This window comes from Dama dama, chromosome 23, assembly GCF_033118175.1.
Source record: "Dama dama isolate Ldn47 chromosome 23, ASM3311817v1, whole genome shotgun sequence".
Taxonomy (NCBI): Eukaryota; Metazoa; Chordata; class Mammalia; order Artiodactyla; family Cervidae; genus Dama; species Dama dama.
The window spans coordinates 82,682,925-82,755,013 of NC_083703.1; positions in this window are offsets into that span (position 1 = coordinate 82,682,925).

Consider the following 72,089-nt stretch of genomic DNA (forward strand, 5'->3'; position numbering starts at 1 on the left):
CCCCCAAGTATAAGAGTAAAGTAGGACTTTTATCAGTTATGGTAGCACAAAGAATAAAGAAGTGTGATGAACCACAGCCATAGTGTCAGACTGTGTATTTATCATGTTTTAGTTCAAGATTCTTGTTTTAGGAATGTCTTCTGCAAACATGAGTTCCCTCCAGTCAGCATGGACCCCGTCACTTGATGGATCTGTTTAAAATGCAGATTTCAGAGCCACACTTCTGGAGAGATACCTAGGGTTGACCCTGGGCCATGATGCAGATGAAAACACGCTCAGAGTCAAGTTCTTAAAGCATATTTGGAGCCTCATTCAGGCCCATTTCTCACATGTGACAAATCCAAGGGAATAATGCCATGCTGCAATTCAGCAACAAATGCATTAACACTGAAGAGACTGCAGGGTATACCAACGAATATAGCAAAAATAGAGGGTTGAATTTTTTTCAGTGAATACGTTTGTTATGGGCTTTCCCTGTGGCCCAGTTGTAGAGAATCCACCTGTACTGCAGGAAATGTGGAGACTCAGGTTCGATCCCTGGATCCAGAAGATCCCCTGCAGGAGGGCATGGCAACCCACTCCAGTATTCTTGCCTGGAGAATCCCATGGACAGAGGAGCCTGGGGGGCTGCAGTCCATGAGGTTACTAAGAGTCCGATACACACACACACAACATACCAGTACTCAGAAAATTTTTAAAAACTCATTTTTGCTCCTCCAACTAGGAAAAAATCAAGAGCAAACATTTCATTTATTAATTCCAAACAAAGATCTCAACATGAAAAGAAGTCTCAAAAAGATAGCAGAACCAAATGTAATAAGGTATCCTGGATGGGACTCTGAAACAGGGGCGGGGGGATAGTGGGCAGCTGGTAAAAGCAAATAAACTGAGCAGCTTAGTTAACGGGAATGCACCAACGCCGATGTCTGAGTTTCACAAACGTGCCACGGTCACGTGACGTGACAGCTGGGAACGGGGTGAGGGCATTCAGGCACTCTCTCCACCGTTCTCCAAAATCTTCTATAAACCTAAAATTACACTGAAATTAAAAGCCTGAGTTTTTTGTTGTTGTTGTTGCTTTTTAAACTTTTTATTTTGTTTTGGGGTAGAGCTGATTAACGATGTTGTGATAGTTTGAGGTGAACAGGGAAGAGAATCAGTCCTACATAAACATATCCATTCTCCCCCAGACTCCCCTCCCATCCAGCTGCCACATAACACTGAGCAGACTTCCCTGCGCTGTGCAGGTCCTCGCTGGTTATCCATTTTAAATATAGTAGATTGTACATGTCAATCCAAACCTCCCTAACTACCCCTTCCCCCACCTCCCTAGCAGCCCTAAATTCATTCTCTAAGTCTGTGAGTCTCCTGCTGTTTTGTAAGTACATTTGTATCATTTCTTTCTGGATTCTACACATAAAGGATGCTACACAACATTTCTCTTTCTCTGACTCACTTCACTCAGTCTGACAGTCTCTAGGCCCACCCGTGTTGATGCAGATGAAAACCCTACTTTTCTGTTTTCTTAATGTCAGTAGAACTCAGAAAATAAAGAATCCACCTGCAAGGCAGGAGACCTGGGTTCGATCCCTGGTTCAGGAAGATTCCCTGGAGGAGGGCATGGCAACCCACTCCAGTATTCTTGCCGGGGGAATCCCATGGACGGATGAGCCTGGTGGGCTACAGTATGTGGGGTTGCAAAGAGCCGGACACGACTGAGCGATTAACATAACATAACAGAACTTACTATTTATGAGCATGAGTTTTAAGTCAGACGACTCTCAGTCTGGACCTGAGGCCTGCTCAGCTCTCACTGCTGTGTGGGCCTGAGTAACGCCCTCCAACAGGGTCTCCGTGCTTCATCTTTTAAATGGGAACAACGCGCATGCACGAAAGTGAAAGTCGCTCAGTCGTGCCTGACTCTGCGACCCCATGGACTATACAGTCCATGCAATTCTCCGGGCCAGAATAATGGAGTGGGTGGCCTTTCCCTTCTCCAGGGGATCTTCCCAACCCAGGGATCAAACCCAGGTCTCCCGCATTGCAGGCGGATTCTTTACCAGCTGAGCCACAAGAGAAGCCCAAGAATACAGGAGTGGGTAGTCTATCCCTTCTCCAGTGGATCTTTCCAACCCAGGAATCGAACTGGGGTCTCCCGCATTGCAGGTGGATTCTTTACTAGCTGAGCGACCAGGGAAGTACCTGCCTCCTAATAATACACATGAAATGTTTAAAACTGTGCCATGTATGTAAGAAAGAGCATTGTCCACTATTACACTCAGCAAGTTAGCCTCAGTCTTTTCCTGCATAAGATGGGGACAAGAGTGGTTCCAACTAATCAACCTGCTGAGATGACTGAGTGAAATGAAGCAAGGAAACCCCAGCACAGTGTCTATACAGAGAGTGCTGGAAATAGAATTTGCACAGATTGAGTACCCAATGAATAGTTGCTGTAATTATTATCATCAGGACTAATAAAATCTGATGGGTGACCTGCCCCAGTTCTGGCTTCAAAGCAACAAGGATTTCAGACTTGAACTCATTAGCTCCTGGGCGCATATCTAAAAACGGAGAGGCTCAGACACTGTGGGGCTTTTGTACCCCTGTCCCTTCCCTTTTTCCGGGAGGTAAGAAACATCTCTGTTTCAGGAGATCTTCCCGACCCAGGGCTTGAACCCGCCTCTCCTCTACTGGCGCCAGCTGCAATTCACAAAAAGCACAATGCAGACCGAGCCAGGGACAAAGGGCGGCCACCAGCCCTCAGAGCATTCAGCGGGGCTGAGTCCAGGGCTCAGAGGACGCCCCACGGCGCAGCTCCCTTCACTTCTTGGCCGTGCTTTCCTCCAGACTGGCCTCATTCATGAGCTTCCCCTGATGAAGAGTGCCTGCCCGAGCTCTGAACGCTTAGTAGGTCCTCTAGGGCCCAAGTCCACAGGGAGAGAGTCTCTTTTTCCCTGAAAAGTGAGCCACAGTCCGGAGGCTGATTCTCAAAGAACCCTAGGTCAAGTCCACCCCAGAGCAGTCACAGTGCTTAGAGAGGCTGGGATTCACCCACCCACTTGACTTGGACGCACCTCTCCCTACCGGGAACCAAGGTGAAGTCAGCCTCGCTCCAGGCAAAGGTACTGGGAATGGAGGGGGCGTTGCCCCAGAGAAATTTCCCTACTGCTGCAGAGGCAAAGAGAATGGATACTGTGTGGCTACAAAACAACATATGTTCACTCTAATCATGTGGGCTTTATAATTGATGATCACAGTTGGCTAAGCAGATGAAGAAACTTCGGGAAGAGAAAAGTCAGACATCCCACTCCCCGTCTTCTCTGAGAATCCGGCCGCCTCGGGAATCAGCGCTGCATGCACAGACCTCTCCAGCCCTTTGATTCAATTCAGCACACATTTATCCAGCATGTCTACATGCCAGGCACTGTGTAAGGTCCCTCATTCTAAACTTTTTACACTTCATTAAAAGAAACGATATATTTCAGGGGAGTTCCCTGGTGCTCCAGTGGTTAAGAATCTGCCTTCCAGATTGTTGCGGAGTTTGATATTAAGATGCACACACTGCTATATTTAAAATGGATAACCAGCGAGGACCTACTGTCAGCACAGGGGACTCTGCTCAGCGTCATGCGGCAGCTGGACGAGAAGGGAGTCTGGGGGAGAATCAAGGTCAAAGTGTTAGTCGCTCAGTCATGTCTGCCTCTTTGACCCCATGGATTGTAACCTGCCAGGCTCCTCTGTGCATGGGATTTCCCCCACTGGGGGAGAATGGATACACGCATATGTATGCCTGAGTCCCTTTGCTGTCCACTTGAAACTATCACAACATTGTTAATTGGCCATGCTGCAATACAAAATAAAAAGTTAAAAAAAAAAAAAAAAATCTGCCTTCCAGTGCAGGGGACTCAGGGTCAATCCCTGATCAGGAAACTAAGGTCCCACCAGCTGCAAGGTGACTAAGCCCGCATGCTGCAACTCGAGAGAAGACGCAACCAGGATCCCGAGTCCCGCAACTAAGACCCAATGAAGGCATAAATTTAAAAAAAATTCCAAGAACATTAAAAGACACAACCTGTAAAATTTTTAAACAGCTTTACTGAGGTGTCATTTTCACATCATAAAAGTAACCTATTTAAGTGTTCCAGTCAGTTATCTTTAGTATATTTACAGAGTTGTGCAACCATTACCAGAATCCAGTTTTAGAACATCTCCATCATTCAAAAATGTCCCTCCTGTCCACTTAAGTGAATCCACACTCCTAGTCCCAAGTACCATCTAGCAAATCTACTTTCTGTCTTTACAGTTTTGCCATTCTGGACAGTTCATACAGATTAAATCAAACAATATATGTTCTTTTGTGCCCAGCGTATTTCATTTAGCTAGTGTTTTAGTGGTTCATCTACAAAAATGTAGCAAGCCTTAATATTTTCTTCTTTTTTATTGCTGAATAGTATTTTACTTCAAGGCTGTACCACATTTTGTTTATCCATCTATCATGTATGGAATGTGCACTGTTTATGTTTTCTCAACATAAGTAACATGAGTAATCTTGCTAGGAACATCTGAGTACAAATTTTTCTGTGCACATATGTGTTCATTTCCCTTGGGTAAATATGTAGGAGTGGAATTTCTGGGTCATATTATAATTTTACTAAACAAAGATTAAAACGCTTATTGTGTGTCTCCTCTTTTTCCACAAATGGAAATGTGTACAACTAAATGAGTGCTCCCCAAAATTAAATTTAGGTCAAGCCTCATGCCAAGCAAATTACATTCTTAGTATTACAGACAGAATCCTAATAAAGATTAGAATTAGAACCTATATGGGCCAGCCTCTCAACCAAGTTATAAAAAGAAAAAAGAAAGCACAACGGGGAATCAAAAGTAACTACCCAAGTAGCCCATCTTTTGATATTGCTCCAGGAAAACTAGTGGTGATTTAATTTATATCCCACAATGCTATAAAATCTCCTTCTGGAATGGAGACACAGATATAGTGAAGGAACTTGTGGACACAGCAGGGGAAGGAGGGGGGGAACAAATAGAGAAAGTTACATTGACATGCATACACTACTGCAGGCGAGACAGCCAGTGGGGAGCAGATATGTAACACAGGGGGTGCAGCCTGTTGCTCTGTGATGACCTAGAGAGGTGGGACGGGGTGCTGGCGGGAGGCTGGAGAGGGAGAGGACATACATAATATATATAATCATGGCTGGTTCACAAAGTTGTGACGCAGACACCAACACAATATTGTAACGCAATTAAAAATAAGATAATTTACTGGGGAAAATGTTTTCCTTCTGATTTCCTTTTCTTCCTTAAAAAAAAAGAAGGGTCAAAGGATCTCTTTCTTTGATCCACATGGCATTTTTCACCTGTCCCTCCTTTCTTCGACGCTAGCTCCATCACAGGGCCCTCTGGTTTACGTCTGTGCCAGACACTGAGTGAGGGACCAGGGACATGCTTTTGGCTCTTCAGTGCCAAAACCCAGTTCCAGAAAATAAACATCTAACCTGCCATTCCACTGACATGCCTGTGGGATTTTGCCAAGCCTGCTTCTGCGACGGATTACAAGGAATTCAGCTTGAGTCGCTCTGTCTGTGACCCGGTCATGGTGTTGGATCAACGTGAATGGGCTGGGAGCACCGGGGTAACAGAGGACCCCCACGTCGCTGTAGCTTGTGACAGCTACCATGGCATAGTGTGTGGGCAGGACGGCGTGTTCATTCACACCTGCCACTCACGGCCCAGGTGGATGGCGGCCACTTCCACGCCTCCAGGACAAAGAACTTCAGAAGGTCTCTTTCTCACTGGTACATAACTGTTTATCCCAGGTGTGACACATACCACTTCAGCTTGCAACCCATTGGGGAGAATCAGTCAATGCTCCCATTCAGCTACAGGAGGATGCGGCCACGTGCTCAGAACATGCAGCTACAGGTGTGCCCAGGAACAGGACTAAAGGCCACCATGCCCATCAGATCCCCCTAGCACTTGACATTTGCAAAAATATGGGTGTTCACGAGTAGGATACCTGTTAAATAAGACAACAAAAAGCTGAATTCCTTTTAGATCACTGGCAGGTTCCAGGAAATTTGTGTGTAACTCACACATTTATGCATTATCTTTAAATTAAAAATATTGGGGGAGGGGGCGATTCCTCATTTAAAGAGAAATTTTGATGTGTTGCTTTCCCCCTTTTTAAAAAACTTTTTATTGGAAGTAACTGGAGAGCTTTCACTTGAGGCTTCAGTCACCAAGAACCCTCCCTTTGTGACCTCTGCTCTCTCTCTCAGGCCTGCTTTGTCCCATCACTGCTCTCTTTGAAGACCACCAGCAGCTCCCAGGGCTCGTGTGTGTGTGTGTGTGTGTGTGTGTGTGTGTGTGTGTGTGAGTGTGTGTTCAGTCACGGCCAACTCTTTGTGACCCCATGGACTGTAGCTAATGGCTCCTCTGTCCATAGGATTTCCCAGGCAAGAATACTGGAGTGTATTACCATTTCCTCCTCTAGGGGATCTTCCCAACCCAGGAATCAAACCTGTGTCTGCCATGTTTCATGCACTGGCAGGCAGATTCTTTACCACTGAGCCACTGGGAAGCCCACTGAGCAACCTGTAAATCAGTAAGTGTTGAGCCCAGAACTTACTGATTCACAGGTAGCAAAAGTGATTATGTTACCCTAGTAGCCCTTCTAGAAAAAGAGGAAGTATCTCTCGCAAAGACCCGAAGAGTCATCATATCCCACAGCTCCACCTGTATTAGGGAACATCAATGCCTGAGCCAAGAACAGACATCACAGAAGGATAGCCTCATCCCTGGGACCGAGGGGAAGTCAGCACCCCTCCTCCACCAAATTGCAAGACTGAGAATAAAGAAACAGTGGAGTACTGGGGAAAAAGATAGGTGTTTGGAAAAGGGAGATAGAAGGGTGTTGCCAGGCAAGGCAATCGATCCAGTCGGTCCACAAACTGATGTGATTTGAGAAGCCTTCCTCTCTAGGAAAATACTGCATGAGCGCTGACCTTTAGATCACAGGACTCTTCCGTATGCCAGACAGGATTGTCAATGCCTACTGAGAATAAGAAAATAGACGATTAAGGAGATTATTGTTCTTAGACTTCAACGGTGTAAGAGCATCACTGTGGCATGAATTTTTAATCCTTTTATTTTAAATTATGCCAAGTCCTAGTTAAAATCATTCAGTAAAGAAACTCCCTACAATGCAGGAGACCCTGGTTCGATCCCTGGGTCAGGAAGATCCCCTGGAGAAGGCCAATATTCTTGCCTGGGAAATACCATGAAGAGAACAGCTTGACAGGCTACAGTCCAAGGGATTGCATAAGAGTCAGACATGACTGAGAGACTAACACTTTCGTATCTTCACTAGTTAACATCATTTCACCTAGATGATCATTTCACTGTGATGTCACGCTATGACACACGCCGTCGCCAATGACTCAACCTCCTTGCTTTTAAAAACAATAATCAAGGCTTAGCATTGAGCCCCATCTGACACAGGAAATATTTGTTTCAGTAGCCTTCAGAGCACCGAACATGATGTGGTTCAAAGCATGGCCATTAGACTCCAATTTATATTTCTGTTTTTACATTTCTGCCTGTGAAACTAATTCAGACTCATCTATCTCTTTTGGATGATTGGGAAACCTTCAAAAGATAAATACTGAGTGTTGTGAAATGTAGCCAGAGGAGAAAGCAATTCAAATTAATCTTCCTAAATATCACTGTTAGTGAGCAATGATTTATTCCACTCCCTTAGAAAGGAGGATTTTGTTCCACGCCTCTCTAAACTGCTACTTGATATTGTGACCAGCCCTTGTTGACAAGAATTGTCTTAAGAAATGAAAACAGTCAGCACGAGAGCTAATAGTTGTTTTCACTGTGACCGTAGAAAGCATTTTTTTATCTGCATCACACTGGAAGATATGGTATTATAGATATTAAATTAGTATCTGTTGTCTGAGCAATGCTCAAAGCCTGATAAATAGAAGAGTTTTTGACTTACACATGAATTTCAGGCAAGATGAAGGGCAAGGTACACTTTATGATAAACTAGAAGGCTTGCAACTTGGAATGAACCCAACCTCTCACACACTAAATGATATCAGGAAACTAAATAGCATCCATTTCTTCCTATTTAAAACATGGTGGAGACATCAACTCTCAGAGCAGCTGGCTCAGACAACGGGGAAAATAAATTGTACTCAATTGATAATCTCCTCTCCACTGAGAAAAGGAACAAATTGAAGCCACAGAGCACTGAGGTCAGGGATCTTCACCTTGTTTTAAAATTCCCCCCAGGCGCCGTGCAGACAGTGAGCCCTGGCTAATTATCTTTGGTCTCTGACACCCCGGTTCCCGCTGCTGCTCGACTCTGGGCCAGGAGTCCGAATTTGGGGCTCATCAGCTACAGTAGACGTCAGGACCTCTGCATAAGTAATTTTGGCCACTGAGTCGTGTCGGTGAATTCATAAAATGGATTGTGTGAACCTCAGGAGAAAATATGAGCACGTGAATTGATAGCTGATGAGTGGGAGTCTAGCAGATGTTTTCAGAGCAGTCTAAGGCAGGAAAACACCTGTGGACAGAAGTCTAGTATCGTGGCTTTGGATCCTGGAGAAACCCCTGATTCTGAGGCTCTGAGCCATTCGAACTCTCTAAATGATCCCTTCTCTGTTTCAAATGGAGGAACAATAATCTGGAAAAAAAAGTCAGTGGAGAAGAATATCGCTTAGTTCATCCAGCATCTGTCCCTTTTTTCTTTTCTTTTTTTAAAATATGACTTTATTTATTTATTTGTCTGTGGCTGCGTCCCGGTTGCTGCACAGTTCAGTTCAGTCGCTTAGTCGTGTCCGACTCTTTGTGGCCCCATGGACTGCAGCACGCCAGGCCTCCCTGTCCATCACCAACTCCACGAGCTTACTCAAACTCATGTCCATTGAGTCGGTGATGCATTCCAACCATTTCATCCTCTGTCATCCCCTACTCCTCCCGCCTTCAATTTTTCCCAGCATCAGGGTCTTTTCAAATGAGTCAGCTCTTCACATCAGGTGGTCAAGGAATCGGAGTTTCAGCTCCAACATCAGTCCTTCCAATAAATATTCAGGACTGATTTCCTTTGGAATGGACTGGTTGGATCTCCTTGCTATCCAAGGGACTCTCAAGAGTCTTCTCCAACACCACAGTTCAAAAACATCCATGCTTCAGCACTCAGCTTTCTTCACAGTCCAACTTTCACATCCATACATGACCACTGGAAAAACCATAGCCTTGACTAGATGGACCTTTGTTGGCAAAGTAATGTCTCTGTTTTTTAATATGTTGTCTAGGTTGGTCACAATTGTCCTTCCAAGGAGTAAGTGTCTTTTGATTTCATGTCTGCAGTCACCATCTGCAGTGATTTTGGAGCCCCCAAAAGTAAAATTTCTTACTGTTTCCCCATCTATTTGCCATGAAGTGATGGGACCAGATGCCATGATCTTAGTTTTCTGAATGTTGAGCTTTAAGCCAATTTTTTCACTCTCCTCTTTCACTTTCATCAAGAGGCTCTTTAGTTCCTCTTTGTTTTCTGTCACGAGTGGTGTCATCCGCATATCTGAGGTTATTGATATTTCTCCCAGCAATCTTGATTCCAGCTTGTGCTTCCTCCAGCCCAGAGTTTCTCATGATGAACTCTGCATAGAAGTTAAATAAGCAGGGTGACAACATACAGCCTTGACTGTATGTTGGAAACATACAGTTTCCAACTGTATGTTTGGAAACATACAAATAGGAAAACAACCTTTTTCCTATTTGGTACTGGTTGCTCCACAGCTTTTCTCTAACTGCTGGATTGGAGGACACTCCTTGGTTATGATGCAGGGGTTCTCATTGCAGAGGCTTCTCTTGCTGAGGAGCTCGAGCTCCAGGGTGCACAGGCTTCAGTAGTTGCGGCTCATGGGCTCTAGAGCAATAGTTGTACACACAGGCTTAGCTGCTCCCAGACATGCGGCATCTTCCCCCATCGGGACTGAACCCGAAACTCCTGCATTGGCAGGCGGATTCTTTACTACTGAGCTGCCAGGGAAGACCCCATCTCTCCCATCTTGAGGAGAGTCCCTGCCCGGCTTCTCAGTCCAGAGAAATTCCTTCCCAGATACCCAGGTTCTCAGAGGGCTGTTTATCCTGAAACCCGCCTCTGGCCACAGAGACGGCATCTACTCAAGATCAGCCAATCAGAGGCTTTCAAAGTGGAAAGAGGGAGGGACTTCGCTGGTGGTCCAGTGATAAGAATCCGCCTTCAGATGCAGGGCATGAGGTTCAGTCTCTGGTCAGAGAACCAAAATCTCACAAGCCTATGAGCTGGCTCAGCCACATAAATAAACAATAAACATTTTTAAAAATAGAGGAGGGGGACAGTGTCAAAACCAGGCGCACCCACTTTCCCCTACGGATACAAGGACAGGAAGCAGCTCGGATCATCAAGAGTGAGTTCACTAAGGGCCCGTTTGCCAGAAATAAATTTTTTTTCCAAATGCCAAAATTTTGTTCCTTGTAACTATTTATAAGGTTTGCCATCATCTAGTTAGCACTGGATGGTACACTGTAAGAACACCTGACAATTTCTACCAAAATTTTGTTGAAAGTTGTTTATTCAGACAGCAGTTCCCAAACATCTGCCTTTCTTCCTGCAGCCCCCTCCCCATCCAAACACACACCACCTGTCTCAGCCCCATGAAGACAACCCCCAAACGGGGGCCACATTAAGAACAGACTCATCATGACTTACCCAGATCCAACCAGTCAATCATAAGGAAATCAACCCTGAATATTCAATGGAAGGACTGATGCTAAAGCTGAAGCTCTGATACTTTGGGCACCTGATGCGAAGAGCCAACTCATTTAAAAGACCCTGATGCTGGGAGAGATTGAAGGCAGGAGAAGAAGGGGATGACAGAGAATGAGATGGTTGGATGGCATCACTGACTCAAAGGACAAGAACTTGAGCAAACTCCAGGAGATAGTGAAGGATGGGGAAGCCTGGAGTGCTGCAGTCCAAGGGGTTGCAAGGAGTTGGACATGACTTATTGACTGAACAACAACATCATGACTTACATCCTATAACTTTTTAAAGTCACTTACTAACAGAAGCCCAAGTATCTCCCAGCATCTTTCACTTCATCCCCAGAAAGCCAGGACATCCCCAGAGCTGAAGTTTCAACCCCCCACAGGGCCCCTGAAATTTACGATGTATCATCAGGAAAAATTCTTGTCCCTTGCCTTTTCTCTGAATGTTCTAACTTGCGCTCGACTGTAAGTAAACATGGTCTTCCCATGAATACCCCATTCCCACCAGGCTTGTGAGTGAGGTAGATGTCTTTCTGGTTCTTCAAGTCCTTCAAAATCATTTCTCCACCTTTTTGAAGTATGGACCATCTAATGGTGCCATGTAATGTCAGTCCCTGATGTCACCTCCTCAGAACAGTGCACTACACATCGGTCAGTGGAGATGTGACCTCTGTGCACCTGCAGGTCTCCCATCAATCCCCTCGATGCCTTTGATGACATCATAGGTATTCTGTCCACTCACCTGCCTCCCCATCCACTGACCTGAGTGCACACAAAACACAGTATCTTCCTCTAGCCCACTTCGGTCATACACTGACATAATGACACTCTACCTCATCAGCTGTACCACTTCAAAAAAAAAAACCAAAAATCTTAATTCCATGGGTCCCATTTTTGAACCATCACTGCCAATTTTCCAGTTCAGTTTTCCTCTTGTATCCTCACTACAGGGCTTCCCTCATAGCTCAGTTTCTAAAGAATCTGCCTGAAATGCAGGCGACCCGGGTTCAATTCCTGGGTCAGAAAGAGCCCCTGGAAAAGGAAATGGCAACCCACTCCAGTTCTCTTGCCTGGAGAATCCCAGGGACAGAGGAGTCTGGCAGACTACAATCCATGGGGTCACAGAGTCAGACACGACTTAGTGACTAAACCACCACCACCACCATCCCCACTACAACAATTCTCCAACCCCACTGGGACATCGTTATCCACCCAACTCCACTGGGAAATTGTCCACCCAACCCCACTGGGACATCGTTATCCACCCAACCCCACTGGGGCATTGTTATCCACCCAACCCCACTGGAAGCCATCCTCCCAACCCCACTGGGAAGCCATCCTCCCAACCCCACTGGGACATTGTTATCCACCCAACCCCACTGGGAAATTGTCCACCCAACCCCACTGGGACATCGTTACCCACCCAACCCCACTGGGACATCGTTATCCACCCAACCCCACTGGAAGCCATCCTCCCAACCCCACTGGAAGCCATCCTCCCAACCCCACTGGGACATCGTTATCCACCCAACCAAACTGACACATGATGCATCCCCTCTGCCACGTTTTCATCCTCCGTCAGCTCTGGTTGCCCCTCCCTCTACCTCTGATCACTTGCTTCCACTCCCTTGGACTTGCTGGGCAAAGCCACCAACATAGACTAGGACCCTCTGCATATGGACCTGACCATCTGAGCCCTTTGGGCTACATCCTTGGGCTCCTCTCCTGCCTCTCTCCTCGCTCTCTGCATTCTGGCTGCTCCACCCCCAGTCTTCGAGGAGTGACTCAAGTATCCCAAGCCTGTCTCAAATAATCTTACTCTTTCTGTTCCCTCTGCTTGGATCATTCTGGCATTCCCAGAGTCTCCCTCCTTTACCTGATCACCTTCTCATCCTTTGGGTCTCTGATTCAAACATTCTCCCTTTTATTAACTTTATTGAGATGAAACTCACATAACATGAAATTAACCATTTTAAAGTGAAAAATTCAGTGACATTTAGTAAAGTATATGCTCGATGCTGGGCAACCCCCACACCTGTCTTTCCCTCCAAAACATCCCATCACCTTAAAAGGCGACCTGAGCCCATTCAGCTGTCACCTGCTGCTCCCTGCCCCAGGTCCCTGGGAAACCACCAGTCTGGCCCCACCCCTCTGAGTCTGCCTTTTCCGGAACACCTTCCCTTTGACAGGTTTTCTCTGAAGATCGTCAGCTACCCACCCTCATTCTGCCCTAGTCTGACGTCACTGTTTCTTCTGAATACAGCACAATAGGAAACCCTATTACTTCCATACCTGTCTGTCTTCCTCTCCAGGATGTGGGCTCCACGAAGCAAACATCTTGTTTTGTTTACTGTCTGCTCCCAATCCCTGTAACAGTGCTGGGCACATGGTAGGTTCGCAATACATAATATTTGTCATGTGAATAGAGACAGTCCTATGAGGTCATCTACTATTAGCCTTGTTTAGGCGGCACAAGGGGCTTCCCTGGTTGGCTCAGCGGTAAAGAATCCACCTGCCATGTGGGAAACGAAGGAGATGCGGATTCAGTCCTCAGGTTGGGAGGAAGATGCCTTAGAGCAGGAAATGGCAACCACTCCAGTATTGTTGCTTAGAAAATTCCATGGACAGAGGAGCCTGGCAGGCTACAGTTCATAGGGTCTCAAAGAGTCGGACATGACTAAAGTGACTTAGCATGCACGCACACAGGTAACAAATATTAAAATTAAGTTTGAACTAATTCAGGACAAAAATAACTAAATAAAAGAGGTAGGTATCAGCTCGTTTACCAAATGTGAGTGTTATGGGAACAGGTCCACTGGCAGAATTTAAGACTGAAGCGCCCAGGAGTCCAGCAGTCTGTGTGTGGCTCTCGCTCAAGGTCTCATAGTCTCAGGACAATTTTCTTCACATGGATGGTGTCCGGCTGAACCAGGGAAACATTACAGGTTTACCATTGATTCTGCATCCATCCTGTCATCTCTCTGTTCACTCACCGGTTCCCTGAACCCCATCTCTCTGTTTTGGCGCTGTTGTAAGTGTGTATAGCAAGCAACGACCAAGACGCAATGAGCTAAGATGCTCTCTTTCTCCTGCCAGTAGCATCAAATATAACAAACACATGGGTAGCTTGTAGGAGAAGGGTGTTCCTGGCGAAGGAAATGACAGAAACCAAGGACCCCAGTCAGAGCTGTGCCGAGTGTTTAAAGAGCAGGGAGAAGGGAAGTGTGACTGAAGGAGCACTGAGATGAGGGAGTAGGCGCCGCGTGTGGTCAGAGAGACGGCAGAGGATAAGGTCACGCAGGGCTCTGTTGAGCACTGCAAATGTGCTCCATTTTGTCTGAAATAAGAAGTCGTGGAGGATCTTAAGCAGAGTAATGATGTTACCTGACTTATGTTTCAAAAGTTTTGCTCCAGCTACGATGATGAGAATTAGACTGTGGGTGGGCAAAACAGAACCAGGTGTGGGGGAGGCGGTATCAGATGATGGTGATGGAGACAGTCCAGGAGACAGATGAATTTGGGCAGGATGGGGGCGGCATGTGCGGCAAGTGGTGGGACTTGGAACTCATTCTGAGTGAGGAGCCAATGGGATTTGCTGACGTACTGTCTATGGAGAGCAGGGTGGAGGTGGGGAGCAGAGCAAAGAACACCCTCAAGGTCTGGCCTGAGCCACGGAAAGGGGGAAGTTGCCGTTTACTGGGAAGGGGATATCTGGGGGAGGGTGTTGGGAAATCCGAGCTCAGATTTGGCCGTGTTCAGTCCGAGAGGCCTAATGATGTCTTGAAGGCATTTGGGCATATAGATCTGGAACTCTGGAAATTAGAGCTTGCGAAAAAATGGCTATTCAAATAAGGTAAAGCCATACATATATGGAAATTTTGTAAATACAGTTCACAGCCTCCTCCTTTTCAACTAGCTTTGCATGGCTGCTTGTCCGAGAGGGGATTCAGAGGCCCTACGATGAGTCCCAAAGCCCAGTTCCCCTCTGAACTCATCTCCCGCCCAGCACACCCCTCCTCCACTCAGGCACGCGGGCCTCCCAAGGGGTCTGCCCGGCCAGCTGTGCCCCTGCCTTCACACGCACTCCCTGCTCCACCTGGCGCGTTCTCCCCAGACAGCTGTTGCTTCGTCTCATCAGCAACGTTAATTCTTGATATACGCCACCTTCTCAGCTAGGCCTGCACAGACCCCTCTAGCCAAGGTTGCAGTCTCCCCACATCAAAGCACTTATCATACCCTCTCTTGAGCCTCTATCATTTCTTTATCTGTGGTCTATCTCGTCCCTTATAAATTCCCTGTGTTGCCAAAGCCCAGGATGGTAAACACTGGACAAGTACGTGTTCTATGAAATGAATGAATGAATGAAAGCACGGCTCTCTGAATGTGACCTAGTCTGCCGAGTACTTCACTTCCTTGAAATTTTGGCTTCCTTCTGCAAAATGAGACATTGGACTAAATGTTTCCTATAGTCCCTTCCAACTCACACTTTGGAGATTCCAAAGATCAATGGGAGGGAAAGGAATTTGTCATTGTTCAGTTGCTAAGTTGTGTCCAACTTGTTGTGACCCCGTGGATTGCAGCATGCCAGGCTTCCCTGTCCGCCACTATCTTTTTGAGTTTGTTCAAATTCATGTCCATTGGAGTTTAATACTAGTCAAACTGCCTTAGCGCAAACATGGTCTCCATCCATCGGCTATATTTCCCCTTTCTAATTGTGTTTCTTTACCTGAAAGAAGAAGAGAAATAACATCTAAAATATAATCAGGAACCAGTGAGAAAGACAGAAGTCACACTAGATATTCCCTCTGCAAGGACTTATCATAGGGAAGTGGTTATACTCCAGATCTCCTGGGTCTTGATGATGATGGTATAAGTGACAAGATTCTGGTCTAGGTAGTGCTCAAAAAATATAAGCAGTAAATACAAAAAGAGTTAGACCTTGCACCTTTAATTTGAAGTTTTTGTCATTTCTATTGTTGGACGCCTACAAGAGAATTCTTTAGAAGGTAGGGGAAAGGAAACAATAAGAATTCAATTAGAAATTCAACAGACTTATAATTAAAAGAAGGAAAGTTGGGGTGAAGAGTGGGATAACAGTTGATCAATTTATCCATTCTTGGCTTCCAAAAGAATGCTAGTGAGAATTTCTGTTTAAGGGGGAAGGAAAAGAAAAGCCAATGTACGCTGTCAGAGATAGCCATCATTTTGGTCCCATAGCTCCCTGGTGAGCATATGGTATTTTTACTGACAGAGTTTATCACTAGCGCTTACTCAATAACTAGATAATCCCTATAGCAATCTATCGTAGTCATGCCTATAAAAGATTCCTTATTGCATCTCCACATATGTCAATAGCTTTCATAAGCCATAAATCAGTAAGATATTGCTGGCCTTGGAATTCTAAGCAATTAATGTTAATCAAGAGGAAAGCCAGAAGATTGATGTGGTTGGGTTTTCCTCTCTCCATACAGTGAAGATGCTGAAACTCTATTTATTTGAATTAGCTCATAAGCCTCTGAGATTTGTCATTTAACTGAAATGGCAATTAGTGTCCAATCATCATCATCATTATCTGATAATTCTTCTACAAACCTACCTTTGCATAGCACCTTGAGAGACTTTGAGTCTGTCTGATATTAAGTTCATGTTCACAATAAGCACTAGTGGAGAACAAAGTCTCAAGGGTGGGGGAGACAGGAGTTCAAACACCCTCTGATGTTTTAAAGAACAGTGATTAGCATTACTATGTTGCATGTTGAACAGTCTTTCAGGTTAAAATATAGAGGTTTTTTTTAATGATGGCCATTCTGACCTGGTGTGAGGTGATATCTCACTGTAGTTTTGATTTGCATGTTTCTAATAATTAGTGATGCCAAGCATCTTTTCATGTGCCTCTTGGCCATCTGTATATGTTCTTTGGAGAGCTGTCTATTTAGGTCTTCTGCCTACTTTTTTATTTAGTTTTTTTTTTTTTTATATTGAGCTCCATGAGTTTTTTGGATATTTTGGAGACTAATCCTTTGTCCATTGCTTCATTTGCAAATATTTTCACCCATTCTGAGGATTATCTTTTTGTCTTGTTTAGGGTTTCCTTTGCTGTGAAAAAGCTTTTAAGTTTAATTAGATCCCATTTGTTTATTTTCGTTTCTACTTTCATTACTCTAGGAGGTGGGTAAAAAAAAAAAACTCCTCTGGTGGTTTAAAAAAATTAAAATAAAACAATAAAATACAGAGGACGGCATGGAGACACACTTCAGGCAACTACCCATGCCTGGGTTTTTAGTCTTGGTCATGGAGATGAGAAAGACAATGTTATCCATTACTGTTCAAGTATCTTGCAGATGACAATGTCTTTTTATACCGATTTTCTGAGGTAGGCATTGTGAGTTGTCTCCTAAGCATCTCCCACCTCTATCCCTTCCTGATAAGATCCTGACTTTGTTCAGGGTTCACCTCTCCTCGTTTTAACTATGCACCTTAGAGGAAGATGATAACATTCAGCCTTCCAGGTGGACTTGATTGGAATCAGGGTCCCTGACCCAAGATTCACTTAGAAATTGGCATTTACTAACCCTTATGGCAGAAGTGAAGAGGAACTAAAAAGCCTCTTGATGAAAGTGAAAGAGGAGAGTGAAAAAGTTGGCTTAAAGCTCAACGGAAAATTAAGAAACTAGTTCAGAAAACTAAGATCATGGCATCTGGTCCCATCACTTCATGGGAAATAGATGGGGAAACAGTGGAAACAGTGTCAGACTTTATTTTGGGGGACTCCAAAATCACTGCAGATGGTGATTACAGCCATGAAATTAAGACACTTACTCCTTGGAAGGAAAGTTATGACCAACCTAGATAACATATTAAAAAGCAAAGATATTACTTTGCCAACAAAGGTCCATCTAGTCAAGGCTGTGGTTTTTCCAGTGGTCATGTATGAATGTGAGAGTTGGACTGTGAAGAAAGCTGAGCGCCACAGAATTGATGCTTCTGAACTGTGGTGTTGGAGAAGACTCTTGAGAGTCCCTTGGACTGCAAGGAGATCCAACCAGTCCATCCTGAAGGAGATCAGTCCTGGATGTTCATTGGAAGGACTGATGCTGAAGCTGAAACTCCAATACTTTGGCCACCTCATGCGAAGAGTTGATTCATTGGAAAAGACCCTGATGCTAGGCAAGATTGAAGGCGGGAGGAGAAGGGGACGACAGAGGATGAGATGGTTGGATGGCATCACCGACTCAATGGGCATGAGTTTGAGTAAACTCCGGGAGTTTGTGATGGACAGGGAGGCCTGGCGTGCTGTGATTCATGGTGTCGCAAAGAGTCAGACATGACTGAGCGACTGAACTGAACTGAATAAGACATGAAGTGGCATCTCTTGAGATGATTCTGAGAATTTTTTTTTCTAAAGAAGGACTCAGGGTTGGGGGGAGAGGTGTACCCTCTTCTAGACATTGTTTGCCTTAAACGTCAGCAAACATCTTGCTGACATCATGAGAATCAATTCAGAATGGAAGCTGTGAAAATGGAGCAATGACAAGAAATGAGTTCATAACCTTGAAGGCCTCTCTAACCCTGAAATCTCTGTTAATCCTTTCTTTATTGTTAAGCTGGTTTGAGTGGGGGTTTCTGATGTTTTCAGCCAAAGTGTTGTTACCCAAGCAGGGCTTCGCTGGTGGTTCACAGAGTAAAGACTCTGCAGGAGACCTGGGTGCGATCCCTGGGTGAGAAAGTCCCCTGGAGAAAGGAATGGCAACCCACTCCAGTATTCTTCCCTGGAAAGCCCCAGGAACAAGAGAGCCTGGTGGGCTAGAGTCAGACATGGACCAGAGCCTGGTCTCACAGAGTCAGACATGCCTGAGCTTCTAACACTTTCAGTCCTTCACTTTCAAACTTTAAGTGCAATTCTCAGCGTCTTGTTGCTTTGTTTTTTCGTATATTCATTTTATCCTCCTGAAGAGAGTCACACTTAGTTTATTCAACTGTGAATATTAAAGCCAAATCAAATATCATCTCTTCCTTGAAGACTTCAGATCTGCAAATGATTGGCTCCTTCTATGTTTTTATAGCAATAGTACCTATCTCTACATAGTGGGACTCACTCTATATTGAAATTATTTATCACTTGTCTGCCAATATAACTTGATCTTGACTACATTAAGGTCAGACACCTTCTCCCAACCTCCTTTTGATTATCAGATAATCTCATGTACCCCATTACTTAGGAGGACCTCAATAAGAAATCATGAATAAATATCTACAACTCCCACAAACTTTTCCTTTTACTGGTTTTTTTTTTTTTTTAACTTTATGTACACTGATGGCTCAGATGTTAAGAATCCATCTGCAATGTGGAAGAGTTGGGTTTGATCCTTGGGGTGGGAAGATTCCCTGGAGGAGGGCATGGCAGCCCACCCCAGGATTCTTGCCTGGAGACTCCCATGGACAGAGGAGCCTGGCGGACTACAGTCCATGACGTCGCAAAGAGTCAGACACGACTGAGTGACTAAGCACACAGCATGCCGTAATGCCAACTTTTAAAACTACATCTCCCTTCCCTATATCTCATAAACATGTCTTTTTTTCCTTACACTAATTTAAGTCTTCCTAAAACACCATGGAATGGTATCATCTAAATGTATGTGGGTGCCTCATTAAATAAGCATTATTAGACCTCAAAAAACCTAGGGAAGGCCACCAGTGTGCCCCAAAGAATTAAAGCTGAAATGACTAGGTCAGCACTTCTAATAATATATTCCTCAGAAGAATTACCCTTTATTATGTGAACAGGTGCATAAGGAGCTTTAGGATCAAATAATTTAAAAAACAGTGTGTTTAAAATTTTTAAACAGGTTCTCAAGTGCAGAATTGCTTAGAACTTTCTATAGGCAACAGTATGCTATGAACCAAAGGAGAGCTATAATATAAAATTTTCCCCAAAAATGTATTTAACATAGAATTAATGCTAAAGGTGTTCCAAGGTATAGGGGGATTCCCAGGTGGCATAGAGGTAAAGAATCTATCTGCCAATGCAGGAGACGCGAGAGATGCAGGACGATCCCCTGGAGAAAGAAATGCTAGTCCTCTCGAGGAGTCTTGCCTGGAGAATCACATGGACAGAGGAGCCTGGCGGGTGATAGTCCGTGGGATCACAGAAAGTCGGACATGACTTAGTGACTAAAGAACAACGATACCGAGGTATAGCTTATTATCATGATTGCTAAAAATTCAGTATGAGATACAAATTCTAGATCAAGCGAGACTTGAATAGGACACCTTAGCTATTTGCCTATTTGAGGGAAGATGAAAAAGAAATTTTAATTGGAAGTAAGGTATTACTTTTACAAAAAAAGCCTTGTGTATTTTTATAGTACTATACTATTAGACTCTCATTGCAACTTTGAGAAATTCAGAGACTGTTGGATCTAGGAGGGAATCTCAAGGACTGGTCAGAGGAGTGATTACTGATTATATTGCATTCACGAACCACTTTGAGAATTTGATGAAAGCAGCACTTTCATCCCAGAAAGATGCACTACTACACACAAAACTACAGGGAGCTCACAAACCTGTCGATGAATTCACAGGCCCCACATTCAGACTGCCATACATCCCAACCTGCAGGGCCGAGGCAGATGTTGCAGAAACCGAGGCCTGGAAGTCATACAGTTTTTGAGATCAAAGCAAGATAAGAATTCAAGAATTCAAGAAAACCTCTCTGATCACATTTGTATTCATTCCAGATCCAAATCAGTTTCATATCATCATCTTTGCACTCTGTCCAGGCTTTCTAATATTCCAAAGCTACCAGTGGAATTGGCTGACCCTAGCTTGGGCAATACTGAAAACAATGGAGTTGACTAGTGTTTTCTGAATGCCCCAAATAGTTGCTCCCAGATGAATTCCCTGCTAGTGTCATAATATGATTATGCCACCACTGCCATAATTCAGTTGTCTAGCTAGAAAAGTAAATTAACAAGCATGTTCTGGACCTTCTATGACATGCAAAGTGCAAATAAATAAGAATTGTGATGCCTGACATTGATCATAAATTCCAGAAGAAGAAAAACATGAGCTATTCTTGGCATGCCTCTTTTTAAATAAGTTTGATGACCCTTGGTGAAAAATTCATAATAAGTAGAAAATATTGCTCATGATAATTACCACCAAAGCTTTATTTATGTATATGCATATACACAGAAAATCAACATGTGCTAAAATGCTTTGATGTTTATGAAATCTTAGAGCTGTGGACAACATTATGAATGCTAACAAATGAGAGTTGCATGCATTTACTAAAAATTTTGGCCATAAAATTAATTTATTAAACAGAACATGGGATGGCACTTGCCCAGCATGGACTGAATCCTAGCACCCCAGCTGGGGGAGGGGGAGTCTTTGTAAACGCAGCACCTTCAGATGCAACTCGGTCCTGAGCCCACCTGGGCCACGGCAGCCGACACTCTGCCTGCTACACAGTAATCTACCGATAACCACCCATGTACCGGTACCCAGGTTACTACTGTGTGTGCCATCTTTCCATTTCATCATCACAACTCCCAAAAGCGATAGGTACTTATCAGTCTACTTTTACAGAGAAGAAAATGGAGATATAGGAGAGTTTGGTCACTGGGCCATGGTCACAAGGCTAGCTGAGTGCTCGAGCTTCAATCTGAATCCTTAACTATTTGTTCTAAATCTTAAATTCCTAACCACTACTGCCCCCGCCCCTTGGTAAACATTGGCATTGCTTCACCAGTTTTGCTAGACCCAAATGCAAGCTCCCAAATCACATGTTGATTTTCCCCTAACTTGATTAGTGTAATCAGGCATTTCGGCTGAAAGATGTTCTTTTCAAAAGTCAGCTATTACTGAATCTCCACTTTATTCAAACTCTTCATCCAATATTCTCATCTTCTGGGTTTCTTTGGCCATCCATCCTTGCACCAGACGTATGAACATATCATGATGGACACCCTGCAAAGCAAAGTCAGTGAAAAATGACCCCCGCCCTCCAAAAACCTGAAAGTCAGAGAAGGATGCAACAACTGATTAGTACAGCACAGCCTAAGATGTCAGCATGTGGGCAGCAGGAGACTTGTCCAGACTGCCTTGGGTTGAAGTGGGGATGGGATTCCTGAAGGAAGAGTCACTGCCTGGGCTGGACGACAATGGGGACCCACTGGGTAAAGGTCTGATTGGTCTGGTTGCGAGACAGGTGTAGGCAGAAGGGACAATACTCATGGAGCCTAAACTAGCAGGAAAAGTTCTCAAATTATGAATAGTTCAGCATCTAAAGGGACTTCCCAGGCGGCTCAGAAGTAAAAAACATCCATCTCTCAACACAGGAGATGCGGGTTCGACCCCTGGGTCAGGAAGATCCCCTGGAGAAGGAAATGGCAACTCTCTCCAATATTCTCACTGGAAAATCTCATGGACAGAGGTGCTTGGTGGACTGCAGTTCATGGGGTTGCAGAGGCAAACATAACTGAGCATGCCCGCAGTATGGAAAACCACCTGTGGCTGCAAAGCATGCGGCCCCTTGGACCGGTCAGCTTACGTGCAGGAACAAGCCATCACCAAAGCCCTCAGGCATTGCCCAGAGTGCACCCTGACATCCAGGAGGGAATGTGCTCAGATGGAGGACAGGGGCAGGGCACAAGCTCTGAAAGAATAACATGGCTTGAGGACACAACATAAACTGATTAGAACAAAATGAGTCCAAGAGGGCAGACTTCCACTAGACTTTGAGCCTCATCATATGCTCTCTGTAACACATCAGAAAGCTAAAGCACACGCCAACCAGTGCCCTGACAGTTCCAAGGCCAACCATCACAGAGCAAAAAGGGGGCAGTGGCCCAGGTCCTGGAAATCTCTGCCCTTTCCCCCAAATAGTTGGAATAATCACGCACTCATTGGCCCATGAAATTACCCAGCCCATAAAAGCTAACCACACCATATTGTGAGGCCTCTTTCTTCTTCTGAAATGGCCCACATTCTGTCTGTGGAGTGTTTCTCTCTAAATAGATTCACTTCTTACCTACCACTTTGTTTCTCACAGAGTTTTTTCTGTGATGAGACATCAAGAACCTCAGCTTCATTGAGTGCTGAAGCCAGGTGAGTGATCTCAGTGGAAGATCATGGATTTGGCTGTGTTTGAGTTCTGGCCATTGGGTTTGAGTCCCAATTTGAGTCACATGGTTTCACTCTCACTCTCGTTTTGTGTTCCTATGCAGATTGTGAATGTGTGTGTGTGTTGATTGTGGCGGGGGTGGGGGAATATGTGTGCCACACCCACTGGAAGACTTCTCTCCCAGCCTCCCGTCTCGCAGTGGAATCGGCATCCTCCTGAAAAGCCCTCCTCCTTTCCCTCCCCCGGTGGATGAAGACCCGGGAAACGACCCTTGTCCTTCACGCCCACTGCCATCACTCTATCGCCTTCACCTTCTGAGGAGAAGCACATGGGATGAACATAGCATGTGCACTCCCCAGAACGAAGCCTGCTAGGACCTGTGGGTCCCTTCTTGCAGAGTACATATGTCTGCAGACTAGAAAAGGCAGATCTAATATGCCTGTTCAAAGAGCCATCTTCTTGCAGAAATTAACTTTCCTTCTTTCATTTAAAATTTCTACCAAAGAACGGAGAGAAGCTGGCTTCCTGGTATCCTCACAGACAAATGACTAGAGATTAGATGTCACCATATGCTACACAAGGGTGGCTCAGCAGTAGAGAACCCACCTGCCAATGCAGCAGACGCAGGTTTGATCCCTGGGTCGGGAAGATCCTCTGGAGGAGGAAATGATAACCCACTCCAGTATTCTTGCCTGGGAAATCCCATGGACAGAGGAGTCTGGCAGGCTACAGGCCATGGGGTCGCAAGAGTCAGACATGACTTAGCGATTGGGCAAACACAGAAGGGTTTGGAATCCCTGATTAAGACAGATCTTTAGAGATGGGGGGAAATCTGCTTCTTCAGAAGAAAGTGGGTGTATACACATCATCTCCTCTCGGATAAGCTGGATGCTAATTGCTCATTCGGGTATGAACCCCTTCCATCTGACACCAGTGCTGTTTTCTGATGTACCTACACCTTTTGTGATTTTACTACCCATGGAAAGTGGCGTCCGCTGCCTCTGGCAAAAGACACAAGCTATTTATTGTCTCGTTTTGCAGAAGCTGCTCGAGATCACATTTAACAATACAAATATCGCAGAATTGTCGTTGGGTGACACAAGCTGCTGAAGTGTAGCTCAATCCCGAGTTTCAAAAACCGCTGTGTTAATGATCTCACACACATTCTGGGTTTAATTAGACGAGGCTGAAATAGAAGCTTGCTTCTAGCGGTCACACTCTTGTCAATATCTAAACAGGGATGTTTATCTCCTGGTTTGTGACTGATATCACAGTATTTATCATTGCAGCACTTTATTACCAGAAACAAACTTCAAGATCTACCTATATAGTATGCAAAAGTTTACAATAGGCAATTCTATTTGAGATGGAGATACACTTCAAAATAAATGGAAGATAGTCTTACCTGGCAGAGAAGGCAATGGCACCCCACTCCAGTACTCTTGCCTGGAAAATCCCATGGACGGAGGAGCCTGGTGGGCTGCAGTCCATGGGGTCGCTAAGAGTCAGAAACGACTGAGTGACTTCACTTTCACTTTTCACTTTCATGCACTGGAGAAGGAAATGGCAACCCACTCCAGAGTTCTTGCCTGGAGACTCCCAGGGACGGGGGAGCCTGGTGGGCTGCCGTCTATGGGGTCGCACGGAGTTGGACACGACTGAAGCGACTTAGCAGCAGCAGCAGCAGTCTTACCTGGATATTCATCTTTCATTCCTTGGAAGCACACACACATACTCCACTTCTAATTTGTGCTGAGTTGGCTCTAGAAATATTTAAAACTTTCCAGATTTGCAAGCAATGATCTGCCAGATGGGAGAGTTAAAGTAGCAGCAAGCAAATATACTGGGACTAGGCTGCCTGAGAAATTGTGACAAACCACTTTTATTTCTCTGCACCTTAGTTTCCTTAGCCTTAAAATGAGATAACAACGCCAGAGCATTCCTACCTGAGGATTAAATTGAGATAATAGGTGTAGATCAAACCAGTCAATCCTAAAGGAAATCAACCCGGAATATTCATTGGAAGGACTAATGCTGAAGCTGAAGCTCCAATACTTTGACCATCTGATGTGAAGAGCTGACTCATTGGAAAAGACCCTGATGCTGGGAAAGATTGAGGGCAAGAGGAGAAGGGAACAACAGAGGATGAGATGGTTGGACAGCATCACAGACTCAGCGAACAAGAATGTGAGCAAACTCCAGGAGTGAAGGAAAGGGGAGCCTGGTGTGCTACAGTCCTTAGGGTTGCAAAGAGTAAAACAAGATTTAGTGACTGAACAACAACAAACAGGTGTAGAGTCCTTAGATCAGAGCTTGCCACTATATGAGTTTTTATAGGAGTCTCATTATTACCTGTAAGAGGGGCATAAGTCTTGTACGTACATGACAGAGCTGCCATGTGGTTAAATAAGTTCATATAGGGCAGCATTCAGAAAAGCATACACATGGGAAATGTTGTGCAACCGTGAGCTGTGACTGTCTCATCTCCTGGAGACCCTGCTATAAACAGTCTTGAGACTGACCTACTGCATTCACTGACCTTCAGTTATCAATTTTGTGGGCCAGTATGCCTGCCTTTGGACCCTGTTTACTGAGTCAAATATTGTGCAGGATGATGGGGTTAGAGATGGACCAGAAGTCAGAAGGGGAAAAAGGAGAAAATGTAAAAAGGGAAAGAAAAGGAAATCAATAGCAGACACTGAACTATTTTATGACTCGTTAGTAAGAGCACTGTTTTTCTGCTTCCTCTGTGCTTTTCCTTTGGGGAACTTTATCCTTTTTGACTGGTTTCACCCGTGTCCAGTCACTAGACCCAGGCTTAATAGAGAGATAGGAGATTCTCTTTTTATTACTTTGGCCCATGATGCTCTGGTTTAAACTAATCACCAGGAGACCCAAGGTACTCATTCACTTGCTTTTTGTGATAAAACTGCAATGCCACTGCATTCAGCAAGAAGAGGTTTAAAGGGTCTGGGTCTGAGGAAGGCATTCTAGCAGGTACCTGTCCTTACCTGGAATCATGCCAAACGCTCATGACAATGAGGATAGTAACAACAGGGCAATCCAGGTGCTGCCTGGGGTCCCCATCCCTTAGGATCTAGGCAGGATCACCCCAATCCCAAGCCACAGCCTGGGGGAGCCCCAGGAGCCCAAGTCTCCCCTCCAGGACTGCTAATGTCCAGTGCCTTTCTCATCCTAATGGAACTCCCATGTACGACTGAGCAAACTGGTGAAGGCAGAAGCTTCAGGAAGCATGTGAGCTTCCCCCTCAGCCTCCCTGCCCTGCCCACCCCCACCCCCAGCTGCTCATGCTTTTCCCCGACTCATGCTAAGCAAAACCGCCGTCTTCTTGGAAGATTTGGCACCAGCTGAAACCCACGTTGTGCTCAAGGCTGCAATAAGAAAATACAAATGGAACCAAGAAAAATAAGAAATAAAAATGCAAAATTACAGTCTTAATGCCATACTGTAAGTTCTTATTTTGAAGGTTCTCAGGTCAACGATCTGATTTAAAACTTCCGACACGGGGCTTCCCTGGCAGTCCAGTGGTTAAGAATCCACCTTGCAATGCAGCAGACTGGGTTCCATTCCTGGTCTGGGGAGATCCCACATGCAGCGGAGCAGCTGACCGCACGCACCACAGCTTCTGAGCCTGAGATGGAGCCCAGAGCTGCAACCCTGAAGCATAATCTGGCCTCCTAGAGCCTGCGCTCCACAGCAAGGGAAGCCTGCACACTGCAGCAGAGAGTAACCCATTCGCCACGGCTAGGGAAAACCAAGGGTGGCAGTGAAGACCCAACACAGCCACAATAAATAAATAAATCTCTAACAAAGAATTTTCAACAAGCCCAGAGGACTAATGACTATTACCATTCCCACTAACCTTACACCAGTGATTCTTGACGGGGGGCAGTTTTGTTCCCTCCCCAGGCATTTGGCAGCGTGTGGAGGCATTTTTCATTGTCACAAATGGGAGCGCCACCTGACATTTTGCAGATAGAAGCCAGGGATGCTGTTAACATCCTATAATGCCCCAGACAGCCTCCCAGCTCCAAATGTCAAGTGCCAAGGTTGAGAAGCCTTGCTTCACAACACTTAGAAAACTAAGTTTTAGTTGGCTACTTTGTCCAAGGACACAAGTATTAAAGGGCAAAGGGAGGAGGGATAAATTAGAAGTATGGGATTAACAGATACCCCCACTGTATTATAATAGGCAAACAATAAGGATTTATTATATAGCACAGGGAACTATATTCAATATCTTGTAACAATCTATAATGGAAAAGAATATGAAATATATATATATATATATATATATATAAAACTGAATCACTCTACTATATGCCTGAAACGAACACAATATTATAAATCAACTATTGAATCAATGTTTTTTTTGTTTTGTTTTGTTTTTAAAGGGCAAAAGCCTGACTCTACCAGCGCCAATGGCTTTCCAAATCTAGGCTATTGTCCATGACACAAACTTTGTGTTTTAATTATTGATTGCTAAATAACAGCACATCAGAAACCTAGCTTGTAACAGCTCATTGTGGACGTGGGTAGGAGTCTGTGCAAAGGTTAGCTGGGTTGTCTGCTCAGGCTCACCCTCACCTGTCATTCCAGTGTCACTGGGGCTCACGCGGGAAGGACCAGCCTCCAATCTGACTCAGCGCCCATTGCCTTCTGGCTGCAGGACTGAAGGACGTCGTTGCTTGCGGCCGTCAGCTGGAAGCCGTCTTTAGCTCCTGGAGGTTGTGCACAGCCCCTTGTCACGTGGGGTGCCCAGCATGACCGCTCACTTCCTCTAAGCTGGCAAACGAGAGACTCCAGCACGCAGGCGCCTTATAACCTTGTAACCTGCAGCATGACAGGCGTCTTGTAATCCAGTCATGCGCATTTTCACCATCTCTGCTGCACTGTATGGATTAGAAACCACTCACACGTCCCAGCCACGCTTACAGGGGGAAGACCGCCAGGAGGCAGGGACCGGGCCGTGTTACCAGGCTGTCCCCCACACGTGTGCACGTGCGGCTCAGTCGCAAAGTTGTGTCCAACTCTCTGCGACCCTATAGACTACAGTCCGCCAGGCTCCTCCATCCACGGAACTTTCCAGGAAAGAATGCTGGATGGCTTGTCCTCTCCTCCTCCAAGGGAACTTCTCAATCCAGGGATCAAACCTGTGTCTCTTGCTTTGGCAGGCAGGTCCCCCACTCCGCTCATGAAATCACTGCCTTGAAGGCAGTTCCTTCAAAGGTGTCAGCTGCATGGGCTATATCCCTGCAAGCATTTATACATCCACCTTATCCTCACAGCCATCAACAACTATTTACACAAGGCCCACTCCAGGTGTGAAGGCCCCACAGTGAGGGCAGCGAGACTTCCTGACGTCAGGTTAAGGCAAACACTGCAAAGATGTTTCTGAAAGTCAACTTGATGAAGCTTTTGGACCCCTTTCCTGAAATCCATACTCAACACCTGACAATAAGAAAGAGTAGATCTGGGACTTCCTGGTGGATCAGAGGTTGAGAGTCTGCCTGGCAATACAGGAGACACGGGTTCCCTCTCTGATCTGGGAACATCCCACACTCCACAGAGCAACCATCACAGAGCCTGTGCACCGCGTCTGTGGAGCCCGGAGCTGCAGCTCCCGTGGGTTAGCTCAGCCCGTGGGCCCAGAGCTCCTGCTCCCTAACCGAAGATGCTGCCGTGGTGATGGGCTCCCACTTGCCGCAACTAGAGAACAGTGCATGCAGCGACGAAGACCCAGCACAAACAAAAGGAAATAAATTAGTCAATTAAATTATTTAAAAAAAAGAGAGAAAATCAATGGACTCTACCAAAAAAAAAGAAAAAAAGGAAAATTCAAATGAGTTGACGAACTTGTTGATAGAAAAACACACTGTGGTACAGACCGTGGTGTCTCATTTAAGGTTGAAGGGCACGCAGCTGAACTCTCCTTCTGACCCCATTCTTCTCACTCTTCCCATATTCATCCTTCCATTCCATCCCTTACTTTTCTCTGGCTCTTGGTGGACACACCTGCCGGCTTTCAGATACAGAGAAGTTGGAAAATTGAGAATTCAAATCCTATAATTATTCCAGTAACTGTCATACACATTAGTCAAAATCTTTGGCTGCAAGCAGCAGAAATGAATTTCAGCAAAGCTAAACAAAAAGAGGGAGAAAGTAAACAAGGCATCTTCAGCAGCTCTGAGCAATGCAGCAATGCAAGAATAAAAAAATAAATAAAACAGTACAGTAGGGTTTGGATAAAATTCCCTTGGCTAGGGTGTGGTCATATGTGGGGAAGGGGAAAATCTCGGGTCTATATCAGTCTGCTGTTTAACATGTTGAATTAATAACAGTTTATAGCAAACCTCAACTTCCACTTCCTTTGGCTGAAGAGGTAAAATGTGTTTTCTATTTTTATTAATACTGTATGGTTTTGTTTTGCTTCCCAATTTAGTTCTTGCTTTTTTATTAATGCTACTTGATCAAGACCTGTGGCAATTAACCCACCCTTTGGATCTGGCTTAATTTTAATTAAATAATCATCCAGTTCTCAATAGTCTAAATGTTTGCTTCTTTGGCAATTCTCATCACAGGGATATTTTGTAGAACTTTATAGATTTTCTGAGAAATTGCTTTATCAATTTTTCCCTGCAGCCATACACTAAAGCTGACTTGTATCACTAGCTGTTGCTTTAATTTTTTTCCAGTTTTGTTTTGTCCCCCCCACCCCCCCCCCCCCCGGTTATACTAGTTAATCCCTACACTAATTTCATCACCTTCCTAATAGCAGACTAGTCATGATTGGTTCCATGACTATAAAATTGGCCTTGTTGGATTCCACATTTATCTTGCCTTGGTGATCAAATTTGTTTGGTGTAAGATTTTTTTTTTTTTCCTCCTAGACATCAGCTTTCTGTATTCAACCTGGGATCTAAAACTCAAGCTGTGTTCCTTTTGCCTCTTACATCATCACCAGTAATAAAGATTTTACTGTCAGAACTTGGCTGACAAATTCACAGGCTCTTTATTACAAGCAATGATGGACTATAAGAAGCAGAAAAAACACAGCTTGAATTTCATTCCCAGCTTGAATTTGCAGGGCTGGCATTTAGAAAAATTATCTTGTGACTTCATAAACCAAGAAAACTTGTCGATGAAAGTCAGAGAATTAATACAAAACTTCATTCATCCACCCACCCATCTTCTTCTGAAACGACTTTGGTCAAGTCACTGCACAGCATGGATTTTGTCAAGTCTCCACAAAGTAAAATGTATAGATAATGCATGTGAGTCTCTTTTATTTCAATTACCTGGATAATTCACCTTAGACAAATTTAAAGAACTGAGCTATTATCTCTGTTTTTCACTTGTTTGTTGTTTAGTTGCTAAGTTGTGGCCGACTCTTTGCAATCCCATGGACTGCAAGCTCACCAGGTTCTCGTGCATGGGATTTCCCAGGCAAGATTACTGGAGTGAGTTGCCATTTCCTTCCCCAGGACACCTTCTGACCCAGTGTCTCCTGGCTGGCAGGCAGATTCTTTACCACTGCGCCACCTGGGAAGCCCCTGAGCTACTGTCTGAGATGACAAGAATTTGTACTATCATGTTCCAAGAGTACACACTAAATTTGTGACTTAGTGGAAACATATGCCTTGTCCAAACCAGAGGGTTTTCTGTTTTCCAGTTCTGTGAATTATAGATAACTGATAGAAAAAGAACATCATTCTTGGCCAGAGATATACAAATTATGTCCTTTCCAGCACAAGCTGACCTGAGTCCCCTCCCCCGAAGGGAAGATGTTGGTTCTGCCTCCATTTACACATTCATTGCAACATTCCTTTATTCCATTGGAATGTATGATTTTTAGACTTCTTCATTGCACTGACTGTAAGGTCCTCCTGGGACTTCCCTAGAAGTCCAGTGGCTGATCCTTCGCCTTCTGACGTAAAGGGTGTGGGTTTGATCCCTAGTCAGCGAGCTAAGATCCCACATGCCTCACAGCCCAAAAAACAAACCATAATGCAGGAGTAATATTGTTAACAAATTCAGTAAAGACTTTAAAAATGGTTCACATAAAAAAAAAAAAAAAATCTTAAAAAAAAACAAAAAAACCTGGTTTCCTCAATGATATAGTCTCTAAATGACAGAGTCTAATGTTCATTTTGTATCAGAGTCATGATTTACTTTTTTTGGAAAATTATCTTTTAACAACATTGGATCACTGTAGATACATTCCCAAATTATGCTGCAATAAAGTGGTTGATACTTTGCCAGTCTCTCAGTCGTGTTTGACCCTTTGGGACCCCATGGACTGAAGCACCTCAGGCTTCCCTGAACTTCACTATCTCTCGGAGCTTGCTGAAACTCATGTCCATTGAATCGGTGATGCCATCCAACCACCTCGTCCTCTGTCGTCCCCTTCTCCTGCCTTCAAACTTTCTCAGCATCAGGGTCTTTTCCAATGAGTCAGCTCTTTGCATCAGGTGGCCAAAGTATTGGAGCTTCAACGTCAGTTCTTCCAATGAATATTTAAGGTTGATTTCCTTTAGGACTGACAATTTGATCTCCCTGCAGTCCAAGGGACTCTCAAGAGTCTTCTTCAACACCACATTTTGAAAGTATCAATTCTTCGGCACTCAGCCTTCTTTATGTTCCAACTCTCACATCTATATATGACTACTGGGAAAATCACAGCTTTAAGTCCTTAGATGGACTTTTGTCGGCAAAGTGATATCTCTGCTTTTTAATACATTGTCTAAGTTTGTCTTAGCTTTCCTTCCAAGGAGCAAGTGTCTTTTAATTTCATGGCTGCAGTCAGAGTTCACAGTGATTTTGGAGCCCAAGAAAATAAAATCTGTCACTGCTTCCACTGTTTCCCCGTCTATTTGCCATGAAGTGATGGGACAGGATGCCATGATCTTAGTTTTTTGCATGTTGAGTTTTAAGGCAACTTTTTCACTCTCCTCTTTCACTTTTATCAAGAGGCACGAGTTCCTCTTCGCTTTCTGCCATAAGGGTGGTGTCATCTGCAGATCTGAGGTTATTGATATTTCTCCCAGCAATCTTGACTCCATCTTGTGCTTCCTCCAGCCCAGCGTTTCTCATGATGTACTCTGCATAGAAGTTAAGTAAGCAGGGTGACAATATACAGCTTTGATGTACTCCCTTCCCGATTTTGAACAAGTCCTTTGTTCCATGTCTGATTCTAACTGTTGATTCTTGACCTGCATACAGGTTTCTCAGGAAGCCGGTAATGTGGTCTCATATTCCCATTTCTTTCAGAATTTTTCACAGTTTGTTGTGATCCACGCAGTCAAAGGCTTTAGCGTAGTCAATGAAGCTGAAATAGATATTTTTTTTTCTGAAATTCTCTTGCTTTTTCTATGATCCAACAGATGTTGGCAATTTGATCTCTGGTTCCTCTGCCTTTTCTAAAGCCTTATATTAATAAGCCAACTTATACATCTGGAAGTTCTCAGTTCACATACTGTTGAAGCCTAGCTTGGAGGATTTTGAGCATGACCTCGCCAGCATGTGAAATGAATGCAATTATGCAGCAGTTTGAACATTCTTTTGCATTGCCCTTCTTTGGGATTGTAATGAAAACTGATCTTTTCCAGTCTAGTAATATGAATTATCCTTAAACAGGCTCTAACATATAGTAATGAGTTGTTTAGACATAATCTTGATAGACTGGTGAATTGCTTGAAAATTCCAATTAGACTTCTTGGACCTCATTCCCAAGCTCCTAGCTTAGGGCAATCATCCTTTCACACTAGTAATAATAAAAAAGAAATCTTTGGGAGTGATTTTGTCTCATGAATATAACATCATAAGTACATAAATGTTTTGGCCAATTTTAATTGTTTATCTACATTAAAAATACATGTATATAAAACTCCAGAGTCAGACCAAGTTTTATTTCCATCTAGTTTCCAAGAAAGTTAAAAGAGTCCAATGAATTTTGTCAGCAAATTGAGAAGACGCCACAAATCCAGGCAAGAGGAAGGACCACAGCAGAAGCCAGTTCCTAGGACACTGACTCAGCTCCCCCTGGAGCAGCACTTTCTGACTGAGCAGCAGAACCCATATCAGAGAGGCAGAGAAAAGGTCCCACGTTTGCCTCACAGCAAGGATGCTGTTACAATGACAATGTGCACCCAGAACTTCAGGCTTGTTCGGTTCCTTTGAAGCTGGCATCACGTAGTCAGGAAAAGATCCCCCAAAATAATCAGATACACAGACCTAGGTACCATTTTTTTACCTAGGTTTTTACCTAGAGGTAAAACCCATGGGTTTTACCATGGGACAATTTCAGAGTGAAAAATTAGAGACAACCTTAATACATAACAGAGGAGCCTGCAGGGCTACCCTCCATGGGGTTGCAAAGAGTCAGACACGGCTGAGGGACTAACACTTTCATCATTTTCACTTTTAATACTCAACAAATGTCTCTTTCTCATAGTAGAATAATACCCAGCTATTATGAGTCTTTTTTTAAAAACTCTTTAATAATATAGAAACTGCTCACAACCTAATGTTAAATTTAGAAAGACAGAATATAAATATACATGTGTTCTACACTATCGATTTCGTAACATTTCACAGGGACACACACCCAGAGCATATGCACACTTGTGTATACATAAGCTCACAGAATGAAGAGCTGGAGGAAACAGTCCAAAATACTTACAGTGCTTATCTCTAGGTGGTGAGATTCCACCATTTGATTCCACCATTCATTTTTCTTTGAATTATTGTGAATTCCCCAAATTTTCAACAATGAACATGTGCTATTATTATAATTGGTAAGACAGATATTTTAGAAACAACAGGTGAGGGAAAGTAAGAAATACAAACTTCCAGTTACAAAATAAACGAGTAATGGGTGTGAAGTGTACAGTGTGGAGAACATAGTCAATGACAAGGTGATGTCTTTGTACGATGACAGAGCGTAAGGAAACATCGTGGTGACCATTTTGAAATGTAGAGAAATACAGAATCAGTCTGTTGTGTAACAGAAACTAACATAGTGTTGTAGGTCAATTACACTTCAAAAAGAGATCAGATTTGTTGCTCTCAGAGGAGGAGGAGAGGCAAGTGGCTGAAGATGGACAGAAAGTACAGACTGCCAGTTGTAATTATCAGGGATGTAACGTGCAGCGTGATGAAAATGATTAGCACTGCTGACTGTTACACATGAAAGTAGTTAAGACAGTAAATCCTGAGTTCTTGTCCCATGGAAGAAATCTTCTTTTTCTATTTCTTTACCTTTGGATCGTATATGTGATCATGGATGTTCACTAAGCTTCCTGTGGTCATCATTTTCATGTCTGTAAGTCAAGCCATGACGCTGTACATCTTAAACTTACACGGTGCTGCACACCATTGCACCTCAATAAAACTGGACAGAAAACAGTGGCAAGTCACTGATGGCACGAATAACGCCACTGCAAGACTGCAGAAGTGGCCATTGGTACTGGAGGCATCAGCCAGAAAGAACAAGGGGAAAGTGGTTGCTGTCATTATTGTTGTGGTTGCCATCACCAGATGTGCTGTCTTTTATTTATCTTTGATTTTTCTAAGCAGAAATAGAGACACAGGGCTTCTCTGGTGGCTCTGCCATAAAGAATCCACCTGACAATGCAGGAGACATGTGTTTGATCCCTGATCCAGAAAGATCCCACATGCCAAGGAACGACTAAGCCCATGGGCCACAACCTCTGAGCCTGCGCTCTAGAGCCGGGAACTGCACCTACTGAGGCGCACATGCCCTACGGCCCCTGCTCCTTAACAGGAAAATTCCCCGCAGCGAGCAGCTCCCCACTGGCCACAACTGAGAGGAAGGTCTGAGCAGCAACAAAGACCCAGCACAACCAAAACTAAAAATAAACATATATATTTTTAAAGTTTTTAAGGAAGAAGTAAGAGACAAACACTAGACGTAGAGAACAAATGTATGGATACCAAAGGGGAAAGGAACCAGGTAGGATGGACTGGGAGACTGGGATTAACACATATACAATACTGATGGTGTGTGCAAAATAGATTAACTAATGGGGACTTTCTGGAGAGCAGGGAACTGTACCCACGGCACCACCTTTCATATTATCAAATGAAAGTTCCCTTTTTAGCTTTCTTTTCCCTGGGATTGATTACCAACAAAAGGTTAGAACTGGGTGAAAACCAACTTTGACATACTCTTATTTTGTTTATACAGCCAATATTCTTCATGGGTCCTACTGGGGCCTTATTGTTTTTCAACCTCAAGCAAATTTTGAAGAGTCTCTCTTTATCAGAAGGAGGTATAGATGCAAAACTGTCATTCTGCAGCCATCAAAGAGGTGTTACCTTTATTTTCCAATTTGGGGAATTTATCTTTTTTTTTTTTCTATAATTTGTATTGGAGTACAGTTGATTTATAGAGTTGTGTTATTTATGGTATTAGATGCTTGCATTCCTATTTTAGCCTATTCCTGATGCTGACAAATTCCATATTGACACATTTCAGAGTTTGTGTGCCTTTTTTTTCCCTCCCTCTCTCTCACCATAACCAAGACTCCATTATCAAATAATTGAAGTTCGCACATTTTAAGAGTTTAACATAGAGTAAATTTGAAAACTCCATTAAACTTCCTTACTACTAAAAAAAGTACAGCCTGATTACATAAAACATAATTGTAAATAAGAAAGTAATATATTCTTGCAATGGTAATAAAATCATTTGGAAAAGAGAGTTTCCTATGCTTGTCATCAGTGCCAAGTTAAGCTATTTTACCTTAAGAAGCAAATAAAAATAGAGCTTATTTTAAATCCTTTTAGAGTCACTATTTTGTTAATGTAAGTGAAAATGCCCTTGTCAGTGATAATTATGATTAAAGATACCCACCCTTTGCCCCCCACCCAGCTTTCAGAGACATAGCACTTTCTCCTCTCACAAAGTGGTTCATCCAGTCCGACACCTAATTGAACCTGAAGCTTCCTATGTTCTGCAAGATCATGCTAATCTAGTAGCTTTCTTCATCTCTTAGCTTGGTTAAAGGCAAAGAGTTTATTGAGAAAAGCTATGATTGGCATGCCTTCTGCTGACCAGTTGTAATTTCCTCTCCTTGTAAACTCTATTTAGTGTTACAAAAACAATTCACAGGCAGATTGTAGGTGCCAGGCTTTTCCTCTGACCTTTAAATCAAATTTAGAATTTCACAGGGTAGTATGCCTTCAAGCAAAACCTGTCAGCTTAATAAAGTGGAAATTTTCTGCAATAAATCTGCAATAAATTTCAACCATTTGCAAAGAAGGGGAAGCTTTACTTACTGTTTTATAGTTCTGAACAAGGGCTTAAGATTCCTGGGTAAAATAAAAACAAATGCTGATAAATGTAAGGACAGCTCTGAGTAATGAGAGAAAGCTGATGAGTGGCGTAAATACAATGAGGGAAAGAAAGATATTCAGAGGGGGAGAAGAGTTGGAAGTAAAAGGAAGAATACACAATTACAAAGAGGCAAGACCAAGAAATAAATGACAGGGAAGGAAGGAAGTACACAAGGAAAAATATTAGCAATGTCTGCCTATCTCTCCCAAGGAGCACAAAATCAAAAGAATCCTAAACTCTCCTACTGCGGATATGAAGAATCAGTTTGGGCATGATGAGTGATGATGACTACACGCTAATCCCTGCTGAGTCCCTTTCTGGGTTTGTTACAGCACAAAACGACCCAATGGCTGATTCCACTTTCTAAACAAGTAAATGTCAAGCATTTGCAAATTGAGGACTACATAATGCCTGTATTGTCAGAAGAAATCCTGGTGATTACCCACAATAGAGGGCAACTGAATTTCAGAAGACGTAAAAGCAACAAGAAATCTTCCCTGGTGCCAAAGTTGGCCTCATTTCATTTAACCAAAGCCATTCGAATTGTGGCCTTGGAGGACTCTTGAGAATCTCTTGGACTGCAAGGAGATCCAACTAGTCCATCCTAAAAGAGATCAGTCCTGAATATTCATTGGAAGGACTGATGCTAAAGCTGAAGCTCCAAAACTTTGGCCACCTGATGCAAAGAACTGACTCATTTGAAAAGACCCTGATGCTGGGAAAGATTGAAGGCGGGAGGAGAAGGGGGTGACAGAGGATGAGATGACTGGGTGGCATTACCGACTAAATGGACATGAGTTTGAGTAAACTCGGGGAGATAGCGGAGGACAGAGGAGCCTGGCATGCTACATTCCATGGGATCCCTAAGTGTCAGACATGACTTAGTGAATCAACAGCCACAACAATTCTACCTTAATACTTGTCTCAGCAAAAATGTTTTCTTCCAACTGAAGCACTCTTCCGCACTACAGACAAGTTTCTAGACAGAGTCATTTGCTTAATTACTAATGGAATTTGCATGAAAACCTCTTCTCTCTTCCATCTTCGACTACTACTGAAGATCACAATAATTAACCTTATTTGGGCACTGTTGAAGACTAGGAATTATGTTCAACTTTACAGGCATCATTTCAACTAGTCTTCACAGAAGAAGGTTCCATTTGCAGATGAAATTCAGGCCCTAAATCAGTTAATTGGCTTGCCCAATTCACAGTTATTAAGTACATCCAAGTTATCAAGTGGCTTGACCTTAGCAAGATGGTCCTCTTCACCACCAATTTAAAACATCTGATTTATGATACCACTTTATAACTCTTAGATCAACTACTTTAATATTCTCATATGAAGTTGTTTGTAGTTTAGCAGTAAAGAATCTGCTTGCAGTGCAGAAATGCAGGAGACATGAGTTCAGTCCCTAGGTGGGGGAGATGCCCTGGACAAGAAAATGGCAATCCACTCCAATGTTCTTGCCTGGGAAATGCCATGGACAGAGGAGCCTGGTGGGCTGCAGTCCACAGCGTGGCAAAGAATGGGACACGGCTGAGCACACACACAGGGGCAGTGCTTGAATATAGAAATAAAATGGAAAATTAAGAAAATGAACTAGAGTTTATTTTAATTGTTCACAAAAAATAGTAAAACGATGGAATCAATTTCCTCTGAACTACTTCATGAATAACCTTACAGTATTGCCTTCAGTTCAGTTCAGTTCAGTGGCTCAGTCGTGTCCAACTCTTTTGCCTTGGAAAGAGTAAATAGCCTGAGAACACCATGAGCTTTAGAGAAAGAGGAGAGACACATATTTTGCTTAAGACAAGACTTTAAATCAAACACATTTGAGGTTATGAAGGAAAATGAATTGAATAACATGACAGCAAGATATTTATAGCCCTGGCTGGTGGCAGGTGTAAGGTGATTCCTTGATACAGTTTTGCCAGTGTGTTTGCATCTTCCTTGGCCAAATTCACTCCAGGACCTTGAGTGGGCCACACAGCCCCCTTTCTTGATGTTTTTGGTTATGCATCTGTCAAATGAGATTTATTACTCTAGCCCCTGTTAGCCCTACATGGGCAGAGAATAGCTCAGAAATGAAAATTATTTTTTATTTCATTTCTTATTGAAGTATAGGTGATTTACATTGCTGTGTTAGTTTCAGGTGATGTGGAATAGAAAAAATACAAATGAACTCATTTATAAAACAGCAATAGACCCACAGACATAGAAACAAGCGTTACCAAAGGGGAAGGTAGAAGAGCTGGATGAATGAGGAGTTTGGGATTAACAGATTCACTCTCCTGTATATAAAATAAGTAGCCAGCAAGGATCGATTGTATAGCATAGAGAACTGTACTCAGTATTTTATAGTAACCAATAAGGGAAAAGAAATGAAAATCTTGACCTGAAAATCATTCGGGAAATAATTCTCAAAGCTGTCTTTTCTCTCCATCTGTACCATTGCCTCCTTAATCAAACCAACATCTCTCTCATTTGCTGTGCCGTAGCCTCCTAACTGGTCTTGGGGATTCTACTCTGCTCTCCATCAAACCTGCTCTTCAAGCTCCCCATTCTGCCACTGGGGTCATCTTTTAAAAACATAATTACTTGACGCTCCTATTTAAAATATTTCAGCAGCTTCCCAAGGCCATGTGGATAAAAGCCAGATACCCATAACATAGCTCACGAGTCGATCTGACCATTCTCTAAACCCCTTAGACCTCATCTCCTATCTCAGTGGCCTCTTTGGTTTCCCAAATGTTTTGTTCCCAAATCTTCCCACAGGCATTTTTCTCCATCAGAGATACTCTTCACCATCTTCATCACTCTTACTAACTGCTTTGCTATTGTTCAGTTGCTAAATCATGTCTGACTCTTTGCAACTCCTTAAACTGTGGCACGCCAGGCTCCTCTGTCCTCCACTATCTCCTGGAGTTTGCTTAGATTTATGTTCACGGAGTCAGTGGTGCTATCTAACCATCTCATCCCCTGCCGCCCTCTTCTGCTGTTGCCTTCAAGCTTTACCAGCATCAAGGTCTTTTCCAATGAGTTGGCTCTTCACATCAGGTGCCAGAACTATTGGAGCTTCAGCTTCAGCATCATCTTTCCAGTGGATATTCAGGGTTGATTTCCTTTAGAATGGACTGGTTTGATGTCCTTTCAGTCCAAGGGACTCTCAAGAATCAACTAACTGCTAGTTGTTCTTCTAAGCTTTGCTTTTGTACATGATGCTTAAAAATAAACCCTAATAAAAAAATAAACCCTAATAAAGAACTATCATCTGGGGCTTTCTAGACTAACCTAGTATTTAACTTGCCACTGAAATTGTCAAACAACCCTTTATCATTTCCACTTTTTCCAACCTCAAATCATGGGCCATCAGTATATTTATGCAAATAGGAGGCTCTCAACTTTGGATTAAATTGCTTGGGGGAGATTAATAAAAACAAATACCAACTGAAGATTCTGTCCCCAAAGATTCTGACCCCATTGGTCTAAGATGATGGCCAGACATTTGTTTGTCTGAAGTTCCCAGGTGAGCCTGTCATGAAACCAGGATTGAGATCCACTGACCAGTAAGGAGGAAGCCAGGAGGAAACTGAGTGCATGCACAAGTTTTTCTATCAGAGGCGTCATCAGGCCGCAGTGTTTAATAAGGTGAGTTGTCAGCAAACATTGGGTGTAGATATTTAGCTCTACAGGATAGATAATCATATTTTGGGTCTACACTTAATTGCCTACCTTGTCCAATAATGTGAATTTACAATAGATGAGGTGATGCATTACAGATCAAAATGTAATCATCTGATATCTCAGCATATTCATTTATAAATTTATAAATACTATAATTATAATTATAATACTTATGACTAGTGAGGTTGATGAAGGAAGACTTCTACTTAAAAAGAGCAAAGTATGTGGGTGAATCAAGCACATATCACAAATAAGAAAAGCCTTATTATTATTTTTAGTGAGGACTGCCTGTACTGCAGGGTGAGCTAAAGGTTCCTACAGCCCATCTCTCCTATAAAGAGAGCTCTAATTTGTTTTAAATAATGCTTTTCATGAAAAAGTCGATTTATATTTTTATATTGAAAAATATACTTTTGAAAGAAGCAAAAATAGAAACTAGAGAAAACATACTAAGCTAGAAAAAGAAAGTATTAATACACTGTGAACAGTTAATTCCCTTCTCTATGTAAATGCATGCTTTATGAATCTGGTTAACACACAGTTTTATACCTAAAACTCTATACATAAAATTTTGTACTCTTTTAAACAATAAATCCAAATGATGTTATAGACATCTTTCTATACCATCACCTATTTTTTTCCTCCAGTTTTTATTGGGATATAATTGACATGCAGCACTGTTTAAGGTGTACTGTGTAATGATTTGATTTACATGCACCATGAAATGATTATCACAGTAAGTTTAGTGAATATCTATCATCTCATGTAGTTACAAAATGAAAGAAGCAGAAATTTTTTTCCTTGTGATGAGAAATCTTAGGATTTACTCTCTTCACTTCCATCTATAACGTGCAGCAATGTTTTATTCAAGTGTATTTATTGGTGGCTGTGCTGGTCTTTGTCGCTGTGCACACACTTTCTCTAGTTGTGGAGAGCAGGAGCCACTCGCGAGGGGCCCTGCAGCACGCGGAAGCTCCCCAGACGAGGGGACTGAACCGGCCCCCTGCATTGGCAGGTGAATTCCTAATCACTAGGTTACAAGGGAAACCCAGCATACAGCAACATTAATTGCACAATTAATTATATCCCTAGTGCTATATTCCTAGCACTAACTTATCTTAAAACTGGAAGCCATCATGTATTTTGATAAACACATTTCTGCTATACATATAACATCTATTACATAAATCTGTACTTTCTACTTAGCTATGTCCACATTCTGCACATTTGACTTCAATTTTTCACTTTTAAAAGAATATAAGACTGTGTGTATGTGTTTATTTCCTCTTTTTAATATTGTTTTTATCTTGAAGGCCATCCCACTATGAAAATTGGAACTAGACTGGAGGATATTTCCCCAAAAAAGGAAGAACATAAAAGAACCCAACAAATTTGAAGTCTAGAAAACCTTGTCCTTTGATGGCAAGAACTGAGCCATAGAAAAGAGGTCTTTCTTTTTCTTTCTCTTTTTAAAAGAAATTTCAAAGGTTTAGTCATATCTCAAAGCAAGGTTTATAACAGATAATAGACTCTTTCCAGCACACAGCATGGAAATGACAAACCTTTCTGGACTGGAGTGGGGATCGAGAGGAAAGATAACTTCCAGGCAGACGTGGGGCCCTCCTGTATGTACGTGTCCCGTATCCCAACCAGACCAGAGCCTCGGCAGGAAGATGGCAGAAATCAAACAGAAGTTTTACGAAGCGGAGAGGCTGGCCTCTTTTCGCATCTGTTAGCAGAACCCAGGAAGCAGAGCCCTGAGGAGCCCGTCACGAGCTCCTTGCTCTCATCCGGACGGGCGCCAGTTGGCAGAGCTGCAGTGGTTACGTGAGAAGCTATAGGAAATAGTCCGAGCCCACGGGGCCCCACGCACCCTTGTGGGTCAAGAGCTGTCACACTTTTTCCTTGTTTTGCTGTTGTTTAGTTGCTAAGTCGTGTCCAACTCTTTTGTGACCCCATGGACTGTAGCCCGTCAGGCTTCTCTGTCCACCAGATTTCCTGGTAAGAATGTTAGAGTGGGTCGCCATTTCCTTCTCCAAAGGATGTTCCTGACCCAGGCATTGAACCCACGTCTCCTGCATTGCAGACGGATTCTTAACTGCTGAGCCATTCTGCAAAAGGCCAAATAGTAAACAGCTCAGACTTCACATGCCATACAACCTCTGTGGCTATTCAACACTGTCCTTGTCACAGAAATGTAGCCTTAGATGACAAGTAAACCAATGGGTGTGGTTATAGTCCAATAACACTTTATTATTTGGCATCTGAATTGCACAAATATGACACTGGAATTTCATATATTTGTATATATATGATATACATATATATGTGATATATATATATGTGATATTTGTATATAATAAATATTATTCTTTGTTTGAATCTTTTTCAACCATTGAAAACTATACACATCATTCCTCACTCACAGGCCAGCAGGGCATGTTTGCCAGCCCCTGCGGTAGGCCCCAGAGAGGCAGGGCGGATCAGTAAATGCGTCTACTGCTCAGGACGGATGGAGAGAGGGATGATGGGGTAGGAAAACCAGAGGACCGCTGGGCCGAGTGGCTGCAGCAGAGGGTCCAGCACTGACCACACAGGCAGAGGAGCGCAAAGGACGGTAGGGACCATGGGGGCAGCCGGGGCGGCCAGCTGAGAAGCTGGGTGGGACGGAGAGAGTGCTCTCACCGGGACCACAAGCCTTTCCCCAGAGGCCAGGGCCGCACACACGCCATGGAAACCCACAGCCCCTCCCACACACAGTCCTGACCTCAGATCATCCCGGGGACAAGGTAAGAATCATATGTACACAGACCGCACACCGGAAGAGACTAAGTTCCTGTAATTTGGCAAGCTTATGTTTTCTGCTATCAAAAGAAATAAATGCTTAAGAGTTGGATAAGTAACATTTATGAAGAAAAAAGAAAGCAACAAGTTCCAACACCTAAATTCTAGATGGATCCAGTCTGATGATTAAGAATGTTTTTCTACTTTCAAGAAAAAGAAATTTTAAATACACTTGAAAGAGCACAGTAAAAAAAAAGAAAAAGTCCCCTGATTGGAAATGGTCTGTTCACCACAGATCTAATAATTAGGGCTATTGCTCCAACTTTCTATCCTGTCCATTCATCTCCACAGATCTTCTTGGTTCACAAGAACTATGTGTAAATTGGTATCTCTTTATAAGTATTTAAATAACTGCTAACAAAGTCCCACCTAACTATGCTTCTTTTAAAAAAAAGAGTCTCATCAAGCTTCCGCATCATTTATTCTTTCAAATGAACATGAGATTTTACTTCATCAACTAAAGGGGAAAAAAATGAATTCCTCTGGGGTTTTGATTAAAATTGTTTACAGCTGCAAATTAATCTAAGCTGATGCCACACCTTTAGAAAACTAATATTTACCACTCAGAAATATGGTTTGCTGTATCATAGTTAAGTATTTATGTCTCCACAAATTTTTCCATTTTCTTTACTTTAAAAGTACACCTTTCTGGGAATTCCACTGACAGAGGTACAGATCCAGTTCCTGGTCTGATTGGGGGAACTAAGGTACCACAAACCATGAAGAAAAAAACAAACAAACAAACAAAATCCCACAAGCACAGACAGAAAAAACACATCTTTCTTTTAGGTTTTTTTTTTTTTCTCTTTGGAAGAATGCAGTTTACTGCTAATGCAAATTTAATGTTTTATTATATATGACTGCTATATATAAAGATACTGAATTATGTGTAATTACTTCATGTATAAACCTTTTTATAAAATGCTGCTTATTCTTTCAATATTTTCAGCTAATTTGAAGTTCTCCACTTAGACACACATACTATCATTCTGCAGACAATAGAATTTATCTAATCTGTTGTGAAGTTGTACTAATATAAAAATACGTAGTTCACTGAAAAGAACACTAATGACCCTTAAAGGTCTTTGGAATGAAAGGTCAGCTTTGCTCAGGGTAACGAGCTCCTTTGTTATGCTCCTACCCACTTCTCACCCGTCAGGCAGAAATTCAAAGCTGGCACTGCATTCTGTTGGTGAAGCTATGGAAGGTGGCTCTTCCAAGAGTTGGTGGTGAGCCTGTAAATGAATCAGTCCCTACAGAGAGAAATTTGGCAATATACAGTGAGGACACATACAAAATTTCCCTTTGACTCAGAAATTCTGTTTCTCAGAATCAGTCTCAGATACAGTGGCAAATCTATGAAAATGATATGGAAAAATATATATGTGTGTGGTGCTGGAGAAGACTCTTAAGAGTCCCTTGGACTGCAAGCAAATCAAATCAGTCAAATCTAAAGAAAATCAACCCTGAACATTCATTGAAAGGACTGTTGCAGAAACTCAAGATCCAAAACTTTGGCTACCTGTTTTGAAGAGCCAACTCACTAGAAAAGACCCTGTTGCTGGGAAAGATTGAAGGCAAAAACAGAAGAGGGTGGATGAGGATCATATGGTTAACATCAGCCACTCAACAGACATGAATTTTGGGGGATCACGAAAGACAGAGGAGCCTGGCGTGCTGCAGTCCATGGGGCTGCAAAGAGTCAGACATGAGACTTAGAGACTGAACAACAGCAATGTATATGCAAAAGACTATACATTGCTTTTATCCTTAAAACTTTTTATCTAATTACTTATCAATTAGCTCAACAATGTCTGATCTTCTTTCTTAATAATAAAAGGATTCCGGGATTTCCCTGGTGGTCCAGTGGTTAAGAATGCACCTTCCAAGGCAGGGAATGTAGGGTCAGTCCCTCGTCAAGAAACTAAGGCCCACATGACTCAGGGCAACTAAGCCCACCTGCCGCCAACTACTGAGCCTGAGCTCCACAACCAGAGAAGCCTGGGAGCGGGAAGGGAAGGTTTCCCGCACCACAGCCAAGACCCGATGCAGTCAAATAAGCAAATAAATGCTTTTCTAAAAGGATAGCATCAGTTTTTTTAAAGCATTCAAAAAAATAAACTGTTCTCTCAGAAGAGATTTAGCCACGTCCCCCTAAATTTTTATCTCTTGCTTTATCATTCTTTGTCCAAAGTCGTCAATTTATTTAATAGACTTTTCTTCATTTTAGGTAATCGGTTTAAGTCTTCAATCTGGAAAGATTATTTCTTTATGCTTGAAATTCAAATATTTTATTAATATTTGTCTACACAGTCTCTCATTCATTTCAGCAAAATAGTCATTAATTTTTTTTTTTTTTTGAGTTGTAGATTTGGTGGGTTTTGTTTTTGTTTTTTAGCTTAGTGAGGTTTCTTTCTTTTATGTCCGATACTTATACTCACCATGCCCGTGTTCTTTTTTCACACAATTGCCATTTTGTCGGTTTCCTGGAACCATCCTCTCATTTTGCCCACTCATCCTATTTTTTTTTTTCTTCTATTTGACGGTGTCGGGTCTTGGTTGCCTCATGTGAATCTTTGCTGCAGCGCACAGACTCTCTAGTTGTGGCTTGTGAGCTTAGTTGCTTCAAAGCATGTGGGATCCTAGTTCCCCAACCAGGGATTGAACTCATGTTTCCTGCATTGCCAGGTGAACTGTTAACCACTGTGTTATGCCCGATGTCTGAATCCCCGAGCGGGAAGAGAGAAGGCTTCCAAGACAATGCAACTCGCAGGAAGGGAAGTTTATTACTGACTCGAGCCAGGACTCTCCGCCCGCAACCAACGCAGTGGTGCGGGTCAGAGAGCCCCGAGCCCAAGCTGTTACACAAATTTATAGGGTGAGAAGTGGATTGGTTACACGTTTGCAAAGCAATTTCATTGGTCAATCCTTTCGCACGTGCGGGACTTTCCTGGGGGTTTCTGCCCCGTTCCTAATTTCCTAATTGGCAAACAGTGGTCAGTATTAAGTGAAAGCTAATTGGTCCTAACTGGCTAATTGGTTGTATCCAGGTGGCCTGATAATCTTACCAAATAGGAAGGCCTACTCCTAATCTAAGCTGCGTTATTTCTGCTTGCCTCACACACTGCACCACCAAGGAAGTCCGCCACTCATCATGTGTAACTCTTCCTTTCATTCAGCACTATGGGTGAGTTTCTTGCATTCCCTTCTTTGAGACAAACTACTTCTGCAGTGTCCATTGGCAGTTCCTCATCTCCATCAAATTCAGTCATTACTTAGATTCCTATGCAGACTTTCTGGGTGGAATTCACCCCTTCTCCCTGATTATTCCAACTATGTAAACACACTGTTCAGTGAATTGCCTTGGTAACACAAACATTCTATTCCCCAAATCTTCCTCTATTTCTGTGGCCAATCTGTCTTAAAGAACTTTTTACTCTGATTCTCTACGGTTGTTCTTTACTTAAAACTTGTAGAAGACCTCATGTATTCTTTTACACAATATTTCTACTGTATCAGAGTTTAGTTCTGTGTATCTGCAGGCCCTTTTCTTGTTCATGCACACCTTTTGAAGTAAAGGACTATGGATTGTTGGGGAGAGAAAATTATCCTTCTTCCCTTCTGGTTTCTTTGGCTGGTCTAACAATCAAATAGACAACAGACAGATTTTTTTTAAATTTATTTTTATTTATTTATTTGGCTGTACCATTTCTTGGTTGTGTCATGAGGGATTCTGCTGCAGCATTTAGGATCTAGCTCCCCAACCAGGGGTTGAACCTGGGTCCCCTGCATGGGGAACTTGGAGTCTTAGCCACTGGACCACCAGGGAAATCTCCAAACACAGACTAACCGGAGAAGCACAAATTTAATTACATACATAAGGGAACCCCATAAAAACTGAGGCCCAAGGACAGGTCAGGCAGTTGAGGTTTAAACATGTTATTCTGATCTAAGCAATGGGATGGTGCCTGCGGCTTCCAGGGGAGGAGGGTAATTTGCAGGATAATAAAAAGAACAGATGTTTGGTAATTAGCTGTTTGTCCTGCCATATAGATAGGTCACTAGGACAAAGGTATCTCTTCTAATAGCTCTCCCTCAGATTCAGTCCCCCCTCCCCACCCCCCTGCCCCCACACCCAGCTAAATTCTTTTAGGTAGTTAAAATGGAGGAAAAAAAACTCTCCTTGAACATTGGTTGTCTTCAGGTCAAATGCCAAAGTGGCATATTTGGGGGTGCTCATCCTGAAACCCTTCTGGTACTATACGATTCTTATCTACTTATTTCCTGGAAATTGTAACATAATTCTCTCAAATATTTACATTCATTTCAACCGCACTCTGCACAGCTGAACGTATTAAAACAGCGGACCTATGCAGCGCACTTGCCTGAGCTCTGAGCTGGTTCTTATTTTTATTTTCAGTCCGTCAGATCTAGAAGACTCTAGAAAGACTGAATTAAATGTCTCTTGTCATATGTTGCCTGAAAGATGTCAAATAATGGATTTAATTTTATATATCAGAAACAACCACTATTTTTTCATCAAATAAGCTCATCAGCCATCACAAATTAAATAAGAAGCCATATCTTTAGAGTCGCAAGGACTGTGGGATACAGGGGGTACCCAGAAGTCCAGGACATACATCACTGTAAAACCGTGAGAGTGGTTTCAAAGAGATGCTGTATCATCTTCCCAGTGATGAACTTATTAAAATCCTTCCCTGCTACAGGCCACAAGAAAGGAAGAGAGAGGAGAGAAAAGAAGAGAAGGAAAGGAAAAGAATATTTTTCAAAGCCACATGCACTGAAGCAAAGCCACACCTCCTGAAAGGCTAAAATTCTATAAGTCCTTACAATAACACATATTTAAACAGTGCAGTGTAATAATGATAGTTAACATGCTGAGTTAACTTTGCCACATTCGAAGACCTGTTTTTAAACACCATAAGAAGTCAGTGAGAATGTGTGTGTTCTTTATCAATCTTTGAAAGTCTCAGCTGGTAGTACCATCCTCCTTCACACTTCCTCTGTGCTTCATTTTCTATACTTTTAAAAAAAATCCTCATGTCTCTTAAACTTTCCTCTTTCTCCTCCTAATTATGACTATCAGCAGCATCATCTGCTCTTTCTGGAGAACATCTTGTTCCTTCTTTCATTTTTCTCTTAAAATATCTTTAAATATTGTTTTATCACCTTTAAAAAAATAATTCTATTATCTAAATGAATTGAGGGTATTATTCTGCTGCTGATGGCTTGTTTACTCAGATATGTTATAATTTATGATTGTAAGGTAATGTGCACCAGGATTTATCTCAGAAAGTGGTGATCAACTGGGACAACTTTGCCCCCAGGGGCATTTGACAACGTCTGGAGACATTTTGCTTGTCACAACTAGATGCTAATACCATCTAAATAGGGGTAGAGGCCAAGAGTTTTGCAAAGCATACCACTTACCTGAAAGATGGACAAGGTGGGAAGACAAACATTGGAAACAATCTAGAGGTTTTCAACAGCAGAAAATGACTTACACACAAAGGCCTGGATGAGAGGAGGTGGAATGACTATAACTCAGAAATAGAACCACCAGGCAAAAGTCAGAACCGTAGCAGGGACTGCCCTGGAGATGCAGGGGACATAGAGAGAGCTTTCCAGCCAGAAGCTGGGACCATGAAAAACACACCAACTGCAGGGAAACATCCCCTTGAGCGGGAGGAGAGGGAGAGAAACACTATTAAAAAGAAAAATTCAGCTGAGTGAATCTGAAGATCTAATTGGCTTCATTCAATCATTCATGAGTCAAGGAGCATGCCGTCTAGTAAATACAAGAGTGCTCTGAGAAGTGATACAAAATGGAGCTTTTTATAGAGAGGAGGGTGAGGCAAGGGCCATGGTGTTAGCAAAAGAAAACGGGACTACTTGGAGCCAGAACATCCTCCTTTTATGGGGAAGGGGCCACACAGGTTTCATCATGCAGACCACCTCTTCTTCCTCTAGGGAGGGAAGAGGGATAAAGAGGGGCCATTGACAGACTGTCTCACTGCGGCTGAGCAGAAAATTCCAAACTGGCTCATAAGACTACACTCCCAGCTATAAACTGGTGCAGCCACTCTGGAAAACAGTGTGGAGCAGACTTCAAAAAGTAAAACTAGAGCTACCACATGATCCTGCAATCCCAGTCCTGGGCATGTATCTGGGAAAGGTTAAAAACTCTAATTCAAAAAGTGGCATGCATTATTCACAACAATAGCCAAGTCATGGAAGCAAGCTAAATACACCTCAACAGCTGAATGGGTTAAGAAGACACGGTACATATATACAATGGAATATTACTCAGGCTTTAAAAAGAAGGAAATAATCCATTTGCAGCAGCATGGATAGACCTAGAGATTATCACACTGAGTAAAGTAGCCAGACAAAGAAATACAAACACTATAAGCTATCACTCATATGTGCAATCTAAAAAGAGAACACAAATGAACTTATTTACAAAGCAGAGAGACTCACAAGCAGAAAACAGACTTATGGCTCCCAAAGGGGCAGTGAGGGGTAACAGATGTGCACCGCTGCAGACACAACAGACAAACAACGAGAGCTTCCGGCAGAGCCCAGGGAGCCATACTCTATGTCTTGCGATAATCTATACCAGAAAAGACCTAAAAAATACATGTGTGTGCTCTGTCATGTCTGACTCATTGCAGCCCCCTGGACTGTGGCCCACCAGGTTCCTCTGTCCATGGAATTTTCCAGGCAAGAATACTGGAGTGGTTGTTCTTTCCTATTCCAGGGGTTCTTCTTGACCCTAGGATCGAACCACATCTCTTGCATCTCCTGAATAGGCAGGCAGATTCCTTTTGGCTGCGCCATCTGGGAAACTCATATATGCATGTATGTATTTATAACTATGTATAAAACTATCCTATATATAACTGAGTCACTTTGCTCTACACTTGAAACTAATACAACATTATACATCAATTATACTACAGTAAATAAATAAGCATATCCTAAAAAAAAAAAAAAGGTTTAAGCTGCAGTTAAGTCGGGTATTAAATTCAGATTCAGGATTATGGCCTTTACCACAACTGATGCCATTTTGAGCCTGTGATCTTCTCTTTAACAACACACTGGCTTCTCCCTGCCGCCCTCCAATTTTCTATAAGCGCCTCTCTTTGACCAGTCTATCTGGAAACCAGTTTTCGAGGGATCCTAAGAAACAGTTTTAAAGAGAAGCTGGGAGGAAACAGACCTGAAAGAACAGGGGCCATAGCAACAGTGCCAGCTCGCATCTCTGTCAAGAACCTCATCCCTGGTTTGTAGATCCCTCATCAAGGATCTCCCTCTTTTTCTTTTTTGCAAGTTCAGGCCTACTTTAGTAAGATGTTTGTTGTAGTAGTACCTATCTACCCTTTAAATTTTCCTCATTATGGGAGATTTTATGGGCTTTCCAGGTGGCGCTAGTGGTAATGAGTCCACCTGCCAATGCAGGAGACACAAGAAACCTGGGTTCAATCCCTGGGTCGGGAAGACCCCCTGGAGGAGGGCACAGCACCCACTCCAGTGTTCTTGCCTGCAGAACCCCATGGACACAGGAGCCTGGCTACAGTCCAGGGGGTCGCAGAGTCAGACACGACTGAAGCAACTGAGACGGGAGGTTTTGTATGTATCTCTACACTATTGTTAGAGACTGAAATAATCTTTTTTTTTTTTTTTACTTTAATGAATAAAGTTGAAACTGAGTCCCCCTAAAACTGAGTTCCCCTGCTGAGTTTATGATTAACCTAACTAAAACTATTCCCTTTCCCATCCTGCTCTTGTTCCCCTCGGGAATACAGAGAATCAAAGAGAAGCTGGGACTGCAACCAAGCAGGACCCTGCATGGCCCCCCAGGGCACAGAGGCTCCTCCGCTGTCCCTGTTTCTCGTTGCAGAAAAAGGCTTTCATCTCCCAGGCCTTCCCTGAGTTTCAAAGAGCAGACTCAAGCAGTTACTAACTAAGGGAGTGATAAAATGCAGAAACAAAGAAATAGCAGTTAAACAAAATAGCTTGAACAAAGTTTTCTTGTTGTTCACTCACTAAGTCATGTCTGACTCTGCGACCCCATGGACTACAGCACACCAAGCCCCTCTGTCCTCCACTATCTGCTGAAGTTTGCTCAGATCCCTGTCCATTGAGTGGGTGATGCTATCTATCTCATAGTTAGATGTAGAGAATTACAAGTTACTGTGTTAAAGTATTATTATTGTTATTATTAATTTTCCTTCATAGATGTAAAGGTAAATGAGTACAGCGCAACAGCAGTGAAGAATAGTTGATGGTTCATATCAAAGCATGCTGTAGTCATTCATGTATTTAATCAACAAGTATTTATGCTAGACCTACTATCCACCAAGCACTTTTCTAAGTTTTGTTGAAATAATGAGGAACAAGATTTAGTCTCTGATCTCAATCCAAATGATGCACAGATATATATATATATATATATATATATATCTCCTCAGCATAGACATACTTTTAGAATTGAATCAATGTGCATTATCACTTTAGTAAGAGTACAATTAGATATACCATATTCCTTAACATATAGGTATTCTAGCCATTATAGGTTGAAAGGAATGTGTGATTTTGGAGGTGTGCCTCCATATGTGTGTATGTATAGAGCAACTTTGCAGTAAATGGCATAGAGCACATTGATTATACCAGCATATCCTTTGTATCTTCTCAGCACATCCTTTTTTATAAAGTCCTAAGTTAAAAAAAAAAAAATAGCCATGATTAGTTGGATGCAGCTGAATTTCAAGAGTCTAGAACTGGTTTATCAAACATCAGCTCTTGCCAGACAAGAGCATTTTGCATGTGGGTGTCCCAGTCTGTGAAAATTAAAAAAACAGCAACAACTATATCATCAAACAGCAAAACTAGGTTCAGCAGAGTCTTTCAAGATTTCTTCCTGTCAACTGCCTGCTTGCCTTTCTAAGATGGGTAATATTTCAGGTTCAAGTGACAGAGGAATCACCAGAGCAATTGTTCCAGGCCCCAGACAACTCTAGGTGGAAAAAAGGCTCAGGTGACTCACATTGGAATCTTCCCTTCATGTGGGGTTTGTTTCTATCTTTCTAACAAATCTCAGGAAAAAAGAAAAAGGATCAAAAAAGAGGTTTGGAGGAGTGAGACAAGCCAAGCAAGAAGCCCTCGAGATAACGCCTGGCCGTGATTAGTTAAGTCAACTCTAGAACCTCATTTCAAGTCGTTTTTACTTTGGCCATTGCAGTGTCCATATCCAAATAGCCTTCAAACCTTTAGCTAAAACACAGTAGAAGAATTCAGCTAGAAGGAAAGATACAAGCTCTCTCTTCATTGAAAGGGGAGGGGCATTTTAACTTTAGGCTTTTAATCAATGGCCCATTATATTTATATTGAGGTCAAGGTATTCCTTAACTGAAATGCATACATACAAATAAACTCCTATTCTTCTCATTCTTGAACTTGAGCTGCACTTAAAGTTTTGCCAATGGAAGTGTGTGACCTACTTTGAAATTCAGTTACATCCTTTTCATTCTTTCATAAGGCCTGTAGTTTTTTGCCTCAATTCACATGAAATGCAATAAACTCACCCTTCAATTGTAAAACACATAAAAATACAGACAAAGCATTTTTTGATATTATTATAGGTATTATACAAAATATCAAGTTAAAAGTGAAATTATTTTATTGTAGTGTTGGGATGAAGTGTTGACAAGTATTCAATAGCCTGGATATAATTTTATTCTCAAGATCTTCCTTACACACTAAACAAGATGTGAAATCTTTGGTTTTTTAAAAGAGAGATCATCATGGGATTTTTTTTTCTTCTGTTATTTACCAGGATTGGTGGGGAGGGGACAATGATGATACAGATTTTGTTTTCATACAAGACATTACCCATAAAACAGGTTTACAAGCTCTCTGAGTAAAAACATATAATTTTGCGCTGGTCCTGTATTTTAATAGGAAATGAACTGACATTTTCTCCTGTCAGCTAATGAAACAATTGGGGACTACTGAAGAATGAAAAATGGATGATTAACAGCTTTATCTGGTGTCAAAGAAGCTCTCGTCATCTCTTAGTGACGAGTTGGCAATTTCTTATTTGGGAAGCCTGTTTTGAACACTCAGAGGCAGGGAGAATAGAGAATTAGAAGTTACTGTGGTAAGGGTATTATTATTATTGTTATTATTAATTTTCCTTCCATAGATGCAAATGCCAGCAGCATGGAAAAATCTTGTCTTAGCTTAAGGTAACCAGTCTCTCTTATAACATCACAAAAATATTTCTATCAAATTCTTGGTGCAACAAAAAACTTAGAAACTTTAAAATTTGGCAACTGAGATGAAGCAGAGGAATTGGACTCAAAGGAATAGAACAGTCATTCTTCTAGATGTAATCTTGTCTCCAGAGTTAGGTAATCAAATGTGATAAAGATTTTTACCAGCCATGTTAAATAAATTGTGAGATAACACAATGGATTGCAAATCAGTCATTAAAAGTCATCATGTAGACAGTAAAATGTAATGCTCAAGGTCACAGACATTGGTATCAGACAGACCAGGGTTCAGGTCCCCATCCTACCATTTGTTAGCTGTATTGTCTTGGGCAATTTATTTCATCTCTCCAGAAGTAACCGTCTCAGAGAGTAGTTGTTCAAGTCAATTGAGATAACGTGCTTAAAATGCTTCTCATAAGATCTGCCAGTTGCATAGGCACACAAAAAACCCTTAAATCAATGAAAAAATACTTAATGGATGTTTTTTCTGATCATACTAATTTTAGCATTTGACATATACACTTGCTATTGCTGGGTTTTAAAAAATCAGTTTGCAGAACCGCATGTAAAGTATGACCTCATTCACATACGCTCCCCACGTGCTTCTCTATGTGGCTCTCTAGTGGCACATAAGCTGTACAGAGGGTGTTCTGAAAATGAAAACAATTGTTATTTCCATGCTACGGTATTTTCAGTGCTTATCACTCTTTGCTTTGCCTTTTTCTTTACACGTCATCTTACAGAAACTATTAAGTTGTCTGAACACTCACCAGACAGGTTTCAACATTTACCCAAATAGTCAGTTAGATGAAACTGACGTCTTACTGGAGAGAGAGATTAGGGAGAAAAGGCCATCAGGAGCAATTTATCTTTCGTGACCCTTTCCGAAGATGAAAGATACAGAGGAACGGTCTCTCCGCTCTTCCGGGCACAAAGGGAACTGTCTCACCATTTCTGTGCTGCCATACAACTGACTTTTGAAGAGTGTCTTTGAGACTTCCCATGAAATAAAAAAAGTTTATCGCCCATTTCAAATGACCTCTCAGATAACTTCGGCTACTACATAGCTGGAGAAATTTAAACAAGAAAAGTGAGGGAAGATAGTTCCTCTTTTGACTCTTGTCAAATGGTACTCTTGCTAACCAAATTATTCACCAAGGGAATTCACAAAGGTAACCTGATGACACAGGAAAACTCCATTGCCTCAACTGAAATCCATACAAAACTTCACTAGCATTACAGTCATGCCCAGAAAGTAAATCATTGTCATTCGTGTGACAGTGAAACATTCCAAGGAGTCTGGCTTTAGATTTGGTTTGGAAGCTTTCTTAGGACAGATCCAGGAAGGCATTAGGGGAAAATATTAAAAAAAGAAAAAATTTAGGGTTGTCATTTCCTGATCTGTGACATTGAGGAAGCTGACCACCATCTGAGCCTTCATATTCTTTTATTTCATGTCAACTGTCTTCCACAAGCAAAGGCTAAGTTCATGTGGACAATCAGAGGGGCAGCATCGTCCCAGAAGAACCATTTCATCAATACTTGCTTCCCACGCACCAAGATCACAGTATTGAAAACAAAACCAACAAACCAAAATGCCCAGAAACAATAGCTTTCCATAAAGGTAAAAATGTGTGTCGCTGTTCTTTAGTCTCCAAGTCGTGTCCACCTGTTTATGACCCCATGGACTGAAGCCCACCAGGCAAGAATACTGAAGTGGGTTGCCATGTCCTCCTCCAGGGGATCTTCCCTACCCAGGGATGGAACCCATATCTCCTGTATCGGCAGGTGGATTCATTACCACTGAGCCGCTCGGGAAGTCCCTAAAAATATGTGTGCATGTGTGCAAATGTACCAGTACCCAAGAGATAAAACATAAAACATGGAAACTCAAGCAGTTTGACAAATGAGAGGCTTAGTATCAAGAGTCATTTTGTCCAAACTACAGCCATATTTAGTTGCAAATTAAAATTAATTAAAATTCTTTGGTTGTACTAGCCGCATTCCAATAATTCAGCTGTCTCGTATGACCAGTAGTTACTGCGTTGAGCAGCACAAAAATAGAACATTTCCATCACTACAGAAAGTTCGATGGATTAGCCCTAGATGAGAAGCTGTAATATACTATTTTGGCCTTTTAAGTTTTGCACTAGGTACACGTATTGCTTATTCAAGAATTACAATTTCTTAAATTGTTAAATTAAAATTTTTAATTTTTAAAGTAATAATTTTAACTGTTTTATATAATTTGTATTGGAAAGTTCAAAAGGACTTTTCTGGTTTTCATCACTGGCTGTCAAAATTGCAAAACACCCTTCAATGGCCAATTTCAGAAATCCTAATCTAGACTGTTCTCCCTAGAGCACATATAAAATTAAAAAACAATTTAAGGCATGGATCAATTATAATTGTGAAGTACAAAGCCCTAATTTTGTTTCAAAAGCTAATAATAAATTGCTCTTTTTAAACTGATTTTCACTCCCAGGTACAGGAATCCTGTTGCAGATGGAGGGTATAATGAGCCAAGTGTCAGATGGGCCACACTGAACCCCAAGTCTAACTGTGCACAACAGGACTGCAGAAACAACACTCACAGGCAGGTGAGGCCTGCTGCTCTTCCTCCTCATCGTCTGTTCTAAGCAGGAAAGCAGATTATTGGATGAGAAATGTCATCTGAAGTTTTGGCCTCTTTCAGCATTTACAGGAGCCCAAAACAGGACCTTGTGAAATTGTCTTTTACGCTGTTTCTCTTTGGGGGGAGTGACATACTGATGAAGAATTTAATCAAAAATACATGTTGAATGCTTGCTATGTGTGAGTCTCCATTCCAGGCCCTGGAGATGGAGCAGATAAAGCCCTTGGACCTCAAGCTGCTTACTTTCTAAGCTAATTGATGGTAAATAGACTATTAAGTAAAAGAACAGTAATAATAGACACATAAGTAAAAGCATGTCAGATGGAGAAGACTGAGTGTGTTGGTAGATGATTGCTAATTTACATGGAGTGGCTATCACAGGCAGAATAAAAGTCCCCCAAAGATACCCACATCCTAATCCCAGAAATCTGTGAATGTGTTACCTGATATGGCACAAGAGATTCTGCAGATGTGAATAAATTACAGATTTTGTGATTGGGAGAGTTCCCTGGATTATCTGGATGGGTCTCAATTAATCACACTTGTCCTTAGAGTGAGGCAGAGGAGGTGTGGCCTTGGAGGCAGATGTTGGACTGATGTGACTGCTGTCTGCCTGCAAGAGGCCCAAGGAACAGGCAGCCCCCAGAAGCTCGAAAAGGCAAGCAAATGGATTCTCCTAAGAGCCTCTGGAGGAAATTAAAACCTACCAACAACTTGATTTTATCCCAGTGAAAAACATTTTGGACTCTGAACTCCAGGATGGCAAGCTGATAAATTTGTCTGGTCTGCGTGCATGTGTGCTCAGTCGCTAAGTCACATCCACTCCACGGACAGTAGCCAACAAGGCTCCCAGTCCGTAGGATTTCTCAGGCAAGAATACTGGAATCGGTGTCCATTCCCTTCTCCAGGGGATCTTCCCAACCCGGGGATCACACCTGAGGCTCCTGCATCTGCAGGTTCTTTACAGCTGAGCCACCAGGAAAGCTCCTGGCCTGTTGTCTGCTGCTGCTGCTGCCAAGTCACATCAGCCGTGTCCAACTCTGTGCAACCCCATAGATGGCAGCCCACCAGGCTCCCGTCCCTGGGATTCTCCAGGCAAGAATACTGGAGTAGGGTTTGTTTAGGTCACTTCAATTTAAGTCTGAAGTTTGCAATAAGGAGTTCATGATCTGAGCCACAGTCAGCTCCCACTCTTGTTTTTGCTGACTGTATAGGGCTTTTCCATCTTCGGCTGCAAAGAGTATAATCAATCTGATTTCAGTACTGACCATCTGGTGATGTCTATGTGCAGAGTCCTCTCTTGTGTTGTTGGAAGAGGGTGTTTGCTATGACCAGTGTGTTCTCTTGGCAAAACTCTGTTAGCCTTTGCCCCGCTTCATTTTGTACTTCAAGGCCAAACTATTTTGTACTTCAAGGCCAAACTTGCCTGTTACTCAAGGTATTTCCTGACTTCCTACTTTTGCATTCCAGTCCCCTATAATGAAAAGGGCATCTTTTTTGGGTGTTAGTTCTAAAAGATCTTGTAGGTCTTCACAGAACCATTCAACTTCAGCTTCTTCAGCATTAGTGGTTGGGGCATAGACTTGGATTACCGTGATACTGAATGATTTACTTTGGAAATGAACAGAAATCATTCTGTCATTTTTGAGATTGTACCCAGGTACTGCATTTTGGACTCTTTCACTAACTATGAGGACTACTCTATTTCTTCTAAGGGGCCCACAGTAATAGATGTAATGGTCAATTGAATAAAATTCACCCATTTCCAGTCCATTTTAGTTCACTGATTCCTAAAATGTTGATGTTCACTGTTGCCATCTCCAGTTTGACCACTTCCAATTTACCTTGATTCATGGACCTAACATTCCAGGTTTCTATGCAGTATTGCTCTTTATAGCATCAGACTTTACTTTCATCACCAGTCACATCCACAACTGGGAGTTGTTTTTGCTTTGGCTCCATTCTTTCATTCTTTCTGGAGTTATTTCTCCACTGATCTCCAGTAGCATATTGAGCACCTGCTGACCTAGGGAGTTCATCTTTCAGTGTCATATCTTTTTGACTTTTCATGCTGTCCACGGGGTTCTCAAGGCAAGATTACTGACGTGGTTTGCCATTCCCTTCTCCAGTGGACCACATTTTGCCAGAACTCTCCCCCATGACCCATCCGTCTTGGGTGGCCTTACACAGCATGACTCATAATTTCATTGAGTTAGAGAACACTGTGGTCCATGTGATCAATTTAGTTAGTTTCCTGTGATTGTGGTTTTTATTCTGTCTGCCCTCTCATGGAGAAGGATAAGAGGCTTATACAAGCTTCCTGATAGGAGGAACTGGCTGTGGGCAAATCTGGGTCTTGCTCTGAGGGGTGGAGCAGGCCAGAATATGATAGGGGTAATGGTAGTAAAGGTGACCTCCTTCAAAATGCCAGCATGCCTGGTGTCTCCCAGCCTGTTGTATTCAGTGCCCCTAACCCTGTGCAGGCCACTGTTGACTCACACCTTTGTCTGAGACTCCTGGACCCTCACAGACGAGTCTGGGTCAGTCTCTTGTGGGGTCACTTTTCCTTTCTCCTGGGTCCTGGTGCATAGAAGGTTTTGTTTGTGTCCCCAAGAGTCAGTTTCTCCAGTCCTGTGGAAGTTCTGAAATCAAATCCCACTGGCCCTCAAAGTCAAATTCCCAGGGGGTTCTCAGTCCCTTTGCCAGATCCCCAGGTTGGGGAATCTGTTGTGGGCCCTAGCACTTTTGCAACAATGTGAGTACTTCTTCAATATAATTGTTCTCCAGTTTGTGGGTCGTCTGCTCAGTGGCTCCATGGTGGGGCTAATGGCGACCTCCTCCAAGAGGATTTATGCCACATGCAGCACCTCCCTGGTCTGCTGCAGCCAGAGCCCCGTAGCAGGCCCCTGCTAACCCATGCCTCCACAGGAGACACTCAGACACCCAAAGGCAGGCTTCCGGTCCCATCACTTGATGGCAAATAGATGGGGAAGCAATGGAAACAGTGACAGACTTTATTTTCTTGGACTCCAAAATCACTACAGATGGTGACTGCAGCCACGAAATTAAAAGATGCTTACTCCTTGGAAAAAAGCTATGACCAACCTAGACAGCATATTAAAAAGCAGAGATGTTACTTTGCTGGAATAACACGTCTAGTCAAAGCTATGGTTTTTCCAGTAGCCATGCATGGATATGAGAGTTGGACTATAAAGAATGCTGAGTGCTGAAGAACTGATGCTTTTGAACAGTGGTGTTGGAGAAGACTCTTGAGAGTCCCTTGGACTACAAGGAGAGCCAACCAGTCCATCCTAAAGGAAATCAGCCCTGAATATTCATTGGAAGGACTGATCCTGAAGCTGAAATTCCAATACTTTAGCCACCTGAGGCGAAGAACTGACTCATTTGAAAAAACCCTGATGCTGGGAAAGATTGAAGGCAGGAGGAAAAGGGTACGACAGAGGATGAGATGGTTGGACGGCATCACTGACTTGATGAACATGAGTTTGAGTAAACTCCGGGAGTTGGTCATGGACAGGGAGGCCTGGTGTGTTGCAGTCCATGGGGTCGCAAAGAGTTGAACACAACTGAGTGACTGAACTGAGCTGAAGTTTATGGTGATTTGTTGCAGCAGATGAGGAAACAAACATGGTGGCCACAAACAACTTCACTGAAAATTTGACATTTGGACAAAGATCTAAGGAGGGGAGGGGAGGGTCATCTGAGAGGGACACACATTCCAGGCAGCAAAGAGCAGGTGCAAATTCCCCAAGGCAGGGGCACGGCTGGCCCTCAAAGGGGAGTGGAGGCAGGGGGAGGGGCATAGGTGGGGGTAAGGTCAGAGGTGGCTGCTGGAAGATCAATCAGGCTGGGTAGGTGGGAGGGCTAGGACCCATACCCTGAATGAGATAAGGAGTCATTACAGGGTTTTCAAACAGAGAGATAATGGGATGGGATTTATATTTTAAAAGGATTACTCTAATGACTGCCGAGCTGGGCAAAGTCAGAAGCGGAGAGATGGTTTGTCTAATAAGCCAGGTGAGGGACCTCCCTGACCGTCCAGTGGTTGGGACTTGGTGTTCTCGCTACTGTGACCCTGGATTCAATCCCTGGTCAGGGGGCTGAGATCCCGCTAAGTTATGTGGCACAGTCAAAATGAAAAATAAAGTAAATTTTTAAAACATCCAGGTGAGAGGTAATAATGACTGGGACCAAGGCAGTGAGAAGTGGTGGGTTTCTCAATGTATTTTACGAAGATCATCTTGGTTGTGAGGTTGAGAAAAGGTGTAGACGGGGCAAGCAGAGGAGCAGAGAGACGCTGGGAAAATGCTGCAATAATTCGGCAAAGTTACATCTGCTTGGACCTCCATCCAAGAGCAGGGATTTGACACTGATCTGTTTTCAAGGTAGGACGGAATTTTCTGACATCTGGTCAGGATGAAAGATATCCAGGGAGAAAGCTGCCACCACAGAGATGTCTTTTCCTTTCTCACTCTTCGCAATCCTAAGCCCCAGGCAGCCTAACTATTCTCCCCAAGAGGCTCATTTTCAGGATCCATTTGAACAATTTACAAGATTATTTATAACAAGCAAAGAAAAAGCTTGGATAATTAAAATCAAGTCAGGTCCTCCAATGATTTGAGGACACCATTATTTTCAACCTCCTTTCCCATCAACTTTTTTATCAATACTATGTAAGAATAAGGTTACAAGAGTCTGGTGGTAGAAGCAGCATCTAGAAGGTGAATAAGTTATTTGAAGCAGGCATTCCAAGCATAGGCTCCTAGATGCCTAAAAGATCATGGGCTTATGTGAACTGCTGTCAATATTTCAAAAATCTTTTTGGAAACTTTACATAGAATATCGCACTGGTGATGCTATATTAACTGTCTGATTCTGGTGACTTTACAGCCAGCCTGTGGGGTCCAAATTATACTAGTCAGTTAGCAATTAACAAAAATAGGAAAATCAATGACTACTGAAGAAATGCAATTTGCTCAAAAAATAATCTTTAACACCATAGGAACTATAAGAGAATGACACAGACGGTGCCTAGAGGAAACCTTTGGGGCTGATGGAGTAGTTTTCTTTCACTCAGGTGATTAGCCCATCACCCTCCACAGCTTCTTTGAGACGATAAATTTCATGCCGGTCTCCCACCTACTGATCCAGTGCTTGGACCATTGTGATCTACCTGACCAGCATCGCTCTCTCACCTCCTGATGACAATTTCCTAATATTCCCTAAGAACCACTTCTCTCTGACTCTCAGGCCACAGAGTTCAGATTGAGAGGATTTTTCTCCCTGGCTAACCATCTCCCCTTCAGCCTCTCCAGGGTGCTGCTGTGATGCAGGCTACCTGTCCAGTCAGAGCATCACATTCTCCCAGCCACTCTGATAGGCTCAGACGGGAGCATGTGACTCAAGAGAGGAGCCTGGGAGTTTCACTGGGAAGACCAAGGATAGCAGGACTCCTTCTCCACCTGTAGGTTTGTTGAGCAGTCAGGATGCAAGCCTGGAGCTGTTGGCTCCATCATCCCCTCATGAGGGAGCGTCTGCTAGAGAAGGAACCAGCACAGAGGCACACAAAGGAAAGCCAGAGAAAACAGTCTGAGCCCTGAGCTTTTGCTCAATCACCAACAACTAAAAGAGAACTGACTAGTTCTAAGAGTTAAATGAATAGTTTGGAGTCCTATTTCTTTCACCTCCTTGCTAAGGAGTAAGCTGCTTAGTCTTGGCAATCATATAAAAACTAATTTATTACCAAGGCTGTTGAGAGAAATAATTAAGAAAAGTCTTTGAGACTAATTTGAAATATATAAACACACTATACAGAAACAAAAATGAGAACTGAAGTTATTATCCTGTGCTATTTTCCCTTCCCACTCTCTGATGAAGGCAAGGAGTGAAATGACTGAACGGTGGGAGTCAGCGAGGCAAGGCCCATTAATAGTTGAGAACTGTTGACTGTAAATAATTAATCAGCTATTAAACCTTTAGAGTAGATTCTGTCTGATGCATGTTCTCTAAGAGCGGTGAGTTTTCCACCAACACATTTTACTTCTGTGCCCTGTAATCAGACCCAAAGTAACTCTGGTTTTGGGGTGTGTGTGTGTGTGTGTGTGTGTTTATTTTTCCCTCTTCCATTAAACTTGAATAGGACACAAGTCATTACAGACTCTCATCCATTATAGGAGTACCGGAGCTACTCCACATTTGCATATGAATATGTAAAAGAGATTTATAATTCTATCTCTGAACATAAAAGCATTTGTTGCATAAATTACATTAATATTTCTAAGCCCATTTGGTTTTCTCTGCTGCCTATCCATCCAGATATGGCTGAGTTGTTTCCATGGCCACAGGGAAGGTCTTAGGTGAGGCAGGCGCATTCCGGGTTGGGAAGGACCGCATGCTCCAGGGGAGTCTGCAGATACAGGGTAAGTAGGCTGAGCTCCCAGGGCAGCAGGAAGAGCCTTGCCAAGGTAAGTATCACTTATTTCTGTAAAAGCTGTAACCCAAGCCAAGGATCTCCAACTGTGTAGACTGAGTTCACACGATACGCAAACAACAACGTGCTTCTACAACAGCATGGAAGATGGCGTGTCTCAAGGTCTAGAGTGAGATGGTAAACAGATACAAGTAGTCATAATCACTGCTTGTTGCTTAGTTGCTAAGTCATGTCCAGCTCCCTTTTTTTGCAACCCCATGGACTGTGGCCCACCAGGCTCCTCTCTCCATGGGATTTCCTGGCAAGAACACTGGAGTGGGCTGTCATTTCCTTCTCTGGGGGATCTTCCCCACCCAGGGATCGAACCCATATCTCTGGCACTGCAGGAAGATTCTTTACCACTGAGCCGCCTGAGAAGCAGCCGTGATTATTATCTCCACTGTAAAAGTCACATCAAGCCCAGGAATCCAATCCAGTTGCAAGTGCCTGCAAAGCTCAAGCTTTAAGCTACTGTGTTAAAAATGCCAACTGCCCAAACTCTGAGAGTTGACATTTGAAATAATTCTGTCCATAATTACCTATCTTTCCCTCTGCTCATTCACTTGTATCTGTTGATGCTGTTCTTTAAATGCATCTTGACATCTAGAACCTTGAAAGCTTTGCAAGTTTTCTAGTCCTTTTTCCTGTGAGGACCCATCTGCTCCCCCCACCAAGCCTGGGACGATGGTCTCAGTGAACCACTCCCAACGACAGGACCACCCTGCAGGTCTCCAGGACCAGAAAGCCCTCCATGAGTGACCTCCTGAGCCCAGTTCATAGCCGTGAGCAAACCTCATCATGTACTTGCTTGGATCACATTTCTGAGCTACCAAATACGAAAAAATTGAGCTGAATGGTCCCCCATGCATCTTTCTTACCCAGCAAGACCCACACAGGACAATGGAGGTGGTAAAAATGGCCCTGTACTAGTCATAGATTCTTTTCAAATGCAGCTTCCTGTTTAAAAAAAGAAAAAACTGGGGCTTCCCTGATGGCCCAGTGGGTAAGAACCCACCTGCCAGGTTGGATCCCTGGTCTGGGAAGAACCCACACGTTTCAGAGCAGCTGAGCTCGTGCACCACAGCTGCCGAGCCTCTGCTCCAGGGCCCGGCTTGGGGTCGCAGCTTCTGAGCCCATGCGCTACAGCTCCCAAAGCCTGCGAGCCCTGGGGCCCGTGCCCTGCAGCGGGGAGCCACTGCAACGAGAAGCCTGCGCAGCGCAACTAGAGACGAGTCCCCGCTCACTGCAACTAGAGAAAGTCCAGGCACAGCAATGAAGACCCAGCACAGCCAAAAATAAAATAAAAACAACTAAGTGAATAATATCTAACAACAATGACACAAACCCTCGCATACTGAGGCAATCATGAAACCTAGTAGGAGTGACGGGTGTGGAGGACCCTAAGAGGGTCTGTGATTTCTCCTCCAGAAGCCCACAGCCCGGACTGCAAGTCAGGGGTGCTCCCCACGTGAGAAAAGGATGTTTGCAAAGAGACGCTCAAGGAAAATCTGTGGAACACAACAGTTGATTGGCTAGCAGCTGGAGATGATCCTGCGAAGACTGAGGTTACCATCACTAGAAGCACCCAAACAAAGGTTTCTGTGCTCCCAGCTTTATGAAAGAGGAATTCCTGTGGGAAGTAGAAGGACGGAAAACAGTGCTATGGAAGGTCTGAGTCTTCCTTAATTCAGGATTAAGGATTCTGCAGGTAAATGTCACAGGCTGGGTGGCTTACAAACAATGGAAAGCTCCCTCTCCCAGTTCTGGAGCCTCAGATGAGGATCTCAGCAAGCTCTGATGAGGGTCCTCCTAAGCTTCATCGCGGGCACGTCCTGCTACGTCTTCATGGATTGGATCTTGGACGGAGCTCTGTAGGGTCCCCTTTATATGAACACGAACCCGGGGACTTCCCTGGTGGTCCTGTGATTAAGACTGCACCTTCCTGTTCAGGGGGTGTGGGTTCCATCCCTGGTGGGGAAGTAGGATCCCACATGCCTTGCAGCTCAAAAACCAAAACATAAAATAGGAGCAATACTGTAACAAATTCAATAAAGACTTTGAAAAAATGGTCCACATCAAAAAATCTTAAAATGAAAAAGAAAACATGAATTCCATTCATGAGGGCTCTATCTTTATGACCTAAGCACCTTCTAAAGGCTCTACCTTCACATACCATCACGTCCGACATTCACATGTCAACTCACACCTGCTGCAAGGACACAAGCACCCAGGCCATGGCAGTCTGGAAACGTGAAGCTTCCACTCCCCTTCCCTTTCCCGTTCTTTTCTCAGCTTCCTCCACGTGGACAGGAGAGAGTTTCATCTCCAAGACCAAAAACTGATTAAATGTTTATTGGGATCATCCACTGAAACCAAGCAATGAGGCCAAGACTGGGGCCAGACATCCTTTTTATCTTTTTGCCAGCTTCATCTGGAGACCATCGTTGTCTCTTTCAAGTGACTTTGGGCTCTGCGGGCGCTGAGTACATTACCCTGTTCCCTGCCAGCTCTGCAGAGGGCCAATGCTCTGCCTCGCTCCTGCCAACCATGCAGTTTGCCAGCAACATCTCCAAGCTGGGAAAATGCACACACATCAAAAGATCCGCTAGGGGGTTTAGAAACCAGGCACAGAATGGAGGCACAATTGTAATTCAAGTCAAGCCAGCCCACCAGCTCTACTCAAAGGCTTTGTGAATAGCACCTGGCACCCTCCTCCCGCACATTTTGGGGTCTATCCCAATGACACGGCTGCCGAGAGGTACCGAGGGAACTTCTGTGGCTTTCCCTTCCTAGAAAGCAGGCGGAAGAAAGGCGTGTCACTCACCCCAATCCTAGAGAGCTCTCCCCTATTCTACAAGAGTCTTGGGGTTCCCTCTGCACTGAGAGGCAGGGGGTGGATCCTAGCTGCCAGGATCACCCCAGGAGGGCACACACAATTAACAATCTTGAAAAAATTATGCACTTCAAAGGCATCATCCTCAAAAAGATCAGAGATGGACCTGCTTATTAGCAAAATCTGCAAATGGGTGCCAGGGGCATTTGTGCCCACAAACGTTTCCTTCGCCTGGAAGCCTGCCACTGGACTCAAAGTGGCCCGTGGAGAGGACAGGTGGGAGAGAAAGTTCACCCCTGAATCCCCAGCTCCCCATGGCACTCCCACCGCAGAGGCCTGAAGAAGTGGACAAAGAGGCAGTCATTTTAAATGCTGCTGAGTTGCTTTAAAGCTTCTGTTTCCTTGCTTGTTTCTACTTGCTGTGAAAATGCCGGTGGTGCTGCTGCGTGTACGTCCGGCTGCGCAGTCTCGGTCGCGGCGCGGGCTCCCCTCTGGTTGTGATGTGGGCTCCAGAGCTCGGGGCTCCGGAGGCACATCTGCATGCTCTCTAGTTGCTCAGCAAGGGCTCGGTTACTCTGCAGCACATGGGATCCTAGCTCCCCAACCAGGGATCGATCCTGCACGTCCCCTGCCCTGAGACACAGACTCTCAGTCACTGGACCACCAAAGAAGTTCCCCACTTGTTTGTTTTTTAATCAAGGAGCTGGTTGGCGGACAGTGGGTGGAGTTCTTCATTTGCCATTTTGGCAGTCGATTTCTTGATCAATACTTATCTTTCCTGTATCTAGTAAGCAGGAACAGCTCAAGGCACTGACTGCCTAGTCTAAGTTATTCATTTTCAAAAAGAAATTGCTTTCCTAAGATGTGAATGGTTTGCCAACACAATACTGGGGCACTTGGGCTATATCAGACAGTATTTCTTCTCATTTTATTCTTGAGTGACATGAATTAGTGTTTGTCTATGTAAAACAGGTAGCCGCTCTTAACATCCAAGAGGGAAGTCCTAACGAAGTACGAAGTTCACCCTAAGCAGTTGGGAGGACAGGAAAATACATAAGTCAACCGGGGACTTCCCTGGTGGTCCAGTGGCTAAGACTCCACGCTCCCAACACAGCGGGCAGGGGTTGAATCCTCAGTCAGGGAACTAGATCTCATATGCTACAACTGAAAAACTAAAAAGTAAAAAAGATCCCAAGTGCTACAAGCAAGACCAGGACATCCCAAATGTGCTGTGCTGTGCTTGGTCACTCAGTCGTGTCCAGCTCTTTTTGACCCCATTGACGGTAGCCCACCAGGCTCCTCTGTCCATGGGGTTCTCCAGGCAAGAATACTGGAGTGGGTAGTCATGCCCTCCTCCAGAGGATCTTCCGAACCCAGGGATCAAACCCAGGTCTCTTGCATTGCAGGTGGATTCTTTTTCCATCTGAGCCACCAGGGAAGCCCAAATTAATTAATTAATATCTAAAAAAGAAATCAACCATGATTTATTGAGTGCTTATTACATGGTGGGCAATATGCCAAGTGCTGTGTAAACATCATTTCATCACATAAACCTGCAAGAAACTCTATGAGATACATATTATTATCCCCAAGCAACAGGAAAGGATTCAGAGACATTGTTAAGTAAAAGGTGACATTGAGAATATGAGAAATCGGATCACTGAATTCCTTAGGCAAAAAGAAAATACTGACCAGATTAATATAGTAAAATGAAGAAAGCATTAAAAAAAAGACTTTTCTAAAGTTAGAAGAGACCATTTTAGACAGTAAAATGCAGGAAATTTGCCATTCAACTTCATTTCCATCCTTTGAACTCTCGTTCTCAAAGTTCTGGGCTTCATGGAAGCCAGATGTTAATACACATTTTCTTCTCAAACCTTCAAATCCTGGTTTTCCACATTTAGAATGTGAGCCTCAACCAAAAAGTTCATTGCTCCTCACAGGACATAAGCAAAGTCCACAGTGGGGATGTGACAGTGACGTCAGTGGCTCTGTCCTCTTCTTAAATCAGTGTCCCAACTCCTCTAAAATAACCACTTACACAAACGCCGAGCAAAAACACACATTGTTCTTGCTGTCTGGTCGCTCAGTCGTGTCCAACTCTTTGCAGCCCCATGGACTGCAGCACACCACACATCCCTGTCCTTCACCATCTCCTGGAGTTTGCTCAAACGCATGTCCATTGAGTCAGTGATGTCACTCAATCATCTCATCCTCTGTTGCCCCCTTCTCCTCCCGCCTTCATCTTTCCCAGCATCAGGGTCTTTTCCAATGAGTCAGTTCTTCGCATCAGGTGGCCAAAGTATTGGCGCTTTGGCCTCAGCATCAGTCCCTCCAATGAATATTTAGGATTTATTTCCTTTTGGATTGACTAGTTTGATCTCCTTGCAGTCCAAGGGACTCTCAAGAGTCTTCTCCAACACCACAGTTCAAAAGTGTCAATTCTTTGGTGCTCAGCCTTCTTTATAGTTCAACTCTCATATCCAAACATGACTACTGGAAAAACCAAACTTTGACAAGATGAACCTTTGTCAGCAAAGTAATGTCTCTGTTTTTTAATACACTGTCTAGGATTGTCATTGCTTTTCTTCCTAGGAACAAGCGTCTTTTAATTTCATGGTTGTGGTCACCATCTGCAGTGATTTTGAAGACCAAGAAAATAAAATCTGTCACTGTTTCCGTTGTTTTCCCATCTATTTGCCATGAAGTGATGGGACCGGATGGCATATTTTTGTTTTGTGAATGTTGATTTTTAAGCCAACTTCTTCACTGTCCTCTTTCACCATCATCAAGAGGCTCTAATTCCTCTTCACTTTCTGCCATAAGGATGGTGGCATTTGCCTATCTGAGGCTATTGATATTTTTCCCGGCAATCTTGATTCCAGCTTGTGCTTCATCCAGCCCAGCATTTTGCATGATGTACTCTGCATAGAAGTTAAATAAGCAGGTGACATTATACAGAATTGATGTACTCCTTTCCCAATTTTGAACCAGTCCTTTGTTCCATGTACAGTTCGACCTGTATTCTTGATTTTCAGACAGGTTTCACAGGAGACAGTTAAGGTAGTCTGGTGTTCCCATCTCTTTAAGAGTTTTCCACAGTTTTTCATCCACATAGTCAAATGTTTTAGTATAATCAATGAAGCAGAAGTAGATGTTTTTGCTCGAATTCTCTTGCTTGTTCTATGATCCAAAGGATGTTGGAAATTTGATCCCAGATTTCTCTGTCTTTTCTAAATCTAGCTTATACACCTGGAAGTTCTCAGTTCACGAACTTTTAAAGCCTAGCGTGGAGAATTTTGAGGATTACTTTCCTAGCATGTGAAATGAGTGCAACTGTGTTGTAGTTCGAAACATTCTTTGACATTGCCCTTCTTTGGGATTGGAATCGACCTTTTCCAGTCCTTTGGCCACTGCTGAGTTTTCCAAATGTCCTAGCATATTGAGTGCAGCACTTGCACAGCATCATCTTTTAAGATTTGAAATAGCTCTGCTGGAATTCCACCTCCACTAACTTTGTTCATAGTGATGCTTCCTAAGGCCCACTTGACTTCACATTCCAGGATGTCTGGCTCTAGGTGAGTAATCATATCATAGTGATTATCTGGGTCATGAAGATATTTTTTGTACAGTTCTTCTGTGTATTCTTGCCACCTCTTCTTAATATCTTCTGCTTCTGTTAGGTACATACCATTTCTGTCCTTTATTGAGCCCATCTTTGCATGAAATGTTCCCTTGGTATCTCTAATTTTCTTGAAGAGATCTCTAGTCTTTCTTATTCTGTTGTTTTCCTCTATTTCTTTGCACTGATCACTGAGGAAGGCTTTCTTATCTCTCCTTGCTATTCTTTGGAACTCTGCATTCAAATGGATATATTTTTTCTTTTCTCCTTTGCTTTTTGCTTCTCTTCTTTTTTTTAGCTATTTGTAAGGCCTCCTCAGACAGCCATTTTGTTTTTTTGCATTTCTTTTCCTTGGGGATGGTCTTGATCCCTGTCTCTTGTACAATGTCATGAACCTCTGTCCATAGTTCATCAGGCACTCTGTCTATCAGATCTAGTGCCTTGAATCTATTTCTCACTTCCACTGTATAATCATAAGGGTTTAGGTCATACCTGAATGGTCTAATGGTTTTCCCTACATTCTTCAATTTAAGCCTGAATTTGGCAATGATGAGTTCATGATCTGAGCCACAGTCAGCTCCCGGTCTTGTTTTTGCTAACTGTATAGAGCTTCTCCGTCCTAAAGGAGATTAGTCCTGGGTGTCCATTGGAAGGACTGATGTTGAGGCTGAAACTCCAATACGTTGGCCACCTGATGCAAAGAGCTGACTCATTGGAAAAGATCCTGATGCTGGGAAAGATTGAGGGCAGGAGGAGACGGGGACAACAGAGGATGAGATGGTTGGATGGCATCACCGACTCAATGGACATGGGTTTGGGTTGACTCTGGGAGCTGGCAATGGACAGAGAGGCCTGGCGTGCTGCAGTTCATGGGGTCACAAATAGTCGGACATGACTGAGTGACTGAATTGAACTGAACTGATAGAGCTTCTCCATCTTTGGCTGCAAATAATATAATCAATTTGATTTTTGTATTGACCATCTGGTGATGTCCATGTCTATAGTCTTCTCTTGTGTTGTTGGAAGAGGGTGTTTGCTATGACCAGTGTGTTCTCTTGGCAAAATTCTATTAGCCTTTGCCGTGCTTCATTCTGCACTCCAAGGTCAAATTTGCCTGTTACTCTGGGTGTTTCTTGACTTCCTACTTTTTCATCCCAGTCTCCTATAATGAAGAGGACATCTTTTTTGGGTGTTAGTTCTAGAAGGTCTTATAGGTCTTCATAGAACCATTCAACTTCAGCTTCTTCAGCATTACTGGTCAGGGCATAGACTTGGATTACCATGATATTGAATGGTTTGCCTTGGAAACGAACAGAGATCATTCTGTTGTTTTTGAGATCACATCCAAGTACCACATTTTGGACTCATTTGTTGACTTTGAGGAATACTCCATTTCTTCTAAGGGATTCTTGCCCACAGTAGTTGATATAATGGTCATCTAAGTTAAATTCACCCATTCCAGTCCCTTTTAGTTTGCTGATTCCTAGAATGTCAACTGTATATTGTCACCCTGCTTATTTAACTTATATGCAGAGTACATCATGAGAAACGCTGGGCTGGAAGAAGCACAAGCAGGAATCAAGATTGCCGGGAGAAATATCAATAACCTCAGATATGCAGATGACACCACCCTTATGGCAGAAAGTGACGAGGAACTAAGAAGCCTCTTGATGAAACTAAAAGAGGAGAGTGAAAAAGTTGGCTTAAAGCTCAATATTCGGAAAACTAAGATCATGGCATCTGGTCCCATCATTTCATGGGAAATAGATGGGGAAACAGTGGAAGCAGTGTCAGACTTTATTTTTCTAGGCTCCAAAATCACTGCAGATGGTCATTGCACCCATGAAATTAAAAGACTCTTACTCCTTGGAAGGAAAGTTATGACCAACCTAGATAGCATATTAAAAAGCAGAGACATTACTTTGCCAACAAAGGTCTATCTAGTTAAAACTATGGTTTTTTGAGTGGTCACATATGGATGTGAGAGTTGGACTGTGAAGAAAGCTGAGCACCGAAAAACTGATGCTTTTGAACTGTGGTGTTGGAGAAGACTCTTGAGAGTCCCTTGGACTGCAAGGAGATCCAGCCAGTCCATCCTAAAGGAGATCAGTCCTGGGTGTTCATTGGAAGGACTGATGTTGAAGCTTAAACTCCAATAATTTGGCCACCTCATGCGAAGAGTTGTCTCATTGGAAAAGACCCTGATGCTGGGAGGGATTGGGGGCAGGAGGAGAAGGGGACGACAGAGGATGAGATGGCTGGACGGCATCACCAACTCGATGGACATGAGTCTGAGTAAACTCCGGAAGTTGGTGATGGACAGGGAGGCCTGGTGTGCTGTGATTCATGGGGTGTCAAAGAGTAGGACACAACTGAGTGACTGAACTGAACTGAACTGAGAATGTCAGCGTTCACTCTTGTTATCTCCTGTTTGACCACTTGCAATTTTCCTTGGACCTAACATTCCAGGTTCCTATGCAATATTGTTCTTTACAGCATCGGACTTTGCTTCTATCACCCTTTTGATTTATTGTAATAACTAATTAAAAAAGTATATATCTCCCTTGCTAACACTAGTGAGGGTCACTCTCTGTCCCCCTCCTGATGTCTATGTCAGAAGCTTTCTGTGTCCCTTTTAACTTTAATAAAACTCAGCTACACAAAACCTCTTGAGTGGATCAAGCCTGGCCCCTGGTCCTGAAGTTAAATCTTCTTCTTCAGAGATCAGGAATCCGACACCATTCACTGTAAGCTATCAGTTTCCCTGGTAAAGAATCTGCCTGCAGTGCAGGAGACCCAGGTTTGATCCCTGCATCAGGAAGATATACCCAGGGGATAGATCTCCAGTAGATGACCACCCACCCCAGCATTCTTGCCTAGAGAATTTCATGGACAGAGAAGCCTGGGGTGAACACTCCGTGGGGTCACAAAGAGTCAGACGTGACTGAGAAACTCACATTGGACATCTAGTCTCAAGAAGGCTACCTCTGTGATGCTGTTCTTGCCCCAGGCCTCCCCAGAGGATCAAGCCGAGGCACCAGGCCAGCTTAGACCACAACCTTGCTCAGATCCTTCCCACTTCCCTCTTCACTTCTCCTGGGGGCACTCCCTCAAAAACTCTCTTTCACATGAATCCTTGTCTCAGGCTCTGCTTCTATGGAATCCAACCCAAGAGGTTCTCATTGCCCTCTGCCAAAGGGTTCACTGTGGGCCTGAGATTTTCACAAATGAATTCAGTGACCCGTCAATGCATATATATATAATTCCAAACAACTTAAACTGTTCCAGAACACACAGAAAGGAGAAACACATCACAAGTCATTT